The sequence below is a fragment of the Pinus tabuliformis genome, chromosome Q (assembly GCF_031772625.1).
Source record: "Pinus tabuliformis cultivar Carrire ecotype Pingquan chromosome Q, CPIR1, whole genome shotgun sequence".
NCBI classification, from domain to species: domain Eukaryota; kingdom Viridiplantae; phylum Streptophyta; class Pinopsida; order Pinales; family Pinaceae; genus Pinus; species Pinus tabuliformis.
Window position 1 is genome coordinate 456,712,668 of NC_142296.1, and position 72,089 is coordinate 456,784,756.

The 72,089-nt window shown below is 35.0% G+C and overlaps 1 protein-coding gene across 3 annotated transcripts; it reads right to left on the reverse strand.

Moving 5' to 3' along the window:
• Nucleotides 1-38,728: 38,728 nt before the first annotated feature.
• Nucleotides 38,729-43,092, reverse strand: LOC149220175 (delta(12)-acyl-lipid-desaturase-like). Of its 3 annotated transcripts, none has more exons than XM_089382754.1 (2): nucleotides 42,950-43,092; nucleotides 38,729-40,019 (listed from the first exon to the last, which is right to left on the reverse strand). In XM_089382754.1, the coding sequence occupies exon 2, from the start codon at nucleotides 39,936-39,938 to the stop codon at nucleotides 38,823-38,825; it is 1,116 nt and encodes a 371-aa protein (XP_089238880.1). In that variant the 5' UTR covers nucleotides 39,939-40,019; nucleotides 42,950-43,092; the 3' UTR covers nucleotides 38,729-38,822. The 3 variants fall into 3 exon arrangements, with proteins under 3 accessions (XP_089238880.1, XP_089238881.1, XP_089238882.1); XM_089382755.1 differs by having other exon boundaries at nucleotides 42,933-43,092; XM_089382756.1 differs by lacking the exon at nucleotides 42,950-43,092 and adding an exon at nucleotides 42,340-42,462.
• Nucleotides 43,093-72,089: the final 28,997 nt, after the last annotated feature.

Consider the following 72,089-nt stretch of genomic DNA (forward strand, 5'->3'; position numbering starts at 1 on the left):
AAAGTTACTTAATGTAAACTTCATTTACCCCATTTCAGATAGCCGGTGGGTTTCTCCTTTGGTTATAGTACCTAAAAACAATGGTAAATGGAGGGTTTGCATTGATTACAGGGAATTGAACAAAGACACTTTGAAGGATCACTTTCCTTTACCGTTTATTGATCAAGTATTAGATACTTTAGCAGGCAAAAAGTATTTCTCATTTTTGGATGGTTTTAGTGGTTACAATCAGATTCAGGTAGCACCTGAAGATTAGGACAAGACCACATTTACCCGTCCATGGGGAACTTTTGCTTACCGAGTACTTCCTTTTGGATTATGTAATGCACCCGCAACATTTCAAAGGGAAGTACTAGGAATCTTTTCTGATCTAATTCATGATTGTGTAGAGGTCTATATGGATGATTTTACAGTTTATGGTAATTCATCTGAAGAGGCATTAGAAAATTTGGAAAAAGTCCTTATAAGATGTAAAGAAACAAATCTTTCATTAAGTCATGAAAAATGTTTTATGATGTTTACTGAAGGGATTGTTTTAGGACATCATATTTTAGGAGATGGGATTAAGGTTGATAGATCAAAAATTGAAGTCATCTCCAAGTTACCTATTCCAAATTTTCAAAAAGATGTTAGAAGTTTTCTTGGATTTACTGGATATTATAGAAGATTTATTGAAAACTTCACCAAGATAGCATCTTCACTCTTCAAATTACTTACAAAATATTGTGAATTCAATTGGGATCCTAACTGTCAATCCGCATTTGAAACTTTGAAAACAAGAATATCTGAAGCACCCATTTTGAGAGGGCCAAATTGGAAACTTCCTTTCCATATTTCTACAGATGCTTCAGATACAGCTCTAGGAGCTGTGTTGGGTCAAAAGGATTTAGTTCCTTATGCCATTTACTACACCAGTAAAAATTTGACTCCTACTGAGTTAAATTATACTGTGACTGAAAACGAGTTCTTAGTTGTTGTTCATGCAATCAACAAGTTTAGACACTATATAACTGGCTATGAAACTTTTGTCCATACTGATCATTCTGCAATTAGATATCTCATGAACAAACCTGTTACTAATGGCAGAGTTACAAGATGGCTTTTACTTTTACAAGAATTCAATATTACTGTGTTAGATAGACCACGGAAACAAAATACAGTAGCTGATTTCTTGTCTAGAATCCAAAATACTAACGAAGATTCTCCTGTAGAGGATAAGTTTCCAAATGAATATTTGTTTGCAGTAACTACTAAAACTCCCTGGTATACAGATATTGCTAACTATTTGGTTACAGGGAAGCTACCTCCACACTTATTTCCTAATGAGAAAAGGAAAATTATTCAGGAGAGTTCAAATTATTCATAGATTTCTAATGAATTGTTTAAAACAGGGCTAGATTGTGTGATCAGAAGATGTGTTCGGGAAGATGAAATGCCTGACATCCTTAAGGCATGTCATGATGAACCATGCGGTGGACACTTTGCTGACAAAAGGACGGCCTATAAAATCCTTTCTTTAGGATATTATTGACCTTCTCTCTTCAAAGATGCAAAACAATATGTTAGAAGGTGTGACAACTGCCAAAGAGTTGGGAGACCAACTCTTTCAAATGAAATTCCATTACAGCCACAGGTACTTATCGAACCCTTTGAAAAATGGGCTTTAGATTTCATTGGACCTATTAATCCACCATCTAGACAAAAGAAATATATATTGGTTTGCACTGATTATGTTACTAAATGGGTAGAAGCCAAGGCATTTCCTTCTGCCACTGAAAATTCAGTTGTTCAATTTCTTTTTGAGGATATTTTTACTCGTTTTGGTGTCCCAAGAGAAATTGTGACAAATCAGGGAAGTCAATTTACATCTAACTTGATGGAGAAGCTGATGGAAGAATACAAAATCAAGCACAGAAAATCTACTCCGTACCATCTGCAAGAAAATGGTCAAGTGGAATCTACAAACAAAGTTCTTGAGAGAATCATCACCAAAACTGTTCATCTCCACAGAAGAGATTGGGCAGAGAGGCTTCCTGAAGCCTTATGGGCCTATAGAACTACATGGAGGAACACAAAAGGACATTCTCCCTATGAACTTGTTTATGGGAAAGAAGTCCTGCTCCCCATTGAGTTTCAAGTCAAGATTTCAAGATGGCAGTGCAGTTGGGGATGAATCTATCAGAAGCCAAAAAGCACAGAATGGAGCAGTTGAATGAGCTAGAAGAAATAAGACAAGATGCAATTTTAAGGACTGATCTAGTTCAGCACCAAAGAATTAAGTGGCATGACAGATATATCAAAGAGAAAAAGTTTCAAAAGGGAGATTGGGCATTACTGTTTGATTCCAAGTTTAAAGACTTCAAAGGAAAATTTCAGACTCATCGGCTTGGACCATATGAGATTGACGAAGTCTTTAGTAATGGAGCAGTTCGAGTCAAGACCATTGATGAGTTTCAAACTCCTCTCATTGTGAATGGCCACCGATTGAAAATTTATCATAAGCCACTCTCAAAAGAGGACTTTGTCAAAATGTTTCAAGAAAATTCTTCAATGAGGCTGGTGGAGAGGAATCCTTCTCCTCCATCAGCCTAGTCTTTGTTACTTTCAGTTGAAAAAAAAAAAAAAATCTTTTGTATAAGCCTGAAAACCAACCATAGATTGGCAGTCTTATATAGAAAATGTAGAGTGAAAATTAGGGGCACCTCACACTCTACATTTTCCAAAAAAAAAAAAATCTCTCTCTCTTTCCATCTTCACTCCACCTCACTTGTCATTTCACTTCACCCCCATCTCATTTTCATCTCCATTCCACTTCACTCCACTTCATTTCCATCTCATTCCACTCATTTTATTTTATTCCATCAATAAAAGTCCCTCTCAGGACTATTTTATTTAGTTAGTTCTTCTCTAACTATCTTTGTGCAGTTAAAGGGGTGTTGTCTTAGTTTCCGCCGCTGGAAACCGTTTCCGCAGCTAGAACCAGTTTCCGCAGCCAGAAACGATTTCCGCAGCCAACATCTCTCTATCTCCATAGCCGACATCACTCTGTTTAAAAAAAAAATCACAGTCAAAGGTTAGTGTCATCATCACCAAGTGCAGCAAAGACATGGGGCATCTTCAATATCAAAGAACAACCATGGGTCAGAAGCCTTAATCAAAAAATGATCAACTTCCAAAGGTATGATCAAAAATCTCTACCAAATAACAATTCAATGTCATTATTATGCATAGTTATTTAAACCATGGCAAGTTCCACTAAATGCAATGATTTGATACGACAAGCCCCATACCACTCCTCTTCCACCGACGTCATTCCACACAGCCTATTCATTTCTAACGGTTCCATGATCATTCTAAATTTATGGACTGCTCTTCCATTTATTGGCCGTACTTTGAGACGTGACCTACTGTGCTACGGCTCTCATTCACCATAATTTCCGCAGCCGTCTGCTAAGACGTGTGCGCAAGTCATCTGATTCAAAAGGACTCAGCCGTTATTCTGCCCATTTATCACTTCACTTCCACATGCATTTGATGTTAAACTCATTACTGTTGCTTACCCTTTACTCCCTCGGTACTCATACCATTCCCTGTTCTCCATTTCCGCTACATCCACTACAGTTTGCTCCAAACCCTGGCTCCAGTCACCACATACATCCTGAACTTCGACTACAGCTACTCCAGTTACCCTAAGAATCCCGTAATCTGCCCATTTTTTCCTGAACCTTAATACGCAGTAGAATTCTCAGTCGGAATTTAAAGACGAGAATGGGAAAACTACTAAGAGCTTAACCGGAGGGACCAAAGTACCTGGAGGGTTATCCTCAAACGAAGGAGTCGTTAAAGAAAGCAAGGTGGCTGAGATTCATTCAAAAGTTCACGGGCTATAATAAAGAAGTGACTAAAGCTTTTGCCAGGTCCTTTAATGGACAAACAGTGGAGGTTGGAGACTTGAAATTTACAGTGACCGAGGCCACAATAGCAGCTGCAACAAGTCTTCCACAAGAAGGTGAAAGGTGGTTCAAAAAAAAAAGTGTGGAAGATCAAATATGGAGAACAATGCTACAAAACCCAGGCATGGATACCTCTGTATTTACCAAAGGAATCCCTGTGCATGCAATAAAAGAAGAATGGTCCACTCTGTTATTACATGTCCAGAAATTTATCTCATGCGAGGGTCATTTTGGTACCATGTACATGTATCATGCCACACTCATGATGAATTTTATGGAAGGTTATACCCTTAATTTGCCTTATTTTCTGTTATCAAGCTTGAAGAAAATGTGCTTTACTGTTCAAAAACACGTAGGCAATATTGAACCCCATCTTTACCATCACGGGTTCATAAAAATCCTTATTGAAGAGCAGTTGAAAAACACTAAGGATACTTGGGAAAAGTTTTTGACAAGAAACCACTTCCAAGAACTGACTGAAGCCTCTGGAAGCAGTTCCCCAAAAATTCCAAAGAGAAGTAGGAGGAAAGAAAAGAATATCACAGCCCAAGACTCTCCTACAATAGACATTCAGGAAACTATTCAGAAATAAGAAGAGGAGGGAACTAGAAACAAGAAACAGAAGAAGGACAAAGGCAAGATAACCACTCAAGAAACCTATCCATCCCCTGAACAATCCATAGAAGAAGATTATCAACCTCTGTCAGAGAGGTTAATAGATCTTCAAGCTGCTGCCATAACCAAGAAAAAGCAAAGAGGAAAACAGACTGCACAAGAAAAGAGTACTAGTTCCTACCTAAGAAGGAGCACTAGGCTAAAAGGGAATGGGGAATAAAACCAAAGAAAAACAGTCTCACTTTATTGATTTAGACAAAGAGACACTTGAGAAATCTCCAACTCAGCCAAGTATTGAGCCAAGTCCTCCACGCGAGGAAAGCCCTTTTCAGCCGGAAAGAGAAAGCAGTCCTACTTCACCAGAATTTGAGTTCAGGCCGAGAAAAACACCTGAGGTAGATTCCAACCAGCAAGAAGCATATAACTACCTAGAGTCCTTGGAACAATCAGCTGCAGGACCAAGCACCACCTTGCCACTTGATGCACAAGTACAATCTTTAAAACAGGAAGTGTTTGAATTGGAAGTCCTAAATAGGCACATCAAACAGGAAAACGAAGCACTCAAAGAGCAGAGTAAGGTAGACAAGATTGTCCATGACAACACTATGCTCCATTTAGGACTGTGGCAGAAGAAGAACAGGAAGCTGAAGAAGAAGTGTAAAAAGTTGAGCAGGGCATTGATTAATCTTAAGTTCAAATGTCTAGTCACGAAACCAAGGACCATTTTAGCATCAAAGAGAAAGAGAAGAAGGCTAGATGTTCTTGCAGAAGCCTCAGAGCATATGGATTGAGGGAAAATAACTAAGTTTTGGTTGCATGAGGACATGCAACACCTTCACAGTGGGGGTATGTTGAGCCTCGAACCTGCACCTTCCCATACACCCTCTCAGCCTTCTTTTCCACTCATTTTATCCACCAAGTTGATTAAATCATTGTATTTTAGTTTAAAAATGAGCTTTTGACATGGTTTTCTAACTACGCTGATGACTGTTGTTTGGTTTATAATTTTGCTCAGACAGCTACGGAAGCTTCTCAGTTTCCGCAGCCGATACAGGTTTCCGCAGCTAACCCAGGTTTCTGCAGCCAGCACAGGATTCCACAGCCGTTTTTTCAAACACCATGCTATAGGTGTCCTCTCAAGAAATGAGCCACATGGGCAAGTTACAGGAGTCAAGGACATGGATCGTGTCCCTCCAGATCATCCAGCACGGCCATAAAATCCCGCGGTCAAACAAGGGGCAAAGGATAGTCAACGGAAGTGTTCAGCGGTGTCACGGCTCTCCGTAGCTCTGTTTTTGAGCACGTGAAGCTACATGGCACAATCCTTAGCCACGAAGACATCCTGATAGCGTGAATCCAACATCCATACCTCTCAAATTTAATAAACATGATGACAGTTACCTAGATCCCGGCTGAAGAGGATTTACGTGTCTCTGGCAGCGTGGTTAATAGCATAGATTTAGTTAATCTGTTTAGCTTTCCTTCCTTATAAATAATGCGTCCATGAACGCTGTACAATTTAATATTTTTGTAATGTAATCTGAAGCTGTTGTATTTCCTCACTGCACTTTTACGTTGCTGTTTAATATATGAGAAGACTGGTTTAAACTTAAGCTTGTAGTTGTTCGTTGAATCGGTTGAAGTGGCAGAGGGCCCCTACTTACTGAAGCCTTGTACAGTTGTCTTTTAACTCTTGCATTACTTTTTCCTGTTCATCTATATTAGTTGTACAGTTGTCATTTAAATGTTGTGTTTTATTTCAACATGTATATTAGCTATACATAACAAAGCTTTTTGATTTCTGTTGATTTACATTTTCATTGTTGTTGTTTTATGGTTACAACTGATCAGTGTTTTTGCAGGTTTTCTTAGGCAGCCCGGGGCAATTTTTCACCTTTTCTTTTTATAACTATTGGCATACGAGATCATCTTGTCTTTGTTGCTAACTCTTGTTTTCTGAAGTTTGATTTCCAGTACTGTCATTTCCTTAAGTTGTACATTTATTTTCCGCTCTTAGATATCATGCTATTCATCTGCTAACGGTTCCTTTCTATAATCAAATAACTTTATTAGGAACCAGAATATCACTCATTATAGCTTGATTTAGTTTGCTTTAGATCTCACATTGCTTGACTTGTTCATGACTGTTTCTCACAGGGTAAATTAAGCTGAAAGGCAAAAGGTCAAGAAAGTTAAAGTAGTGTGATTAGTTTAGTTTAACTTCTTTGAGATTTCACATTGCTTAACATTTCATGATATCTTCTCACAAGGAAGATTGAGTTGAAGAGTTTAACTAGAGTGGATTAGTTGTTCTTACTTTTAATTGAGTTTAGTGTAGACTTCACTTTCATTTTCGTTCAACAACAAAGATACTGGGCCGATGTCATAGTTCATTGTTTGATGTCTTTATTTCTTTTGAAGAATTGATTTCATTGCAATTATTTTAAAGCTTTCTCTCTTTTAAGTTTTGAAAACCACTTAGAGATCACCATAATCATCCATATTTCACTTGCTTTATCACCATTTCATCATCTCACATTAGGGAAAGTTAAATCCAAAAACAAACTTAAAAAAAACTAAAAACGACAAAAGACTAAGAAAATGGTTATCTAGTAAATATAGTACACTTCACTTCGTCAGTTTACGAACCTCGGGTTGACATTATAAATAGCAATTTAGATCACACTAAATTGACCAAACACTAGCCAATATGTTTACTAGTACGTAGGTGCCAGCCTACAGAAAACTCCACTCTTCCACCAGGGACCATGTTTTATGAATTTTCAGACTAGATACTCCTGGAACACAACACCACAATCTGAAGGCCACGTTTCATCCAATTTTCATACTGGACCCATCAACAAAATTCAGACTCAGAAAATCATAACTGCAATACAACCATCAAATACATCTGCATCAACCAATCACTGAAACTCAATCATCACTTTTTGAATCAACCATAATTGAGTCAATCAATCACTTACAACCCATCATCACTGAAGCAAATCACAATCAATCAATTTGATCATTCAAAACACTGTTACCAGAATACAGTCATTAGAACAGAACCCAGAACTCTGCAACAACAAACAGAGACTACTGAAACTTTAAACATCACACTTCATAAGCTATACGCTACTTTCATATGCTGAACCAGCATGCATACACTCTTTTACTAAAGCGAACGTGCATACAGATCTGTAAATGCTAACTTAAAACATCACAACTATTCCAAACTTCAATCATACCTAGATCATCACATTTACAGAATAAAGCACGTGTCAGTATTCAGATCTAGACTGTTCAAGATCAAACCACATAATGAGAATACTTTTAAGCCTTTATGATCCTAGTCCATCAACATGCATCAACCATATAGGTGCCTCCTTAGATCAGATCAAGCAAACCATCAAAAGCTCATTAACCTGCATATATGATCCAACACCTCATAAGATATTCAAAATACTTGCACACCTGGCCTAATGATCTTCTCCTCCTTATATATTTTTAGGCCTTTCTCAATACCATGGACCAAAACTACTTAGGACCAATACCTTGGACCAAATACCTCGGACCAATTACCTTGGGTCAAATACCTTGGACCAAAACCTTTGTTTTTCTAAGATATAAGCGCTTTTCCTTCTGTGAAAGTGCGTGTGTATGTATACGCTCCTTTTGTTCAGTAAACCTATGTGTATACGCATCTTGGACAAGGTGAACCTATGTATACCTATCTTTCTTCATTCTTTGTAGTCTGATATGTAATTCTTTGACCTGTTGCACTGTGAGATTTCATCAGAGTGAGTTGCCATCAAGGACAACACCTGTATCATAATGGCAACAATCTCCCACTTTGGACAAGATGGTAGCAACAACACCAAGACACTCTCTCCCTTTGACATCAAGGGCAAAGGGAAAACCAATATATTCTCTCCTTTTGACATACATTATGTTGTTCATGCTCCCCCTAAGTACATGCTGAATTCTCTGATTGAGCTCCCCTTTTGTACATGCTGAGATGCACTGAAACCATCCATGCTCCCCCTGAGCATAAGAAGAGTTTACAAAAATATTTTCCAAAAGAATAACATGACTCTATAACTCAATTATGTGAGTATGACCTTCCTATCACCAATGATTGATACATATATCATTCTCCCAACCAAGTGCGGATTACCAAACTTGACTCATCCACCCAACCAAGTGGGGATATACCAATTGTTTATACATGATAGAAAAAATAAATATTACATCATCCATCTTATGCAAAGTGGGGATACAAATTACATCATTTGTCCAATAGGACTCATTCAAATGTATGAGAAGATATATCACATCCTAGACTTTTACATGGCTTAAGCAACAAAAGGTATAAATATCTGAATCCATAGCTAGACTCAACAACCATAATGCCAATAATGAAGAGCGCAAGTGAAATTTTACGCTCCCCCTCAAGCTGTGCTACCTGTGCATTATTAACAAGTCAATGGTCAAGGCATCTTTGTCAGTTAGATAAAAATTAATGAATAAAGCATATCAATAGACTGTGATCATCAAAATCAGACAGAGCACCCATATTAGAGCCTGCCCCACTATTTTTCTTGTCTGAAAAACATATAGGCTTCTTGTATCATAGAAACCCACGTGTGTACGTGAGTCAACTTCACGAAACACACATATATAATAGCCTTTCTCTGAAAAATTAGATTTAACAGCAGGATGATGCAGCAACTACTCCCATCTTTTGTCTGAGATATTAAAATGTTTCTCTTGGCAGTGGTTTAGCGAATATATTAGCAACCTGTTCTTTGGAGGGAACATACTCCAATTTGACTTTTTTTCAAGCACTTGTTCACATAAAAAATGGTATTTGATGGGTATGTGCTTGGTATTGGAGTGCATGATTGGATTCTTTGAAATATTGATGGCACTTGTATTATCACATAGAATGGAGATGGGTGGAGTATATGTGATCTGAATGTCTTGCAAGGTTTGTGTTATCCAAAGTAGTTGTGTGCAGCAAGAGGCAGCAGCCACATATTATGCTTCAACTGTAGATAAGGCAATTGAACTTTGTTTCTTGTTGAACCAAGACACTAACCTGGAACCCATATAGAATGCACCACCACTAGTGCTTTTTCTGTCATCAACACTTCCTGCCCAATTTGCATCTGTATATGCATGAAGAGTAAGATCTGCATGTCTAGGATACCATAAACCAAAGTCCTGAGTTCCTTGAAGATATTTTAAAATTATTTTGACTATTTGAAGGTGTGATTCCTTTGGATTTGCTTGGAAACTTCCAACTATTCCTATTGCATGCATGATGTCAGGTCAGGAACCTGTTAGATAAAGCAGACTGCCAATGATGGATCTGTAAGTTGGTTGATGTACTGCTACTGATTCATCATTTGAGTTGAGACTGCATCCTATTACCATTGGGGTACATATAGGTTTAGAATCTTCCATTCCATACCTTTTCAAGATCTATTTGAGATATTTGGTTTGTGAAATAAAAATACCATCTTTATTTTGTTGAACTTGTAGACCAAGAAAATAGGTAAGTTCACCAAGCAAGGACATTTCAAATTCTTGCTTCATTACATAAGCAAAATTCTGACTCATGGATTCTTCATTGCTACCAAAAATGATATCATCAACATAAACAATAATAATTAGAAATTTATCAGTTTCAATCTTTGTATATAGATTTATATCTGTTGAACCTTTTGTAAAATCTTGTTGGTGTAGATATTTGTTAAGGATGTAATACCAGGCCCTTGGAGCCTGTTTCAGACCATAGAGGGCCTTTTTGAGTCTACGAACAAGTTTTGCATCATTTCCAAGAATGAGTCCTTCTGGTTGTTCAATATAAACTTGTTCTTCTAAATCTCCATTCAGGAAGGCTGATTTTACATCCATTTGGTATACTTTGAATTTCTAAAAGCTAGAAAGAGCAAGAAACATCCTTATGGCTTCAAGTCTGGAAACAGGTGCAAAAGTTTCTTAAAAATCTATACCTTCTTGTTGAGAATACCCTTTACAAACAAGTTTGGCCTTTTTTCTAATGACTTCTCCATTTTCATTTAGCTTATTTTTGAATATCCATTTAGTTCCCATAATATTTTTATCATGAGGTCTAGGAACTAATTCCCAAGTATCATTTTTTTCAATTTGTTCAAGTTCTTCACCCATGGCCTTGACCCAACATTCATCTTTGCATGCTTCTTTTGCATTTTGAGTTTCAATGGAAGATAGTAATGCTAGATAGCTTGAGGTACCTGTAATAGTTCTTCTTGTCTGTACACCTGCCTCTTTTTCCCCTAAAATTTGAGTTTCTGGATTATTTTTCTAAACATGCCTGGACGAAGTCTTTTCTTCTACCATTATCTCTTCTTCTGGTGCTTCATTGGTTTCTTCTTCAACGCGGTTTTGATTTGATGTGGGAAAATAATCCCCATTTTCTTCATTGTCATAATATTCTATTGATTTTATCTGTTTTGGATTTTTGCAAGCTTCATCAACTACAACATCAATGATTTCAACAATTATTCCAAGTCTTTTATTATAAAATTTATATCCTTTACTTCTGGAAGAATAACCAAGAAGAATACATTCATCTGCTCTTGGTTCAGACTTACCAAGTTTTTCATCAGCCATTTTGATATAACATTTTCTTCCATAAACTTTAAAGTATTTTACAGTAGGAGTCTTACCATACCAAAGTTCATGTGGAGTTTGAGTGCTGTTTACCCGAACATTTTCTTGTTTGAGAATAGTTATGACAGTGAATGCATATTCGACCCAGAAGGTTGTAGGAGTTCCAGATTCATCTAGCATAGCTCGAGCCATTTGTTGAACAGTTATTTTCATTCTTTCTACTACTCCATTTTGCTAAGGAGTCCTTGTGGTGGAGAATTTCCTTTTTATTACATGTTGTTCACAAAGGTCAAAGAATTCATCTGAGGTAAATTCCCCTCCTCGATCAGATCTGAGGCATTTGATTTTTGATTTGATTCATTTTCAACCAAAGCTTTGAAGGCTTGTAACTTTTCAAATGCTTCATCTTTATGCTTTAGAAGACCTATCCAACACATTCTGGAAAAATCATCAATGAACAAAATAAGGTATTCTTCTCCACGAGGTGACATTTTCCTCAATGGTCCACATATATTAGTATGGACAAGTTCAAGAGGCTTACTAGTTGATCCTTCCTTTTCCATTAAGTGAAGTCTGGTTTGCTTGCCAATTTGACATGGTTTGCATATTGTATTTTCTGGGGTGTTGATATCTGGAAGATGAGGAACAACATTGAATCTACATGCTTTTCTTATTTTAGAAAAACTTAGATGTCCCAATCTTCTATGCCACAACCAGTTTTCAACATTTTTGCTTAGATAACACTGTTGTTGTCCTCCGTTGAGTATGTATAAGTTGTTTGTAGTTCTTGTACCTTTGACCATGGTGTCTCCTGTATCAAGCTCACGAACAACACATCCGTTTGATCGAAACACCACTTCATTTCCTTGATCACAAATTTGACTGGCACTCAACAAGTTATCCTTTAAACCGTCTACATACATAACATTTCCAGCTTTAACCTTTTCTTTCAAGAAAACAAAGCCTTTACCTTTTATGACAGCAGGATTGTCATTTCGAAATGAGACATTCTTTTCCTTTTCTAAGGCATTATATGAGTGAAGTTTTCCTTTGTCACCTGTCATGTGTTTTGAGCATCCACTATCGATGTAACACTCATTTTCTTGTCCTTCTTCATACAAGGCTATGCCACATCTTTTTGTTTGAGATTCTTTCCCTCTCCATATCTTGGGATTTAATGGAGTTTGCTCCTTTTGAGATGTTTTTCAAATTTTTCCCCTGCATTCAGATTCTTCACGACCAAAGTTGTTATAGATTGAGCATTCTATTTCATGTTCAAGAAGAGAAAAGTTATTATAGGAAATTTTCTTGATCCCTATTACATTCCTTTGATTTCGTGCTTCTCTAGTCATGGTGGTTTTGTAAGCAACACATTGAGCAACTTTTTCTCCAAAATTATGACATGAAAAACATTTCCCATTAAATAAGTTCCTGCGACTATCGAATCTATTTACCTGGTGATTATAGTTTCTATTGATATTCATCTTTAGAGAAAATTGAGTATGATTTACTTGAGGTTGGTTGTGGCTTCTATTCATCCTTCGAGTAAATTGGGTATGATTTACCTGGTGATCTACTTTATGCCTTTTCTGACGATTTTCATACTGTTCATTGGTCTTTCCTGCATCAAGATAACTTTTGGTGAAGGTTGATGGCTTCTGTGATTGAGATGCTTCTTCAGTATATCTAAGACCTGTCTTTATCAGAGGAGAACGTTGAAATTTGGTAATTTCAATTAAAGTTTGTGATCCTTATGAAAATCTAAGATTGAGAGATTTTGTTTTCTCTAGATCCTTTCTTAGACCCACAATTTCACATTCTAGTTTTTCATTATGTTTTTCTTTTTCAGCAAGTTGGTATGTTAAGGTATCTATAATCATATTCTTTTCTTCTAAACATATTTTTAGTTTAGATATTTCTTCATGAAGGTCTTCCTCTTTTAAATCATCCCAAAAATTATCATCGTCATAAGCCATGAGAAGTCTGTAATCTTGTCTGGTTTCATCTTCATCACTATTAGATAAACCATCACTATCTTCATGAGTATAGTAACTCCTTTTATTCACAACTTGTTTTCTATTCCCTTTTGCATATTCCTTTCCCTTTTCAAATTTATCTTTATGAGGACGTCTGGCAGCATAATGACCGACTCTGCCACAAGAAAAGAATTTGAAGGATAGCATACCTCTAAACCTTACAGAACCCTGTTGAAGCTTTTTGACAAAGTTTACCTCATATTCTTCTTTTGAAATATTTCCTAATTCATTGTGTTCTTCCTTTCCTTTTGTTGAAGATTTGAATGCGGCTTCTCTCATATCTAATAGTCCTCCTTTTCTCATCTCAAAGGCAACTAAGATTCTGTGAAGCTATCTCATAGTGATATTCTGCAGATCCTATTTTACTTCTATGGAAGACACTTTGGATTCAAATTTAGCAGAAAAGGATCTCAATACTTTCTCAACTAAGGTAAGTTCCTTAATTTCTTCACCCAGATTCTTCATACAATTGACAACCTCATCTATACGTAGGAAGTAACTAGCTATGCTTTCACCGCTATGCATCTTAAGAGTTTCATACTGAATTCTGAGAGTTTGAAGCTTAGCACGTTTTACCTGAGAGTCGCCTTCATAGCTCAAAACAATTTTGTCCCATATTTCTTTGGCTGATTTGAGCTACGTGAATTTGAAAAAATATGATTGTGACAAACTTCCCAATAAAGTATTGACAACTTTTGCATTGTTTTCATATTGCTTTTTACCTGCTGTATTTGTAGGAATTGTTGTTGGAAATGTATATCCTCCTTCCACAATTTCCTAGACATCCATTCCAAGCGATTATAGATAGGATGTGGTTCTTATTTTCCAATATACAAATTTTCTCCCATAAAAGATTGGCGGTTTGACAGATCCCACGCTTTCTTGATTAGTCAGGTTGATGGATCTCCCTTCAAGCGATCAAGATTATTCTGAAGGTCCACCTGCTCTAATACCAATTGCTTGAAATAATACTAAGAGGGGGTGAATAAGTATTATCAGATCTATAATTTTATTTCCAAAACAAATTTATATACACTGCTTTAGCTAAGTGAACTTGCGTGTACACGCGACTGTACTTAAAGAAACCAACGTATTTGCAAAGAACTTTTGATTTAGACAATTTATCATGTATTGAGCTTTAACCAGTATATCAAAGATTTAATAGGTAGTGTAGTAAAATAAGAATAAAACATCACACATAAGCAACACACATGAACACCAAGATATAAGGTGGAAATCCAACGTGGGTAAAAACCACATGATGCTGTGGTCTCTGTCTTTTTTTTAATAATAAGAAAATCTGTTTACAATCTAGTATTGGTGCAGACTCATACCAGTATGCAGGCACCCACCTGTAGAAGGCTACAACCTTCTCTTGTTCTTCAGCTACTACTAGAAGGGAGCTACAACCCCCTAGCTCTTGTACTATCCAATATGTTTACTAGTATGTAGGTGCCAGCCTACAGAAAACTTCACTCTTCCACCAGGGACCACGTTTCATGAATTTTCAGACTGGATACTCCTAGAACACAAAACCACAATCTGAAAGCCATGTTTTACCCAATTTTCATACTCGACTCATCAAAAACATTGAGACTCAGAAGATCATAACTGCAATACAACCATCAAATACATCTGCATCAACCAATCGTTGAAACTCAATCATCACTTTCTGAATCAACCACAAATGAATTAATCAATAACTGACAACCCGTCATCACTGAAGCAAATCACAATCAATCAATTTGATCATTCAAAAAATTGTTACCACAATACAATCATCAGAACAGAACCCAGAACTATGCAACAACAAACAAATACTACCGAAACTTTAAACATCACGCTTCATAAGGTATACACTACTTCCATGTGTCAAACCAATGTGTATACACACTTTTATCGAAAGGAACTAGTGTACAGATCTACCAATTCCAATTTATGATGTATATGCTACTTCAATATGTTGAACCAGTGTGCATACGCTATTTTACTAAAGCGAACCTGCATACAGGTTTGTAAATGATAACTTAAAACATCACAACTATTCTAGACTTTAGTCATACCTAGATCATCACATTTACAAAATAAAACATGTGCCAGTATTCAGATCTAGAATGTTCAAGATGAAACACAATAATGAGAATACTTTTAAGCGTTTATGATCCCGGTCCATCAACCTTCATCAACCATATAGGTGCCTCTTTAGATCAGATCAAGCAAACCATCAAAAGCTAATTAACCTACATATATGATCCAACACCTCATAAGATATTCAAAATACTTGCACACCTGACCTAATGATCTTCTCCTCCTTATATAGTTTTAGGCCTTTCTCAATACCATGGACCAAAACTACTTAGGACCAATACCTTGGACCAAATAGCTAGGACCAATTACCTTGGGTCAAATACATTGGACCAAAAACTTTGTTTTCCCAGGATATACACGCTTTTCCTTCTGTGAAAGTGTGTGTGTACATATACCCCCCTTTTGTTCAATAAACCTGTGTGTATACGCAGCTTGGAGAAGGTGAACCTGTGTATACCTCTCTTTCTTCATTCTTTGTAGTCTAATCTGTAATTCTTTGACCTGTTGCACTGTGAGCTTTCATCCAAGTGAGTTGCCATCAAGGACAACACCTGTATCATAATGCCAACAGTTTATATATATATATATATATATATATATATATATATATATATATATATATATATATATATATATATATTATTATTGTTATTATTTTTATTTTTATTTTTATTGTTAGATTAATTACTAATTAATTCAGTATTTAATCTTTTTTTAGAGTTTTTTTTATTATTTTTTAAAATTAATTAAGTATTTAGTTTTTTTTGCTATTTTTTTTATTTATTTTGGGTTTGAATTTCTCATGTCTTTGGTATGATTTAGTTTGAAGTTTATATATATATATATATATATATAATGAATACTTAAAAGGTATCTCTAAATTCGTTTGCAGTGTAAAAATTTAGTGAAATGTAACATTTCATTATCAAAATTGCAATTTTCCATTTCTGGGGTGACACAATTAAAAATGACTAATTCATATAACTGTTGTACTTGTTAGTTGGTTATACATTTACTCTTGGACTATAATAGGTGTTTACATTAGTCATTTTTAATTTTGTCACTTATTATGTAGTCATACATTTTAGTTTTGGACTAAACTAGTCATTTAAGTTAGTTGTTTTTAGTTGAGTCACTTATTATCTAGTTGTATACTTTATCCATAGACTGAATAAGTCATTTAAGTTAGTTGTTTTCAGTTGGGTCACTTAAAATTGCTCAAATTTAGTAGTAATTCACTTGAAATAATTATGGTGACTGACTGTTCTAGTCGCGTAGTCACTAATCTCTCATTGTGTACTAGTGTTGACTTGAAAGAATGGATTAGAGTTATAGATAAGTCACTACATAAGAAATTTGTAGAAGATTTGAGTTGAGGGATTAGAATAAGGAAGAAGTTCAGGTGACCTATCATAGAGTTCTATGCAAGAAATTCAATACACATAATAAATGCTTTTATCGAGATAGAGAGAAAGCTCAAAAGAATAATAAAGAAAGAGGAAGTAATTCAATTTTGTGAACTAGAATAATGAAAAATGCTTGGAGAAGTTGACAGGATGGATAATATTTTAGATCATCACGATGAGATGATGCACTGCATTTGTCTATTGTCCTTGTGATGATCTAAAATCTTATCCATCCCGTCAACTTCTCCAAGCATTTTTCATTTTCTAGTTCACAAAATTGAATTACTTCCTCTTTCTTTATTATTCTTTTGAGCTTTCTCATGAATTCTAGATTATAGCATAATAAAAAATGTAGTATATGAAGAGAATAACATAATGAATCAATTAACAAATGGTGTACAGGATGAATCAATCAAAATAACCTTGACGAGTTTTTATGTAGGGTCAAACCTGTGATTGTAGAATGTCAAGCTAAACCAACAAAGAACAGAACTATATATGAGTTGGATGATTCATTGAAGCTTATATTGAGGATCCCTAGGTGGAGGTATAATGAGGTAAGGAATACAATTGAAACTAAAATATTGCTAGTTGAAACAACTTATGAGTGCAAGACATGTCAAAAACAACATAATGTATGGGATCTACGTAAAATGCAATAAGGATGGAGACTCATGGATATGATTCCATTAATTGTTTGTACTTTGGGAGTCTTATGTAGGAGAATCTTCCCGAATTTTTTTATTTAATTTTCCAAAAGTAAGAAGTATTTAGAAAAATATAGAATTTATATATTTCTAGAAAATCTCAGAATCATGTAAAGAATTAAAAAATAAATCATCTCTCTAGAAAATCCTAGATTTGCGCAAGAGAACAAAATATTTTCTATAGAAAAAATATTGAATTCTATCTTTAGTTAAAATGTTTCCAAATTAAAAAATACTTTCTCTGAAATTCTTTAGGAGTTGTCTCATGAATTCTAGATTATTTTTCTCTAATTATAAAAAACATTGTAATTCAACTTGAGGAAGAAAAAAAAATCATGGATGAAGTTTTTCTTATGAGAAATTGAGTTTTTGTATTTGTTTCTTAATTATACTTTGATTTGGAATTTTGTGTCATAATTTTCACTATTTTTCCTCTTTCTTGACCTACTTTTGTTTGTCTTGTTAGTCCTTGATCCATTTTTTTATATCTCAAACGGGCTATGGGCCTTGTTTGACCTATACATGTCCAAGCAATTGGAACTTGGTTCATATTTACTTTGTTGTTGCAAATATGATAGGATTTGAAATATGATAGTGTCTACTTCCTCCTGCTTTTATTGGGCCTTGATAATATTCTCATTATCAACCTTACAACTTCTAAGTTCATCCCTTATGCTTCTAACATTCTCCATCCGACAAGAGATGTGTCTACTACCCTCCTCTCATTTGAATATCTACTTCTCTATTATGAGAAGTTCTATTAAAATTGTATTGGGACATTTTATTACACATCCCTTCATCTTTTTGTTGGGATTATATATTATTATTCATTGGATAACACACATATCTTTTAGTTTAAAAGAAATATAAATAATAGTTAATTATACCAAGTTTCCTTCATTATTCTAGCACTAAATTAGGCTAGTGTGAAATTTCTTTTTGATACATTGGGATCTAAGTTAGATAAATTAGGAAGGATTAAAATTATTTGGGTTATCAAAACAAATACTCAATTTAAATCTAGGCTAATCCACAATGTTTTTAGTCCAAATGCTAAACTTTAAGCTCATATTTTATTTTTGTGGTGTATCTCTAGCCCATCCAAGTCCAGTATTGAACCACCATCCTAATACCACTCTATAACACACCCAAACCCCTAATACTTTATTAGGGTTGTTAGGAATAATGTAAAACCAATGTTCAAGATTTATTATGAATATGTGGATTTTAGAATTCCTCTTTCTCCCATCACCTCAAACCATAATTATGGTGCCATCATGATTTTTTGTTTATCAAAAGCATTTCAATATAAATTATATCTTATTTTGAGCTACGGGAACTTAGTTATGCCCATTTGATGTTTTCCCTTAGCTCCACATCATCATCCATACATGTCCACGTGGCTATCATGTGGTGTTACTTTGCTACATGTCACCTCCACACTAGTGCATGTCCTTGACCCATGTATGATACTAAACCCTACCATATTGGTGTTTCCCATGGGATACCCTTTGGTTCTAACCTTCGATGTTGCAATATCTTATAGTTTGATATGGATACACCCACTAATATCTTGATACTTCAATATAACCAATATGACTCTATCCTTTAATATGATGGTAACAAATTTTGTTGATATGGATAGTAAGGAAATATAAGAACAAACCTATAGTCCATCAATATGCTGATACAAAAAGACAAATGAGTAGACGATGGAAAAACTTCTTTATAATTGAAAGTCATTATAGGAAACCAATACGATGATATGTGTGTGCCTATCTTAGTAAGCCACCTCATCTCTCCTATGCCGAATTAGATCCTACCACATGGAAAATGATGACATGTCTAACACGTGCCATCACTAGTGATATATGTAATCTCTAAGATGAATCCTTCCTGAACTCTTGATATGATAATTTAACATGCCACATTAATCGAAGACATGTAATGGCTACATGACACATGACACATGTTGAAGTGTTTATTTCCATGTTGCACTACTAATGTGTCCCATGTGTCACTCATATTCATGGGGTTACCATGTCAAAAATGATAAATGTAGGTGACACATGTAACACATTTAATGTCACCATGTCATCGGTGCTGATATCGTCCCTCAAATTGTCTAGGTGCCTAATACTTTTATTCCTCTAATGGTCTGAGGTTTTGAATTCCCATGCCATAAATTGACATGTTTGGTTAACAAAACTGCTTCCATCAAATGAGAGCCTATGCTTGGGGAGAAAACCATATGAGTTATTTCCATATTGTGTAAAATGACAACAAGAAAATCTTCATTTAATTTTCCTTTGAATTAAATTAGGAGAAAATTGTAATTCCACTTTAGAAGACAACAATAATGAGTTAACTAACTTAATTTCACTTAGCTTTCTTAGTTAATTCAATTTGAGGGCCTAACTTGTGTCATGTAGAGTGGTTCCTAAATTTTAGGAGCCTAGTGTGAGTTTAATTTTAGTTGCAGTAAATTAATTCAGTTAAACTAGTTCCAACTATTGGAGGAACTATTAGGAGGTCTAGCAGTGGGGTGCAACTTCAGTGTTCAACGAGTTAACTAATAAATCAACCTTAATTAACCCATCCATGCACAAAATTTGAGTCACCTAGTTGAGATTGGAGTTCAAGGGAAATGCACTGTTAGTTGTGGAATATCCCAAATTGTATAGGTCATGCATGCAATCAAAGGAAGGCCTAAAGGTATTGCATGATTATCATTGAGGAAATTTCTATTTAATAGGGGCATAACTCTGAAGGAAGCAACAAAAGGAAATAGGAGCTTGGTAAGAAGCACAATTGGCTAAGTATTGGCCAGAGTCAACTTGTGAGGTAGTGAGATAGATTATAATTTGCAGAGATTGTTTAGGCTTGAACAAGCATTGTATTTCTTCTCTATTTCCTGACCAATGCAATATAGATACGAAGGCATTCTCAATAGCTGCTTTCCCCTTAGATAAATCTATGAGCATATGTGATTGAATATTGTCTCATGTTTATGTTGTGATTTCACGATTAATTAATTTTTTTCATTGATGAGTAGAGTAGATTGAATTCTTTTGTTTTAGCATATTAAAAAAGTAGTTTGAATCTACTAGGAATTTATGCATGGTATCAGATCTACAATCATAGTAGACAAGAGAATTTGATGTTTGTGTAGGAGGTTAGAATTACAATATCAATGTTGCCAGTTTTCTCCAGGACTGAGAAGATGACTTCCATTAGAATCGAGCTCGAGTATGCTTTGGAAGGAACCACAAATTTTGTGGCATGGAAGATCTATATGGAGGCGATATTAGATGGAAACTAGCTACTAGATTACATCAATACAAATGTAGTTAAACCCCCAACAACTAATTCCTAGGTTCTCGCTAAGTGGAATAATGATGTAGCTAAAGCAAGGAGGGTCATATTGGAGGGAGTTAGAGATCATATTGTCTTGAATCTCCATGAGAAATAAACTCCATTCATGATGTGTAAAACACTGACATATTTGTTTTACAACAATAGTGACAACACGAAGTTGGCACTCATGGACAAGCTTCAAAGCATCAAGATGCAAAAGAATGACACATTTCGCACTACCTGAGCAAGTTTACATTGTGTCATGATAAACTTGGCGGGGTTGGTGTGACTGTCCCTGAAGAAGATTTGGTAGCTCTAGCTTTGTTGGGTCTTCCCAAGAGGTGGCACAATTATCAATATTTCGTTAATGGTAGAGACAAACTACCGAGTTGGGTGTGGTTATGGTCTGATCTAGTGCAAGAAGAAATATGGCGGGAGAATAGAGATGGAACCTCATCCAAACAAGAGGAATAGGACCTTATATTAGTGAGTAAAGGAAATAAAGCTAAGGAAATAAATACACTGTTTTGGGAAGTTTTAGTGTCTATGGATAAACGCTTAAACCCCTAGACTAGTAGCTAAGTCTAGAACAACAATGCAAAGCATTCTCTACCTTTTCTATAACCAATATATTAAATAAGACAATAAAGAAGCCTACCTGTGGCTTTTGCTTACTCATTTCTCCCTTGACCAATTATGTCGCCCCTTTCCGTACTTAATCTTCATGAAAAGTACCTGCACACAAACAAACGACAAAAACTCATCAAAGCATATGATAATGATGTATTGACTAAACATAGAATGGAATCAAGTTCATAATACACATACAAAAGCATCAATGAACAATACAAACATATGGAAAAAGCTTTGAACACTTTATTAGTAAAAGGAAGAGTTACAACCCAATTTTCTTGATTCAGTGTCACTCCTCCAGTCCAATCCCATCCTCTCCTCATAACAAGCAAGACATTTGGACATCATTACAATATAACAAACTTAGGTCTCATACTAACAGAATCCTATAATTCAATGATTTCAAGCCCCTGATCACTTAGAGGAGTGGCCTTTTTATAAGTGAATGAAGGAAGTTATGCCATAAATGGTGATAATGAATGCCCTCCCAAACTTAGGATTTAGTTCAACGGAGGAAGGGATAAAGGGATTGATGTTCCTTCTCCCTCCCTCATCCAATTTCGAGCCCAAAGGAGTGGATAGCCTTGGGAAACTTCTAGAGGAATCTTATGGATAAGAATATTCCAAACCCCAATGCATATTTTTCTCAGATTCGCCCAACACAGGCCAAAGAGGGCTCAAGTGTGCTACAATGCATCCTAGCAGTGTACTAGACTACACTGCAGTGCACCTTGACAAAGGCCTATCTCCGTTGATCATTTTAGAGGCAATTTTTGGATGATTTCAGTCTTGGAATCCCTTAGGAAGGAGGCATTCTGATGGTTGACTTCATTTAGGGCATGTGACAACTAAATTAGGGTTTGATGGGCCCTAATAATATTGATCTGTAAGTCAAGGTCGATGTGTCCAAATGGATCTGTAATAGTTGCCCTCTAAAGCATGAAGTCATAAATATGTATGTCGAGTTAAATGATTTACTATGTGGAGAGGAGGTTTCGAAGTAGAAGGTGACCTACATCAATTACAATACATATATCATCATAATTTTATTTTTTCTCATGAACTTACTAAAGGAATGCATACTCATGCTCAGCTTATAATCTTTCATTACATGTACAAATATAGTCATCTTCAGATATAGACCCGTGAATGGATGACCATGAATGTAAGGCCATTTTACATTCGATTTAGTACTCCTGAAAATATCGTAGCCAGGATGGATGAAACTAGATCCAGGGTCTTCAATCTCATTCAATCTTTCACTCAAGTACAAATCTAACCATGTCAATAAATGATCTGAAGTCAAACATGGGAAGACATTGTCTGATTACCAGCCAATGATGTGAGCCATTAACAGACGCAAGAGGAATCACTAATAATGATGATGACCCTCAAGGTACTACAGAACATTTCGCATGGTGTGAATAAATGATTTGATGTCAAACACCATACAATGTCTTCCGGTCGAAGGCCAGTGATGTTGACCTATCACCGAAAGAGAGAAACCCGCCATTGATGTATGCAAGCCTCAAGGTACTGAAGGGGTGTTTCTAAATCAACTTCTTGGATAATGTGCTAATGTCGACAAAAAGCAACTCGCCGCGGGAGGGCCTTGATGTATCCCACATCAACAACATGAAACGAGGTAAAATATTTTGGAGATGAAAATTGACTGACAACAGAAGGTTCAAGAATGCCAATCATGAAAATGAAGGTTTACACTATTGCAAAGGATGAAGTTTGAACTGAATGACTTTTCTTGAACATGTCGGCGACATTAAAAATTGGTACCATTGACCCACAACAAAGTAAAGGATGGTATGGTAGACCAATGGTGTGATAACCATCAAGCTGAATGACCCAACCCACATAGTCATGGTGATGAGGTGAAATTGTCATGTTCAAGAGCGACTTGATACCATAAAGTGTTTTCCATTTTTTTCAATTTTCCCCAGTCATTGTTGACCAGTACCCCTTTATTTTTATTAAGCTTGAGGAGGATAACATATGCTTGTTGTATAATTTCACCCTTCGGATGAATCCATCACTATTTGATGCTTTAACGAGTCTAGTGAAGGTGAAACTCGGTCTTGTCTAGATGGACAAGTTTGTCGCTATTTGATGTTTTTAACGAGTTTAACGACAAAGATAACTCGGTCCTTTTCATGTTCATAGAGTTTGGAAAGGGACGAAAAGGAAGCTGCAAAAGTTCTTTTTTGTAGATTTGTCTCTCAAGTCCAAAAAAGCATAAAACAATAAAAAAGGGAACATCATTTCCAATCCGTTAACGAGCTGGAAAGGACAAGCGGTCGACAATATTTTCATATTTAGAGAGTCTGAAAAGAGCTTAAAGAGGACTCCACTTTGACGAACGAGTGGTGTCTAGGTTAGAAACTGGTTCTGGTGATGTTGGAACTTCTGAAAACATGTTGATTTATGTGAAGAGGTTGGCTAATAAGACCACTCATTGCAACTGTTCCTCAAAAAGGATATAACAACCAAGTGAAAGCGTATGATCGGCCAAAGGGATAGTAGTGATGGGATGAAAAAAACCAAGGCTCATCTGACGAGAGAGGCTGATAGAATGGCAATCACGAGGGTTAAACTAGAAATGGGTTCATTTTTGGACGAGCTTGAAGCATATGGAACTATGCTTAGATTCTGTTTCATGTTTACACAAGCTTGAAACGAACAATTATGCTTGGATTCAATTTCATTTTTACACAAGCTTAAAATGAAAAACTATGCTTGAATTCAGTTTCATTTTTACACAAGCTTAAAATGAAAAACTATGCTTGAGATTGGTTTACATGCCCCCATCATGATAAAAGGGAGAGTCTCATGTAACCATATGGAAGCCGTCGTGGTGAAGCAGTATGATTATACAACACCTTTTTGGCTTCATCCAGATAGGGACAAAGGTGAATGTGGTGATTCCATTCACATAATGTACAGGGAAACTTAACTTAACACTAGATGTATGCCCCCCAAGCTTCATTACATTCACCTAAGTAGAGTACGTGTGGCTATCAGGTGGATGAAATGAAGGTTCTTTTACAGGATCAAGTGAAAGACTTAACTGGGATTTTACAAGATATACTCAAAGACTCGATTTTGAACATTACTCCAGGGGACCCTGTTTCATTTTTTAAAGAGCTTGACACAAGCAAGGAACTCTGCTCTGGGGGTTGTTTCATTTTTTAGTGAGGTTGACATAGTAAAAGAACCATCCTCATACTCCTTGGTTTCATTTTTTAACAAGGTTGACACAAGACGATGAACTATCCTTATAATCCTTGTTTCTTTTTTTTAACGAGGTTGACACAAGACCAGGAACTACCCTCATAAGCCTATTTCATTTTTTAATGTGGTTGACACAATAAAATAACTATCCTCATGGGCCTGTTTCTTTTTTTTAATGAAGTTGACACAGTAAAATAACTATCCTCATAGACCCTTGCTTCATTTTTAACGAGGTTGACGCAAGACAACGAACTATCCTCGAACCTTTGGATCACAACTCATAAGAGGTCATGAAGGAGAGATTTGGTTCCAATGCCCCCATTACATGATGTACAACATCACTGAATTGATTTCCAGTTGATGTAGGTATGGAACAGGTTGCCACATAATTAAACCATGGTGGGGATGATACCATTGGTACAAAAGGACCACTTAGGTAATATGGTTGATTGGAAGCCATATTTGGATCAGGAAATGAAAGCTGGTTAACAGTGACAACTCTGCCTTCATGCGGGAAACAAATCACTCGAAAGAGTGTTGAAACAATAGCTCACATGTCATAAACATATTCGCGCCCAAGAAGTAAATTGTAATCTAAAGGGCCTGGGACTACCATCACATTCAGACAAACGGTTTTTCCTCCCAAAGTAATAGGTAAATGAGGGATGATCCCTAATGGTTGACTGGTTCCTTTATTAAAAGCCAACAGATTCTAGGTAACTGGCACAAGCGGTGGTGAACCGAGCGTTTGCCAAGTAGTTGAGGAAAGGATGCTCACTCATGCACCTTCATCTATAATAGCGCTAGATACAATCATATTACATACTTGTACTATGATCTAGAAAGGCACATAAGAAGGAAGACAAAATCTAGCCAGTCGATTCCAATCAAAGGAAGTGACCATACTACTTGGAGGGGGTACCGTAGAAACAAAAGAATTAACCCCTTGAGTTACGAGAACTGGACGATTTTCCTCCTCTCTTGATCAAACAGGAGGACTACCCCCAAGCTCATTAGAATCTGAAGAAACAAATAGAACCTGAGTGGTATCACATTCACTCTCTTCGGGAAAGATACGATTTGCTGAAGGTGAAATCGAGTCAACTGTTACCTCGACTTGTTGATTTAGGTCGGGTATAGACTCATAGGATTCTCTTTAAGAGAGAGTGGGTTTGATCAATGGTTGATTTTGGTCAGTCAATTCATCAGCTAGTGAAGGACTTAGGGAGAGTTTCCTGTAACTGCATCGAAGTCATTGTGATGAATCAGGACAGTTATCTAACACCTTTTTGGCCTCATCCATATAGGGAAAAAGGTGAATGGGGTGATTCCCTTCACATAACCTACAGTGAAACTTAACTTTACCCTTGTTTCCATGAACTTTACTATCACTAGTTGATGGTGTGTAAGCAACATGATCTCAAGAAGTTAATGACATAGGATGATGTGAACGAGAAGACCATTCTTCTAAGATCTGAGGAATATCAGGACAATTTCGAAGAAGATGGTCTCCTGCACAAACATTGCATGGATATCAAACTTTGTGAGGCTTGATGGATGATTTCTCATCAGATGTTGCATTCAAAGCCATGGCTACTTAGTTCCCCCTCTGCTGAATTTTCTTCTTTTTCTTCTTCTTCCCTTTCTTCTTCTTCTTAGGCACCTGGTTACTAGTACCAATACTTTCACTAGGCGAAGAGAAAGAAGGGGAGGAAGACATGACCGAGGAAGAAGGCAAAGGGTCAACCTTAGGATTAACTGGAGGTTGATTTTTTCCAGTTGGAGGTGTACTCGATTACAGAGAAATCACAACATTTTGAACCAAGGAGGTTGAAAATAACCATACTGGAAATCCAATGGTAAATCTCGGAAGGGACAATGTAGCCATATATGGAGCACCAATATTTCCAAAAGGAGGAAAAGGACTAGGATTCCCATCAAAAGGAATTCCTTGATCAGTGGACTCTGGATTTGTCGCCATAGGTTTCAACCTAATATCAACTAAGGAGTCAGCATGGAGGATGTTATCCGTGGTCAGTTAATTTTATTTTAATCAAAGTAACATAACAAACAAAAAAAGGATAATCTAGGCAAAAGGTTTACCAAGCAACTGTGAACTGTAGAATACCTCCTGGCAAACCAAGAAGTACGGGCAGGCAATCTCCTCGAATGTTGTGTTTGGTGTATCAAAGTGTACAAGGCGGCCGACTCGATTACCTAAGGATGGATAGCAACCTAGAGTTGTCCTCCCATATATACCCAAAAGTACGTGGAGGCCCAATTCATATAAGTGTTGTCTAATGCAAAATCACACAGTGAGAGCATTCCAATATACTTTACGTACTGTGACACTGCCCTATATACCCAAAGGTACGTGGACGAGCTACGATATACTCATGTACGTGGAATGATATGTCACACTCGGAATGTATTGCAGACAAGTTAGTGATAGCTTCTTTGTTTGACGAAACTGGAACACGTCTCTAGCCTAGACCTCTAAATGTTTTTCGTTAGGTGACAATGCTCCATTGGGTAAATTCAGATAAAATTTAAGTTGATCTTCTTTAGAATTTTCCTTTCAAGGTTCACTACGTGATGTATGTTTGCAATTCCTGAAATGCAACTAATATGATAAGCATTCTTTCCATTCAATTTATCAATGAAAATCCTTAGCTAATAGGGATAGAGCAATCAGATTTTTGACAAAGAGCAACGAGCACATCTAATGAAATTTCACTAGCTATTCCTTTCAAGCATTCACAAAATTTAATATGGACAATGCATGAATTTCTTTTCGATTTCCCTTAATGTGAATGAACAAAAAGGAAAACTAATGAACAATCGATCAATAAAATCTTTTCATAAAAATGACGATTTTGCGATAATTTATTTTCAAGGAAAGGAAGACTTTACAACACTTTTGTTTTCAAAGAAATGAGGAATTATGACATTTTCAACGAAAAGACTAATCATGTGCACACATCAATCAATCGAACTTTCATGAATGAAGACTTTACGACAACTCAATTTTCGAAGGAAAAGACGATTTTACGACACTTTCTTTCGACAAAGATCAATCAACCAAAACACTAACTTTGGACTATAGATTGAAAATGAAAAAGTAAATACATAAGAAACATTTAACAATTCTAGTCTAAGTAGGGCTAGCTATGGAGATGAAAACTTATTTTCTGAGACATGACATGCATTTACAATCAGCAATCAAGCAATCAAAAGAATTTTGGCAAAAAATGTAATTCCAAGGGTGGGAATCTGACCCTAGGAAGATCAGCGCAGGCCAAAGAGGGAGTAACTGCATTGCAGCGCACTGTCTCTAACTAGATTGTGCATTGCAGCACACTATCTCTAAGGCTAGCCTGTGTTGATTCCTGTGAGGCCATTCAAGAGTCATCTAACCTCAAATTTTGACCAAAATTCAATGCAAAAGGCTGAATTACAACAAGTAAAGTATGTTAAGGTTTCTAAGGAGGTGGATTAGCTATGAGGAAAGATAATTCATTCCCTAGCGGAGTTTCCAATTTGTTTTGGGAAGTTTGAGTGTCTACGGATAAACGCTTAAACCCATAGACTAGTAGCTAAGTCTAGAACAACAGTTCAAAGCATTCTCTACCTTTTCTATAGCCAATAGATTAAATAAGACAGTAAAGCAACCTACCTATAGCTTTTGCTTACTCCTTATTTCCCTTGACCAATTCTGTTGCTCCTTTCCATATTCATCTGCTTGAAAAGTACCTGCACATAGACAAAAGACAAAAACTGATCAAAGAATATGATAATGATCTATTGATTAAACATAGAATGGAATCAAGTTCATAATACACATATGAAAGCATCAATGAACAATACAAACATATGGAAAAAGCTTTGAACACTTTATTAGTAAAAGGAAAAGTTACAACCCAATTTGCTTGATTCAGTTTCACTCCTCCAATTCAATCCCATCCTCTCCTCATAACAAGCAATACATTTTGGCATCATTACAATACTTGAAACCAACTCAAGTCTCATACTAACAACATCTCCCTATAATTTAATTATTTCCAGCCCCTGATCACTTAGATGAGTGGTATTTTTATAGGTGAATGAAAAAATTTATGCCATAAATGGTGATAATGAATGCCCTCCAAAACTTAGGATTTAGTTCCATGGAGGAAGGGATAAAGGGATTGATGTTCCTTAAGTCCCTCCCTCTTCCAATTTCAAGCCCAAAGGAGTGGATAGATTTGGGAAACTTCTAGAGGCATCCTATGGATAAGAATATTCCAAACCCCAATGTAAATTTCACTCAAATTCACCCAGTGTAGGCCAAAGAGGGCTCAAGTGCATTGCAATACACCCTTGCAGTGTACTAGACTGCACTGCAGTGCACCCTGATAAAGGCCTGCCTACGCTGATCTTTGTAGAGGCAGTTTTTGGATGATTTCAGTCATGGAATCTCTTAGGAAGGAGGCATTATAATAGTTGACTTCATTTAGGGCATGTAACAACTAAATTAGGGTTTTATGGGCCCTAATAGTACTGATCTGTAAGTCAGGGTTGATGTGCCCAAATGGATTTGTAACACATATGTGATTGAATATTATCTCTTGTTTATGTTGTGATTTCATGATTAATTAATTTTTTTCGTTGATGAGTAGAGTAGATTGAATTCTTTTGTTTTAGAATATTACAAAAGAAGTTTGAATCTACAAGGAATTTATGCATGGTATCAGATCTACAATCATAGTAGACAAGAGAATTTGATCTTTGTGTAGGATTGTTAGAATTACAATATCAATGCTGCCATTTTTCTCGAAGACTAGCATGGAAGATCTATATGGAGGTGATATTAGATGACAACTAGCTACTATATTACATCAATACAAATGCAGTTAAACCCCCTGTAGCTAATTCCTAGGATCTTGCTAAGTGGAATAAGGATATAGCTAAAGCGAGGAGGATCATATTGGAGGGAGTTAGAGATCATATTGTCTTGAATTTCCACGAGAAAGAAACTCCATTCACGATGTGTAAAACAATGACATATTTGTTTTACAACAATAGTGACCACATGAAGTTGGCACTCATGGACAAGCTTCAGAGCATCAAGATGCAAAAGACTGACACAATTTCACAGTATCTGAGCAAGTTTACATTGTGTCGTGATAAACTTGGTGGGGTTGGTGTCATTGTCCCTGAAGAAGATTTGGTAGCTATAGCTATGTTGGGCCTTCCCAAGCGCTAGCACAATTATCAATATTTCATTAATGGTAGAGACAAACTACCGAGTTGGGTGTGGTTATGGTTTTATCTATTGAAAGAACAAATAAGGCAGGAGAAAAAGGATGGAACCTCATTCAAACAAGAGGAATAGGACCTTACATTAGTGAGTAAAGGAAATAAAGCCAAGGAAAGAAGTCTCAAGCTGAGGCTGGCAAGAAGAAAGACTTGTCAAACATCAAGTGCTTTCATTGTCATGAATCTAGGCACTATGCCATGAAATGTCCATAGAAGAAGGCAAACAAGAAGGAGTATGCAATAGCAGGAGCAGGTGAATTTCTAACTTCACAATTCTAGCTTGATTTTACTCTCATTGCATGCATGGAAAGCATGTGGTATCTCAACAACAGTGCCTCATTCCATATGACAGGGAATAGAGATGTTATGAAACGAGCTCACAAAAAGATAGAAAATATAGACGAACGCCTTCGAGGGGGCAACCTCCTTTACATCACATAAATGAACAATTCTTGGATGATACAAATGAAAATACCTCCTTTCTATATATAGGAGTCTAAGGGGTGATAATATAATCGGAGCTGACATAACAATAACAATGTAAGGGCACAATAATAACAATAGTGGGCTTCTATGGGGCACAATAGTAACAATATGGGGACTACATGGGTACAACAATATAATAAGGGGGTTGTACTAATAACAATAAGGGGTTACACTAGTAGTATAGCGGCCTGACATGGCCCTCTCCTTCAAAAAGTGTTGTCCTTGATGCTTGAGTAGTTCTTGATGCTTATGTATAAAATTTTTGTCCTCCCAATTGGAATCTTCAGCGGGTAAGTTCTTCCACTTGATGAGATACTCTGAAATTGATCGATTTCGTAGCTGTCGGTTCTTGTTTTTGTGATTGCTCCACGTTCCAATATGATTTTTCCTTCCTCTTCAAGTTCTAGAAATATTGTTTGAATTGGGATCTTCTGCAACTTTTGAATGAGTGGCCACACTTCTTCATCCTTTTTCCATTCATCCCTTTCTTCGTGTATCCAATCTAGTTGGATAATAGAAATAGCACAAAACAATGCTTCCACATCCTCATCCTTTCTTGAGAGTGCATCTACAACAAAATTTTGCTTCCCTTTTCTATATATGATGTCAAAGTCATAACCCAACATATTTGTGACCCATTTTTTCTATTCTTCTAAATATAATATTTGTTCTAAAAAGTATTCAATACTAGAATGATCCATTTTTACCTTGAAATGTCTTTCCAATGGGTAAGGTCGCCATTTCTTAAGTGCATGTAGTATTGCCAAGATTTCCTTCTTGTAAATAGCTTACTTGAGATGTAGTCATAAAAATACCCAATCACCTACATCAAAGCATTTTTCATTGTGATTTTGATCTACCTGTTGTTTCATTCGATTCTGCACCAAAGTGGCATTATCCTTTAAAAGTTGGAGAACTTGTTGTTGATGCTCGAAGTGATCTTTCACTACTTAAGCCTTTTTCTTCTTGATATGTCCTTCTATCTTTAGAGTTTGAGGAGTGGTAATTTCTTCCAATGCTTTGCAAGATATGGTCGGATTCATTTCTTGATGCTTGATGTGATCTTTCACTTCTTGAACATTTTTCTTCTTGATATGTCCTTCTATCTTGATAGTTTGAGGAGTGGTAATTCCGGCCAATGCATTAGAAGATATGGTTGGATTCATTTCTTCTTTCTCGATGTGATCTTTCACTTCTTGAACCTTTTTCTTCTTGGTATGTCCTTCTATCTTGAGAGTTTTAGGAGTGGTAATTCTTGCCAATGCTTTACAAGATATGGTCAGATTCATTTCTTGATGCTCGATGTGATCTTTCACTTCTTGAACATTTTTCTTCTTAATATGTCCTTCTAACATATGTCCTTCTCTTCAATGACTTGGAGGAGAAATACCTCAAGCAAAACATTGAGTTTGGAGATGAAAGAAGGTATAACGTGACCGGCATTGGTATAGTTACTTTTTAGAGGTAGTTTGGCTCCCCTCTCAGACTCAAGGATGTGATGTTTGTTCTGGTACTAAAGAAGAATATTATTTTCATCACAGTATTGGAGGATCGTGGCTACGATGTGATATTTAGCAAAGGGAAGGTTATCCTTAGACACGACGTCATGGGACAAGTGAAAGAGATTAGTGTGTGAGTCAAGAACCTATATGCACTTGAGGTTGAAGGTGCATTCAAAGCCTTGAGGATAAAGGAAAAGGTTATAGACTTGGTGGTTGAGAGGGAGCATGATTTACCTCTCAAAATGGAGCATTAGAGGTAGCCTAAACAAGTTGTGAAGTAGCCACAAATGGAGAAGAAGAGAGGAGAAATAGTGGAAACATCCACCAAAGTAAAATCCTCCAGTAGGGGGGAATTTCAAGCCAAGTGAGACAAGGGAACACATTCAGCCATACCTCCAGGTGTGAGGTGGGGCGATGTGAAGCAATAGTCCGAAGAGTTGCAGAAAATTGGGCAGGGTCCATTGAGGTGTTTTTGTCTCATGGATCATTACCTTGCAACAAGGGCTAAAAATATTCAGTAGCATGATAATCAATGTCATTCAGATATTGAGGAGTGTAGAGCAGAGTTGATAACAAATCAGGAGGCTCAGTAGAAGAGTCAGCAACAACATAGTTTTCACAGTGTAAAGTTGCAGATTGATTCAATGATTGTTTTTTATTTAATTTTTATTCTTAGTTGCAGATATTGTAGTAGCACCAACAAAAATGAGAGGTGTTGAATGCAGTACATTCCAAAGCTACCAGATTGGGGTAGATGTGAATCGATTTCTTATCGTCAAGGAGTGTTCAAAATGAAATCAAGAAAATCCTTATTTAATTTTCGCTTGAGTTAAATTAGTAGAAAATTGCAATTCCACATGACAAGACAACAAAAATGAGTTAACTAAGATACTTTCACTTAGTTGGATCAGTAAATTCAAATTGAGGGCCTAACTTGAGTCATGTAGAGTGGTTCCAAAATTTTAGGAGCCTAAGGTGAGTTTAATTTGAGTTGTAATAATTTAATTTAGTTAAACTGAGTTAAAGTCAGTTAAACTAGTTCCAATAGTTGGAGGAACTAGTAAGAGGTCTAGCAGTGGGGTGCAGATTCAATGTTCCACCAGTTAACTAATAAATCAACCTTAATTAACTCATGCATTAACAAAATTTGAGTTACCCAGTGGAGATTGGAGTTCAAGGAAAATGTACTATTAGTTGTAGAATATTCTAAATCGTACAGGTCATGCATGCAGTGAAAGGAAGGCCTAAATGTATTACACAATTCTCATTGAGGAAATTCCTATTTAATAGGGGCCCAATTCCCAATGAAACAACATAAGGAAATAGGAGCTTGGCAAGTAGCATAATTGGCTAAGCATTGACCAAAGTAAGCTTGTGAGGTAGTGAGATAGATTATACATGTGTAGATATTGTTCAGACTTGAACAAGAATTGTATTTCATATCTATTTTCTGACAAATACAATATAGATAGGAATCGGTTTTGAGCAGTTGCTTTCCCCTTAAATAAATCTATGAGAACATGTGATTGCATCTAGTCTCATGTTATGTTGTGATTTCTCGATTGATTAATTATTTTCACTAATGAGTAGAGTAGATGGAAGTCTTATGTTTTAGCATATTACACATCCAGTTTGAATCTACAAGGAATTTCTACACATATGTTATTTCCATTCATTCTCCCTAAGGGCTAATATTATGATAAGTCTATTTCCACACTCACTCTCAGTCACAACCCTTGTGTTGCCTATGTGACTAAGTAATAATGATGAGTCCTCTCGAACTATCAATTTATAAGGAACTTTGGGTGTCAAACCAATTCTAACTTAATTAAAAAATTGTTGCTTAACCACCTTCAACAAAACAACACACTACCTTTAACCAAGCATCCTAAAACTACTCAATTTCGAGCTCCTCATGATAGAAAGTCCCATCATATGGCATACCTCCAAGGTCACCTACAAACATAAGCTCATTCTTTGTTAATAAAAACCGTTGAGGAAAGGTAACACCAAACAACTACTCCTTAAGGAAGGAGAACACTCCATAAGCCATATGCTTGTGAATACAAAGAAAAACTTTACATATCTCCAATGGAGAGTCTCTAGCCTCCATATAGGATTCATACATACAATACCATGGGTAATACCATGAGCCCTCAATACCATATATCCAATATCATGGGCTTATCACATTATTTCCTAACTAATTGTGGTCCCTTCCATAATGCATATTAACCACTTTATTTATTATCTATCACATGTTTATTCATTGTCTTTAACTAAACTAACCACTTACAATCATTATTAATGTGGGTAACCACTTACGAGATTTATTTACCAAACAAACTAATTATGGTGCCCTTGTTTAAGTCACATTATGCCCTTAGTTACACCATTATGTACCCAATATTATCCACCCCTAGGTATACTACACCTTTTGACATATATGTTTCCCCACATATTTATAATGCATACAAATTCATAATGAAAAACTTCATAAACTTTAAAGCATATAATCATTACAACCTAGAGGTAAAAACTTAAATCATGAATACACAACACCTCATAATTACATATAATGGAGGTAAAGGCTTCCATTTTCATATACCACTCATAAACATAAAAGAATTGATATCAACATTTGAGCTAGTCACACTAAATAATCAACTCGCCATCAGTCATATGTATTCAACTTAAAATTTTAGTTTCCTTTTCCAGTTGTTACAGACATACACAGTGAATTGCATCATAAAATTCAAATATAAATGATTGAACATCATTATAATTTCATTAACAAGGAATAAAAATGCACTTATCTATTCCTCTTGAAATTGCTAGAAACGTAAGAATGCCGCCCCACTCTCCACCCAAATACAGGCACAACCACACTAAAAATTTCTTGTAGCTAGCCACCCTTGAGCCACATTTGATGTTTTAAAGATATGTCACTAAGGGAATTACAACAAAATTTCAATTTAGGGTATATAAAATGAAGACCAATATCCTTCACTAACTACAAAATAAGGATGCCCTCTCTCAAGCACTAAGTTTTGGATGAATACACAATAAAGTATGGCCGATGAGGGTCAACACATGGCAAAACAATAACCATTCATTGCTTCATATGGTTCCCTCAATGATCTTCCGTCTTTTTCATTCTTCACAGTTGTAAACACAACTTAAATGAGAGATTTCTCCTTAGTCTACCTAACTCAGGCAAAGAGATATCCCACTAGTTTCCTCGACTATCACAATTCAAACCCGGACTATATGGTCTAGTTTCAAAGCATAGGTTACATAGTCAAACGATGAAAGGTTCACAATAATTGCAGTCTTACACACAGTTTGGGTCTCTACTATTCCATTGCTACAATAATCTCCTATGTGAAAAGCTCAAAATTGACTCACATCTTTTCTCTCCACAAGTGTTTCTTCATGCAAGAGATGTAAAACATCCACTTGTTAGGCTACAAAGTCAGCAAGTCTCTATCTTGAGGTACGCAACCCATGTTTTGGAAACAATGATATCTCCTTCCACATCCTATAATATCTATTTGGGAAGTTAGTAGTCCAACAAGAATATATGGAGTCAAAACATTAAATTCATGGAAGATAGAAAACTTTCAAGTGTGCTTAAGAAGTTTTCTAAACAAGCTATCCTTCTAGCAATCAAAATCCATATAAGATTGTTCTCTTCTTCTTCAACTGTAATAGTTTAATTAAATTAACAAAATATTTGCATCAAATAATTTAACAAAATATCAATGTTGGCTCTCAATCATTATCATATTCTAATTATTTTCCAAAACCTAGGGATTAGAAAAAGAATTGTTTTAGGGCACATACAACAAAGTGGAAAATACCTACACTTCACATCGTACATGTCGAATATGTGTAACGAACTAAAAGACTTATTAAATGAAAATTCAACAAAAATTCATTGAAATTTTGTTAATTAAGATAGAATAATAAACATTAAGAAATTTGAAACTTATAATTTCAAATTTGTTATACTTTGTAAAATACATATAAAATTGCTAAATTGGATGGACTTCATATAAATATCAGTGAAAAAATATAATAATATATAGAGATTAAATTTTTAAATTTTGGTTATTTATTTTTATTTTTTAAAATATGGCATGAGCATGTTAGGGGTATTGTTATTATTTTTTAAATGTAGATGATTAAAATAAAATCTAAATTATTTCGAGATTAAAAATTGAAAAAAAAATTATAAACTATTTTTTTCTAGTAATAAAATTAAATAATAATCTATTTCAAATGTTATAGAATCATACACTAAATTTAGTGGATGATACTCCTTTGTATATGGGATAAGGGATCCACTTCTGTGCAATGACTTGATTATTATAGATGTTAAAGTATAAGAAGGTAAATATACTCTACCTCTTTTTGAATAGATCATATAACCCTTTTAAAAGAAATGAATATTTTCAACCATGAGATATATTCATTATACTAATGGCAACCCATGAATATTCACACGAATGTATCATATGTTTTTTCCATAATTATTTTAAATCAAATTATAAACTAATATTGTAAAAATCTTTTCAATAATTATTTAATGAATGGTAGGGTTTTAATCTCCACGTAATCCATGGAATATGTTTTGTAGTAGTCAATATTTAAAGTGAAATTTGTCTAAAATATGATTATAACTTAGGCATTAGTGATAAACATTAATAAATTGACATAACTTACCTTTCCACAATACAAAAAATCATAAAAGATAATTAAATTATATATATACACTACAAAACTAATTAATCTATGAGTTGAACATATATACATTTAAAAAATCATCTATTACTATTCTTAAACATATTCATGTCCACTTTACCTTAAATGTACATATGTCTAACTTATATATTAATTATTTTTATAGTTAATAGTAATAATAATTGTCTTTTTTTTGTAACCTAGAGGAATGGAAAATTCGACCAACCTATACAATTATACCTTGATTGTAGCCACTACCACTATACATTTGGTGTCTACTACCTGTCCTCCTACATGTGGGGTCTAAAATTTGTCCTCCTCCTTTCTGTATACTTGGTCAAGACTAGGGGATTGAACTTGGGATTGAACCTTGAATCTCGTAGTTTGTACAATTTCACGTCACTTTAATCACCAATTGAACTAATTCAAGAAAAGATATAATTTACTTATAAAATTCACATCCTTATATATAAAAATATTTATATTTTCAATTTTGTTAAAACTTTTATAATAGTTTTAATTAATTTTTTATTTTGGTCTGAATAATATATTTAGATAAATATATATCTTAGAAATAAAAAAATTATCGACATTAATTTTTTTTATTATATATATATATATATATATAAAACAAGGAGATCATAGGCTTCCTAAGCTAGCTTTAAATTCCATCCAAAACCACGTAAGGCTCAAGTGAGGGTGGTATAAAGACACAAAGGCCTAGTTAAACCTTTGGGAGATCAATGAGAATGATGCTTTGGAAAACATTAATAACATTAAAAATATTGTTACTTCTAAGTTGAAAGAAAGAATGTGGTGTGAGAAAGATTTAGCAGCTAAAAGAAAATTAAGTTATTATAAGAATGTCATCAACCCCACCCTAGAAGATCAAAAGTATCTCTCTATTTTAACTAGCTCAAAGAAGAAAATTAATATAGTGAAGATTAGAATGAACTCTCATGAGCTCCATAGTGAAACAAGTCGTTGGGTGGTTCCTAAAACACCATGGATGGAAAGGATCTGCCATCTCCGTGAGAATAGCAACATCAAGGATGAAACAACTTCCTCTTAGAGTGCCCCACATACAACCACATTAGATCTCAGTTTGATAATCTTCATCAAAATACTGAGGCTTCTCTCCAAGCTTTTTGAGCATAGGAATAAAATCTTAAATCAAATTAAATAATTTGATTCTTTAAGTGTGATAGATCAAAGTTTGGTCTTAGTGGACGTTAATAATCATTATCATCATCATAATATTTATTAATTAAGTTTATCATCTTTAATATAATTATTAATTATATGTTCTTAAATATCATATTACCATATATAAATACTTATTATTTAAAATTATTTTTACATATTATAAATTTTTTAAAATTATTTTTAATTAATAAAAATAAAAATAAAAATAAAATTTAATGAATTGATTTGAATTATTTTTTAATTAAATCAATATTATATTTAATTATTATTATTATTTCATTTACAACCATATTTCGTTTTGAGATTTAATTGTTTATACTAATTTATATCAATATTATAATATTCCAGTGTTTGTTTTTTATTTATTTATTAGGTTTGATCACATTTTTTCATTAATTTAGGTAGAAAATGAATTACGCTTTATGATTTGAAATATAGGAAGAAAAAAAATTATGTGATAAATGGAAAAAAATTCAAATTAATTGTAATTATAAAAATTTTAATTAAAAAATAATAATTAATAATATTTTATTTTGTTTTAAGTTTATAAAAGACCACTTAATAGAGTACCCAATAGAAGATCACATTGTGTAAACCATAAAATGCAAATTTAACCATATATATTTTCTTTATATGATTTAAAAAATTAATTGCATAAACGTACATCCGTATAGAAGCACGTATAGAAGCACATACACATCGAAATTAAATAATCGAAATTCTGACAAAAATCCAAAAGCAAATGCTCACAACGATATAAATGAGATAAACGTCGTCATAACATGGCACGGGTGGATAAAACAGCGTTTTGCTAATTCGCGAAATGCAGCACATTATTCATACGAGGCAGGTAGATGAAACAGAAGTCCAGCTGAATATCCAGGCGTTACTTGCATCTGTACCATAAGATCCCACTTTTTCCAGCGGAGTCAGCCTCTACATACCTACATTCTCTAAACTCCCGCCATAAGGCGTTGCAGACAGGCGTACTGTCATAGAAGTAATAGTTTCCCAGAATTGGTTTAATAGCCTTCGTGGCCTCCACCGCATGGTAATGAGGAATTGTGGAGAACAGATGATGTGTCACATGAGTGTCAGTTATGTGATGAAATACATAAGTCAACATTCCATAATCCCTGTCGATTGTTGACAGTGCACCCCTAATCCATTCCCACTCTGATCCGTCATAGTGGGGAAGCCCTGGATGTGTGTGCTGCAGGTATGTGATCAGCACCAGGAATGCATTCACAATCAACAGGGGAAAGCCATAAACTTTTATGACCCAAGAAAGTCCATAAGCAGAGACCAGCAGGTACAGAGTATAAGCCACTCCGACCAAGGCGATGTCACTAACAACTACTTGAAATCTCTCTCGTTTGCTATAAATGGGGGAATATGGATCAAAGTGGCAGGCAAATCGGGGATACTTCCTTCCCGTAGCGTTGAACATCAAATACAACGGCCACCCCATGGTGAGGTAAATTGCTATTATCAACAACCTTCCCGGAGGGTTAGATATCAGAGTGGAAGTCCACTTTATCATATCATTCTTTGTCCGGGGAACATAAGCTTCATCTCGTTCTAAACTCCCAGTGTTGCTATGATGTCTTCGATGACTATACTTCCAGGAGAAATATGGTACAAGAAGCCATGAATGTAGTATAAGCCCCACCGCATCGTCCACCAAAGTGTAGTCACTAAATGCATGATGTCCGCATTCATGTGCTATAACCCATATACCAAACAGAACGGACCCCTGTGCTGCCCAGTAACCAAACCAGAGTGCCCATCCCAGCAATCCAGGTGTAGTGAAATAAGAGGTGGTTGTGGAATACAGCAGAAGTGCAACAATAAGAAGATCATATCCTAGATATGAGAATGACGTGAGCAGTGATCTGTTGAAGCAGTGAGGCGGAATGGCTTTCTTCAATTCTCCCAATCTAAACGGTGGCTTTCCACAAGGAGCTCGCTCTCTTATATCTTTCTTGCCAGGCAAGGCCATTTTGTCACCAGGCCACTTTTTAACTTACAAGTCTGGTATGTCACACAAACAGTAGAGTTCACTTCATACAGAGATCACGGCCTGCAAGTTGCATATAAACAATATAATTCATTAAACTGATCTACAATTTCTTTATATATGGGAAAAATAATTCTTTTGTTGAGATGTTATCCGTGTTAGAAAAGAATATATAGAGTGTGAGAAAGATTATGCACAACAAAAGTCTGTTTTATTGATCATCACAATTATATATAAAAGATTTAAATTAATGACTTTGAAAAAACTACACTTTAAGGAAATGGATGTGTGACTATATAAAATATAAATTATTGGTTTCGACAAAATTACACCTTAAGAAAATGGATCTATGACTTGTTCATGACACAGCGACAATTTATAAACAGGAAACAATATCTTCTACACTAAGACTTGTGGACGCACAATGACAATCTGTAAATCACATGACACATGACATAGAAGAATTACTTCCAACACCCTCCCTTACATGGAAAAACACACATTAGAACAACAACACTGATCTCTGTCTCATTTCTCTATGGTCATCACTAGCACTCATATCCACTCTGAAATCTCATGGTTACTACTCTTTTCTTCACCACACTTTCGAGCTTCCCACTTGGTCCATTAAAAAGACAACCCTCTTTAGATCATCGTTGATGTACTTTGCAAAATTGATGTTTCTCAACTACCACGAAAAATAGTATGGACACTGAATTTCTCTATGGACATACTTCCATCCTAATAGTATGCATTGAAATACACACTTCTAGTTATATAGGTAAGTTGTCTAGGTACTGAGTTTATGCAGTCAATCATACAACTGGCCTTCGAAAAAATAACCTATATCGATATTGTTCACAAATAACCTTTTTCTCTTTTGCAAGTGGTGACTACATCATCACTGCTCTCTGTTCTGGAAACATATGTGGAGCTGCAGGTCTACACATAGCTCCATGAATGTGACCTCCATCTTCTTGGATGATCACACATCAAATCGATGGATACAAATGAACCACACTTCTACCTTGAAGAAGTCCAAAAAACAATGTTATTCACAGTTCCCTTATCTCCCAAAAAATAGCAGCAATACTCCGAGAGCTACAAAGTAGAGTGGAATGTCAATTCTTGAAATCCCGATCTGCCTCATCAAATAGAGCCATACCATTCATGTTTGGCAGACATGCCATATAGGCCGCATCTAAAGTACCCCAATGAGTAGGACAATCTTCCCCAACCAATCCAACGTGATCCATTGCAAAACTCACTATAAACTTTTTGCAAATCCACATGGAACAATCACAAGAAAAATGCAAGGGTACTTATCAAATGAGGTTTTGAACACAACACACAGAGGAAAAAAAACAAACACAGTAAACAATCTCTTACCCTAATCTATTTAGGGATAATCAATCTTCACATCTCTTTCATCTTCCTTAGCCTTTCCATAAGGGAATCAAGCCAGAACATGCTTTGATACCATGTTAGAAAATAAATATATAGAGTGAGAGAAAGATTATACACAACAAAAATCACACTTCATGCTTTATTGATCACCACAATTATATATATATATATATATATATATATATATATATATATATATATATATATATATATATATATATATATATATATATATATATATATATCAGTGACTTCAACAAATATTGATTCTAAAAAAGTGGATCTATGACTCAGTCATGACACAACAACAACTCATACACGAGAAACAACATCTTCTAGACTGACACTTAGGGACTCACAATGACAACCTGTAAATCACATGACATATGACATGGAGGCATTAGTTTTAACAATCCAAAGAAGTTTTGCTATTAAATGTTGTGTTAAGTTTCATTGAGAATTGTCTAAAAATAATGTGTTGTGTATTTTTTCCTTTAATTTGTTTGATCCTATTCAAATAAAATATATTAACTTTCAACATATCCAAACTATTACTAAAATATTGTCCAAAAAAACTTTGTTGTTAGATATTGTCTTAATTACTATCTCAGAACTGTCTTGTTTATTTTTTTCTTCAATTTATTTGATCATATTCCAATAAAATTTAATTAATTTTCAATATATATCTGAAATTTCATTCTCAACCCAATATTTAAAATTATTAGAATTGTACTCTAAAAAGTTTAAAGTCATAAAAGTATATCCAAATATATAAAAGTAAATAAAAAAAATAAAAATAAAAAATCATGAAAAAAGTATATAAAACTATAAAAATTTCATTAACTGATGTCTAACTATTACACACAGAAGGGGAAAGATGACGGATGAACATCAGACTTAATTAACACCACTAACTCCGCAAAATAGCCGGTTATTGAACTAAAGCATCTGAAATCATCAAAGTCCAAAAACCTACCAAATATTGAATATAGAGCGACTGTGGGATCATAAACTTCACGAGAGTCTGCACGGAAAATAGGCTCATAAAGGATTCGACAACCAAAATTATTTCAAATAATTGAGATAAACAAAAGCATGCCCACGACCACTGCACGGCAAAAATGAGCGAAACATATCACATAAACAAAAGAGATGTCGATAACCATGCCTGTAATATTTTGACATCAAATTTGAACCATGAATAGATATTCTTTTGTCATAAAAAATTGTTATTTTAAGGTGTTCAAACAATCATACTCAAATGAAACATACTCAAATGAAACTCTCCATGAGGAGATTTTTGATTTTTTTTTTTTTCTCTAATAGAAAATACTAACTAAACTCAAAAATATGAATGGGATGAAAGACGATTGATTTTACAATAGTGCTTTCTCTTTTAATTCAATTCCCATTCGCAATGATTCTTTCCATTTCTCAAGAAGTTTTTGAATCTTTCAAACACACGGAGAACATAATGCATCTTCTTTTGATGCAGAGATTTGAGCATATCACAACCAAGCGCTATTCGATGCCAAATAAACCAAAGTGTACCTAAACAGGGCTACATGCCAAAGAATTCAAAATACCCGATTCACGATGCGCAGACGTCCCGAAAGACAGAGCTACTATAATCGAATACTCTGACAAAGTTAACCTTGCGACCAGTGAAGATCAGAGCAAAAACTCGGAAGGAAGCAACTTTATACCAAGGAAATGCAAGAATGCTATTGAGGATGCGGGAAGCATTGGAGAGATATTACTTATAGGGATGGCCGGATTGATAGGAAGATTGGAGAGATAGGCTGACTAGAGACGGAACTATTGGCGATACGTACGGGGTTCGAAAACAAGAACCTTGTACGTATGGTAAATGTCCATTGTTGGCTATGAGCTGTTGTAAACTAAATATAAACACTTGTGACATTATACATGTACACATCAGTTTATTTATGGTTTTGATACGGAGAATCAATTTAGTTGTTGATAAGTATAATTTTTTTTATAAATATGTTAAAATGTTTTTTTGTGGTAATGCTTGGTAGGGCTGTTTATTTTCTATTATGTATATCAAGTAAATTTACACCACACAGTTTTACGCGGTGGCCTTAACTCGTCTTCAGGGGCAATTGAGTCTGTTGGCCATCGGTCAGCACTATACGCCATCCAAAAACATAACTTCTTCAGTCTTTCTAGTAGAGCTAGGTATGTTTAAGTCTCATGATATCAAACTTCATAACTATAACATCTAACATAGGCAACAGGAAATTTAAATGCTACCCGCATAAACAAAAAATGAAGCATAGGTAGACTAATCTTACTTGTCGTTCAACTCCTCAGTGTCAGAGGCTACTAGGGCAGGATTTTCTGCAGTTTCTTCTGGCATTCCAAAGATCTCCCCAATGCATGGGATGCATTTGCCAATACGGTCGATCCTAACATCCTCTTTATGCAGCTGGAATAGGATCTTCTCCATATCTGTGTTGTAGTTGGCAAGGCCCTGCATGGTAACTACCATTCCAACAGAAATTTTTTCGAGTGCTTTTCCTAGCAGACTTTTCATCAGAAAATACAGGTATAGGGTGTGCCTGAACTGTGTAATTCGCCCTCTTGTGGTTCCTAGGTTAGACACAATTGTTCTCTAGACCTCAATTTCATCATCCGGTTCCAACTCATTCTTCACTTGGTCTTCCCAACCATCGATCAGTTTTCAGATTCCGTCATCCACTTCCTCTTTGTAAGTCTCTACTGCCTCAGCTGTGATGCGCTCAATGGCCTTGCGACCCCTGCGTCCATCTGTCCTGCTTGGGAATTTGGTTGCTCGAGGTTTCGGAACTTTGTTGCCCCGACCACGACCACGTCGTGCTGGAGCCATGCCCTCTCGACTTATAACCTGTATATAGTTTGACAGCATTAGATTCACTACCTCCTTCATCACAACACAGTGCAAATATGATCTCCAGACTTCACTACCATGCATGTCTTGCATCGGGCAGAGGCACCCCTGTGCGAATAGGTGGGCAGTGGTTATGGAATTCAGACAGGAATCACCATCCCAGCCTCACACCCTTACCTGGTTCTGGTATTGGTCACCCTCTTGTGGCTATATCTTGGCTCGCAGACCCATCTGTAGCCAGGTTCTGCTAGTGCTCCCATACCTGGAGGCCCTTGCCTCTGCCTGCCAGTTCCAGTCCGCTTTCAACTCACCTCTCTGCCTCTCATGCCCCCTGGGGTCCCTCGCAATTCCCCTATGGTCCTACCTTACTATTTTCTCAAGTTCACTAAGCCCATTGCCCACCCTGCTAGCATCCCAACCCAAAGGTTGGTCACTCTAGATCGGCCTTGTATCGAGGCTCCTCGCGGTGCCCACCATGCCATAGCCCCAACTTCTACTCAAGAGCAGAGTCAAAACAGCACAGAGCCAAGCGAAATTTCCCCCTTGTCTACCTTGGTTTCTCCTGGCTGAGCTAAGCCTCTCTGGGGTGGCCTCGCGCCTCTCCCTCCTTCCTAGCAACTCTCCCTCTAACTCATGGGATTTCCCTTGGAACCCAACCAGAGCATACAAATTAAACAGTGCCAGGGCTAGACTACATACCGGATGGTCGACGCTTGCCCTCAGCCTTCGCTGCTTCTCCTCCCTTCCGCTTTGCTGCTCCTTCCTTCCCCGCTATACCTTCTACCTTCCCTGCACGTCCAAGACACCTTCCCCCTTCGCCACCTTCCTTTATGTCACCCTCCGCCACCTTACCAGCCCACCTCCCATTCAATCAAGGCAAAGGAGACCACACTCCCTGCCTTGAGCATGTGGGGTGCGGCTGCAATGAATTTCATTGTCCAGCCCATGTCCACTCAGGCCTGGCACCTCTAACACCACACTCATCCCGATCGAGGGAAATATGTTAGAATATTTTTAATTATAGAGATTTAATTTATTTTATGTAAATTTTTAATGTAAAAATGAATTAGTATAGATTTAGCTTAATCATGAATCTAATAAAAATTGAGGGGCTAAATTACTTGAGATGAAAACATTTTTTAAAGTGTAAAATTTGAATAAAATACTTTAGTCTTGAACACATTTGATATATATATATATATATATATATATATATATATATATATATATCGAGAGAGAGAACCCACTTTAATTTTTCATTGTTTATGTTGTATTTTTAATGTATAAAATTGATCAAGATTTATTTGAACATAAAATAGTGAGACTCCTTAAAAAATTTTAACTATTAAAAAATATTTCCCTTCTCAACTGTGTTTTAATATTTTCCTTTTCAATTGCTTTATATAATGTATATATAGTTTTTTTTAAACTTTAAACTACTTTATTTGTCTATGAAGGTTATGTAATATTATATTGTTTCATATGGACATGAGATTTTTTTTTTTAATGGTTGAGACTGAAAGTGATTTTTTTTTTTTTTAGTATGGACAATAAGAGTTAGATTATTGAACCTTTATTATTCTTTTAATTAAACAAACCAAACATGTATATTCATTTTTGTCTTTTTATTATATCCAATTTGAAATATTTTGTTTGTCTTTGAAAGTGAGTGAAATGTTTTTACCACTTTCGAGAATGAGATTATTGATGTCTTACGATACTTTCAATTAAACAAATCAAGCACATATATTATTTTTGTTTTTTATTATATATATATATATATATATATATATATATAGATATAGATATATATATATAATTTTTTAAAATTAAATCGGAAAAGGAAAAGACATAACTATATATATAATTCTATAATTTTTTAAAATTAAATGGGAAAAAGTAAAGACATAACTAGATAGCTTTGAGATGAATCTCAACCTTCTATCTAATTTATTATTAGAAGCATTTCATGGATATTTCTTAAAATTCATATCATTCATGTATTAATTATTGGTAAATAATAATGGAAGTGGCAGCTCTTAGGCTTCTTAAGGTTGTCTTTGGCTTAGGTGATCCTCTTTCAACTGGCGCAACAAATCTAAGCGAGCCTGAGGAGATGGAGACAATAGAGGTTCCGGCGCAACAAATCTAAGCGAGCCTGAGGAGATGGAGACAATAGAGGTTCCGGTTGCTAGAGGTAGAAAATGGAAACACCATGGAAAATGGAGAACTTCTCGGAGTGCATATTTCTTTAAAACTTATTTTTTTTTATCAATGTTATGTAAATCAATGATCTATAATGGCTTGTACTGATGACTATATAAGAGAAACTCTCTTAGAAGTATAATAGGATATAAGCAAGGTAGTGGTATAATTGATTTTGAACAATTTTTTTTTTCATTATTTGATAAACAATTTGTGAATATAAGTGTTTTCGTCCATGTTTCAGTTTGATAATATAAAGTTACCTGTTTCTTTTCAAAAAAAATATTGGTAAATAAATTAAAATTATGGAAATTTATTCCAAAATAAACATCTAATGAATAAAAAGTAAATAATATAAAACATTATACAATAAATTGAGAATGGTGATGATGATGAACTTCCACTAATACTAATGGGGTCTATCAGACCTTAACAAAGAATTAATTGCGACTATTTAATATTTTATGACAGTTCTATTGACTTAATAAGTAATCAAAGTTGGATGTGTGGCAAATGTTTTGGAAATGAGAACTATTGTAAGTAAGAGACAAACAATATAAGGTAAGATATTTCCCATATTGAACCTTCTTAGTATGGAAAATATGGCAAGTTCTTTCGTCCCAAGGTGTTTTGGGGATAGTCCAACGTCTGGTTTCACTATGAAGCTCATGAGAATTAGTTCTAATATTTTTAATGCTTATTATATTCTTAGTACAGATCAAGATAGAGAGATAATTTGGGTTAGCAAGGGTGAAGTTTCTTTCATCCTTGTATTAGTTTAGCTTCCTTTTCCCCTCAAACTCCTCATCATCCCACAATCAATCCTTATATTCAGAGGTAATAGTAATTTTAATACTATCCATATTCCCTAATATCATTTCCTTATTTATCCCCCAATGGTTGAGCCAATACTGCTCATCCTTATGCCACCCTTGCTTGACACTTGTTGGATAGTTTCTTCCTATACATCAAGTACCTGAACATAGCCATGCTTTCAATGGGAGAAATAGTTTTGATCAAGAGGATAGGATAGGGAACATTTCCTTTAATCTTAAGGTTGTAGATTCTAAATTTCTTTTGAATAATCTCTATCTTCCTCCATGACTTTTTGGATACACTACAATGCAAACCTCACATCCATATAAAATGTAGGGGTGACGGGAGTCCCAAAGAATTTTTATTTTTTTTTACAACTTTCTGATGCACTCGAACCCAAACGTCACATCCATTTAAAATAACATGGGTGATGAGAGTTCTAAAGAAAACCCTTGTTTTACATCACATCTATAAATCAATCGCCTTGCAATTATTTCAAGCTCATAATAAACTTTCAAACCTCCAATAATCCTTTTTTCAATATTATAATTCCAATTAAATTAATAATGAATATAATACTTGAATATTTCTTAAAAAAAAAACCTACTCCAAATAATTATTATCATAAATAATTAATTTCTCGAATAAATATATAAAAATATTATTTTATTATATAATATTTAATAATAAAATAAAATAATTTTATTTTTATTTAAAATAATAACATAACCCGACATTAAAACAACGTAATGAACTTATAAATATAACATATTTCCTTATGAAAAGAATGTAATCTTTTTTACCACTTAATTAAGACACCTTCATGCCAAAAGATAACATCCTCTTTAAAAGTGTGAGTACAGAAAATACTTTTGAGTTGGTTAAACACTTGTCATCTGATTATAGAGAGGTGGTGACATTCTTGCAACAAATCATATGCATATGAAACATTAAAATGTAATATAGAACGATATCATATTTGATTAGTTTTAATTTAATTAATAAGAAAATACACTATTATCATAATGAATTAAAATTATGGATGTGTATATATAATATTTAATTTTATAAATTAATTGGTTTATTATTAAAATAAAATTATCTAAATTGAATATATTTTTTTGCTGAAGTAAGAGACTATATTTTTATTTCAATAACAAAAAAAAAATAAAGTTAAAGAATTTACAAAAAGCAATTACGCTTCAAGGACTCAGGAAATAGTCTGGGCAAACTGACATAGAAAAGACCCTCCCCTCTACATAAAGCAAAGCTGTCCTTTCAAAAAAATCCAAATCCTAAGGTTAGACATTATGATTTTTAAACTAATTTCAAACTCCGTTAACCCACCACTACAATAACTCGAAAAGCTTGATAATGCTCTTGGCCCCACAAAACTGCACAAGTAAAACTAACCGTCGATTCGATCTGCGAAATTGAATGGCTCGAATAAAAATTGCATCACCAAGATGTCTGATTGGTAATGCACGATGGAAGGTGGTATTCCTAACCACCCCTTGCCACGTGGTGGGAGCCCAATGGAATCGCTCCCAAAATGCCAAAACCACTTACCATTTTGAAGTCATGCGATCACCAGGAAATAGCTTTGTGCCTGGTTTTCTCGCTCCGTATGAGGAATGCAAGTAAATAGCTGCCACCGGAAAGAACCAACCACCCTTCCCATGAAAGCTCGCTTCAGAAATTGCCTCAGAGATTGCCACTGATTGTAAATTGACCCCATTGTTGCAATCCAAAGGAAAGAGGAGACAGGTCAGCTCATGCCAGGGTATTAAGAGCCCTGTCTGAGCTTGCCCTTCTTCAAGTAACCAACCGAAGTATTATGATTGAATGTGCTTAGAAACCTTCATTCTAAACCTTTCACTCTGGCCCAATATCTAAAAATTTCTCTATCCTCTACCTTGTTCATTGCAAAGAGATTTTAATCTTCTTTGAGGTGTCTCCTACCACTTCATCTCAATCCTGCACTCTGAATTAATCACTCCTTGGTTGGCCAGTGTATCTGCTAGTTTATTGGCTTTTTGTCGAACATGGTTGAAGCTAATAGTTCAAAGACTCAGGAGATGATTTTGAATTCTCTGATACACTTGAATTAGTCTCCAGTGTTTTGAGACCTTTTCTGGCACTGTTCCACAACTGATTCTCTTGACCGCGTTAATGGAGATCTCTGAATCTGCTTCTATAATGACATTTGAGCTATGACTTAGTTTCAGAAGCTCTAGACAATATTCCAATGCCATTAATTCAGCCATGTTGTTGGTGGCTTTACCTATGAAAGTTGTATACTGATCTATGATAGTTCATCACAATTCTTTTGCTAGTTCCCTGCAGACAACTTTACAGTGATGTCGTTCCATTATGATGGGGTAATAGATAAATGGATTGAGTTCAAATGGGTTGAAAGACCTATTCATGTTGATGGCCCATCGAAGAACCTTGAGATGCTAATCCACGAGAAACGATACGAGGAATGCGAAATAACTTATATACGAAGCTTTCTTACTCGTGCAAAGGAACTATTTCTCGGCAACTTATAACGATGTTTGTCCCGCATGTCACTGGGAGGATAGGGCAGATGTACAATCATGTAGGGGGTCTGAAAAGGACACTGAACTACTATATGTTGTTACAAGTTCGAGATTTGCTACAACATAAAAATCAATTGTTCAGGTTTCAGTTATTGTTTACTAATCTATGATAGTTCATCACAATTCTTTTGCTAGTTCCCTGCAGACCTATTCATGTTGATGCAATCAATCAAACCGAGTGGTAATGGTGTCAATGAAGCCCTTCTTTTCCTCGATAGGTCAGAGCAGTCAGTCTAATTGAGGAATATATTCTCGAAGTAGCAGTTTCTGAGCTCACTGGGCTCTGGTTTTGACTATAGAATTAAACTGCTCCCTCCAAGTCCATAACTACCCCACTCAATGCAGAGACTTACTGCCTTACAACTTATCTTGTTAATTTTAAGTAATTAAGATATATTTAGGCATTCGCAAAACCATTGCAAGTCAATAAAAAGAAAAGAAATATACCAGCTAAACAACAGCGATGTCGATAACCATGGGTCTAATATTTTGACATAAACTATGAACATTGAAAAATAAATTTTATATTGTCAGGATTCCAGTTTGGGGAACCAGCAATGCTGCCAAGGATGCGAGAAGCGGGCTGCTAACGTAACTCGTGACGGATGCATAAAAAGATTTGAAAATACAGCAACTTGTACGTAAATATAACCATTCAAGCCTTTAATTGTGATGTGGATACATCACCAAAATTACCAATATGGCGATGAAAATGTGTCTGCAGTAACACCGAGTGAGTGAATGAAGGTCCAAGGTGATAACAACACGCATGTTATCGGATCCCATGGAAGGTGATGACAAAACACTTGGAACAACATGATAATGATATTTAATTTATAGTTGTAATGTAAGGTCAATGTGTGTATTTTGAAAAGTGATAATAATATTTAATTTATTGTTGTAATGTCATGTCAATGTGTGCATTTTTAAAAGTAACATTAATTTATAGGTGTAATGTAACTTCAATATGTATATTTTCAAAAGACTCTTGGGCTAATATTCGTAATTGGATCGATGATGTTAATATGTCTATTTCCATTTATTTATTTTTAAATCATTTTTGATTTATTTTTTATTAAAAACATTTAAAATTATTCTAATAAGTAAATAATTTTTGTCTGAGATAAGATAACATTTTATTTTAATATAAGTTTTAACTTATTATTAAGTCCCTCAATCAATTCATTAAAAATATATATTTTTAATTATTAAAAAAAACAGACTTGTTTTCTAGTTTTTATAAATGGAGTAAAATTTAATAATAATAATAATAATTTAATTATTATTGCACTAATTAAGGTAGATATACACTATCAAATATGTAAACATATAAATAAATATATTATATTTAGGGGTTTTTCTAGGGTTTGTTTCCATGTTTTCTAAGGTCACAGGTGTCATTGAGCTAAACAACTTGTAGATGATGTTTCACATAGTTCGAGCACAGGGTGTGTGAATGAGATTTTTACTTTCATACAAGCTATCTCCCCTCACCCACTATCAACCTTCCCTCACCACTTATAAGTTTTTTGCACTCACCCACAATTTGTTTCCCTTAAACTTTAATATTTAACGCATTCGAGCAAGGATCAGTGGACTTATCTACCTACCCCATCGACTCACTAATATTTCATACCTAAGAGGAATATGATGCATTAAGACAGAACAGGCTTGCCTTGAATCTAATACGATCCCTTGTCATCCCACACATGATTTCCCTAGATGTTTAACATATCAAATAATAATTTTGTGTGATGAATCCTCAATCTTGTGGAATATTCTAGATGACATTAAATCTTCACATTTATTGTCCCTTATTGTGGTTATGATGCAAAACATGATGTCTTCGCTTAATGGCAAGCATTCTCTACAAATTGGAATCCCCCCAACCTCTGGATTTTCTCCTCACCTTGACCCCAACCCCTTGCACATGGCCTTTGAATAAGGAAAAAATTGCATTAGAGCTAGGACTAATTTATGTCAAATGGTGGTCAAACGACATGTTAGGCTAGAGTCTATTCCACAAATTCTAGGTAATTCTAGGAATTTCTTTTAGAGGGACCCCTCTATGAAGTCTTGCTTGGAATGTGTTCATACAAATTGGAATCCTTTCCTCAATTATAGTCCTTCATTCCATCTTATAGTTTGGAGTTAGGTTTCTAGTTCATCTTCTAGATGGATGAATACCGTGACAATATTTCATCAATGTCATAGTCCTAGCGTCCTTTGACCTCCTTCTGAAGCACTAGACTATAGATGTTGATATTGGTAAAGGTATAACTTCCTATCAAAACTATTTCTCCTCATCCTAGGGCTTCCATTGGTATTCTCATTTGAAAAAATTCTTGAAGTGATCAGGAGAGAAATTGGATGATTCATGTAGTTGGAGTCCAACAAGATTCCAAAGTGGACCCCCATTAGCTTTGGATGTAGGTCAAGGTAGACATGAGAAAATAACTCATGGGAGATATAGAAATAATGTTTTATTCCATTTACTAGACTCAAAAAATTAACTCATGGGGGATACCCTTCCATTGTTACAAATGTCATAAAAAATCCACCTTCAGGACCAATGTAAGAGTTTTGGTTCATTTGCTAGGGTTTATAACGAAATCTCAAAGAAAAAATATAGAATGGCATTGGACGAAACTTAGGCTTTAACGGGAAATGCGGTATGACCAATGCTTAGCTTTGTAACACATTTTTCATGTGAGCCCTCCTCTGGAAAGAATATCAACTAGGACCTCTAGTCATTGGTGCTTCCTCTCTCAGTAATTCAACACAAATTATTAATTATGGTTGATCTTTCTTCAATTTTGTACAAAATTATTTTCATTATTCTAATTTAGGGTATCTTCTCCCTATGGGAAATTTTTGGGTTTTCTCCCACTCAGAATATCCTCCTCCTCCTCCCATTCACATTGTTACCCCTCCACTAGTCCTTTTGGAAATTAGTGATGCTACCTCGCCTTCCCGCTAGGCCTCAATGACGTTCAAAGCCTTTGCTTCTCACTCTCCCACCATCATTACCTTTAAGCCTCCTCATCCTCGTGTTTCTCCTATTTGCTTGGATTCTTTTGATCCATGTGATGGATTTCCCTCAATCCTTCATAAGAAAAAAATGATCCTGCCTCTGAGAATCCTTATGGCTTGAGGCTTTGATCCATACCTTAGGATGAAATTCTTTCTAAGGGAGGCTTACCTCTAGATCTTGTTTTCTCCAATCCTCTTGGGCATGTGTCACATCTACTAAAATTCCATTAGAAGTCTATTCTTGATATTGTCAAGGGTAAGAAAACAATGATTTCTATGGCCCTTAGAGAAAGGTCATACATGTGATCCTCATAGATATTATTATTATTTATTATAATGTGAGAGTGTTGGGGGTGCCTAGATATTTATAAATCTCAGACATCTTATTAAGTCACATGATCTAGACATTATTGTATTATAAGAAATAATGTTTGAAGGGGCCAAAGCTAGATCAATTGCAGAGCCCAAGCTAAAAGGTTGGTCATTTTCTTTCCTTCGCGTTGTCAACCTCTCTAGGGGATTAATCATAGGATAGAGATCAAATCTTCGAGAATTAAACTCCTATATATAAAAATTTGATATTTTACTTAATTATGAGACAAAAAAATTGGGAGCTAAATTAAATATCCTCAACATTTATGGGACATACTTAGAGATAACTTCTTTTTGGGATGGATAGGATAACTTTGGTTCTTTCATGGGGCATACCATCATCACCGGGGGGATTTAAACCTAACCATATACCTTAGATATGTTTGAGATACCAACATAAGGTGTATCCCTTTTAGTAGTTAATTCAATTCTTTGTTCTAGTGGAACCATCTATTTTATTTGGAACCCATCAAGATTTCCCCTAACTAGAGGAATTTCTAGGTTACTAATGAATTATGTCAAACAAAATTTATTAAGTCTTCGTCTCTGTGAGTATTATAAACTTTCCAGTCATTTCACAATCATTGGTACCCATTGACCGACTATCTGACCACCTCCCTATTCTACTCTACCTACTCATAGACACAGAGATAACCCCCTATTAGTTGAATTCAATCACTTATGGTTTTTGGAACAATATTTTAAAAAAATGGTGGACTTGTAGGTACATATCCATTCGCCACATACTCAATCACACATAGTTCAATTTCTTAAAAACATTTCTAGACTGTGATCTACCACAAAAATCTAGTCCATTCACTTCAAAGAGAGATAAAAAGCATGTTTTAAGGTAATTGAGATAGACGAAAAATAAATTGATGAATCTTTTGGTGGAATCCTATTAGAAGGAGAATTTCCTCCCTCCATTTGTTAGAACAAGAAATATAATAGCTATAAAAAATGTAGGAAATTTAATGGAGAGTAATGGCCAGAGACATTTGGACTAACGAGGGGAACAACAATAGTAAGCTTTTTCACCATTTTTCCTTCTTTAAAAAATAATCAATATAGGAGATCTAGGAAAGGGATGGTTCAACAGATTTCTTGTTCAAGGATGAAACACTAAAATAAGTAATACACTTTGAAGGATTATTCAATAACCTAGTGATTTGTCCAATTTAGGAGATTATGGAGGTTATCTCTAAATTTGAACATACCCTCTATGAATAAATGAACTAGGCCCTTGAGGAGGAAGTTAATGAAAATGAGATAAAGGAAATAGTTTTTTCCATATAGAGAGAGAATAACCCTATCCCATACGGGCTCCTAGCCAAATTTTATTTAGATTTCCCCAAATGCTTTAAAGAAGACTTCTGAAAATTAGTATTGGATTTTGACATTAAGGGAAGGTATTGAGACCACTAAAGTCAACCTTGAACATGTTCATTCCAAAGAAGCATGATTGGGCATGATTTTTTAGGAATTGAGAATGATATATTGCTCTAATTTTATCTATAAAATGATCTAAAAAGTCTTGGTGTATCACCTAAATCCTCTTTTTAGTGAAATCATATTAGTTGAAAAATTGGATTTCTGACACGATACAAAAATACATGATGTGGTTTCTGTCACTTGTAAATCCATCCAATGACTAAATAGCCATAATATTCCTATGGTCACTTTCAACCTACTCATCCCTAAAGGATTCATCACGATACATTGGACCTTCCTTAGATTAGTAGTGATCAAATTCGGTGTGTGTTTAAAAATAGTTAATTGGATTATGGGTTTCCTTTAGTTAACTTCATTCGTTGTCATCATCAATGACTCCCCATCGATCTTTTTAAGGCCTCTTAAGGACTAATACAATGTTTCCTACTGTTGCCTCTTCATTCTCTTCTTATTGTTAAGGCACTTATTAAATTGATTCATGAGGAAATTTCCAAGGATATCTTTATGGGAACTGAAGTGACCTTTAAACAAGGTCTCTCTCATATTATTTTTGTAGTTGAAATTATACTATTTTCTGAGGGTCCTTAAGGGCACTTTTCTATTATAAAATCCATTATTAGTTTATTCAACTCTTCTATATTCATGCAAGTTTACATTGAAAAAACATGTATTATACCCCATCTACTACCAAACATAGCCAACGCTTAAGCAGATATTTATTTTACTTTACCATAAAATTCCTTTGATTATGGCTTTAAGTACTTGAGATTCTTCCTAACAAATCTCAAATACACATTTATAGACTAGTTATGGTTGTTTGAATTTTTTATTAGCTCAAATCACTTTTTGGGTCAACAAACTATGTTCAAGAGGTTGCATAATTATAGTGGTAACGGTAGCACTCGAGATCATCATTTTGATGTATTGGTGCTCAGTATATTTTGTCCCTAAATACATCCTCACAAAATTTTAGAAGAATCATTTCATTTCTTATGGTTTGGTTCCAAGAAATATGGGGTCATACCCTTAATCAAATTATACAATATTTACTTTCCAAAATAATTGGGTGGTTGGGGATTCAAAAACATTTATGTTTTAAGCAAGGCATTGGAAGCCCAAAGCATTTTGTTCATGTTGTAAAATTCCTCTCTATGGGGAAATCTTCTCAAAGAAATATACCTTACGTCATTATCCTTTGCAAATTAATTTAGGTAACCACAAAAAATAAAGATAGATTCACATGTCTAGAAATCACTATTTTCTTCCCCATTATTGGAATTGCATTCCTTAGTGAATTGCAAGTAGCACAAAGGTGCAATTGATTCAGGAACTATGGCTTGGATTAGGAAAGGATTATAGACTTATCAAATATAATGATTATAGACTTATCAAATATATTGATCAAACATATTCATTAAGCTATCCTTTATGTCCAAATGGATGTAAAGGCTAAACCCCATAGGAATGTGGCCATATGGATTTTAAATCCTCCTTTGTGTTGCAACTTGAAGGTCAAGAGGTGATCGAATGAGAATCCTACATAAATATCCTTGTATCAAGCTTCATCTAATTAATAAATAAAATTGAAGATGAGTTGGTGTGGTTAAAGAATCAAAACAATTAGAACTTTACTACAAAACTTGGTGACAACTCTATCACATAAACAAGGCGTACATGACAAACTAAGTGGTGGTGAAGCTCATTTTGTAGACTTGATGCCCCCTAAAAGAAAAGAATAACGTCCTAGATGAAAATAAAGAACATGCTATTAATGTAGGACAATATTATATAGTGGGGTCGGGAGGACCTTAATTAATATTTTCTATGTAAATCATCTGATGAAGCTATGTCATATCTCTTCATTTCATGTTCATATATAGTGCATTTTTTCAACCAGGAAATGGTAGATTTGGGCATCCATGCTACATGGTCTCTCCTTTTTCTCAAAGTGCTTGAAATCATGGAAGGTAAACATATATACTGCACTTCATGAATGATTCTCATGGATCATAATTAACAAAATTTAGTGGGATAGTAATGCCACTATCTTATACACTCGTTGTATCATTTGAAGCCATTTCTAATATTATTATAAACTAATGCAACGATTTTAGGGTAAATCCAAAGGCTATCAAAAATATTGGGCTAGTCATGTTATGACTTGATTCAGTAACACCCTAAGGGTTTTTGGATGGGGGTATATGATGGAATCTACCTAGGTGTGGGGTTTGAATAATACTTCTCCTTTCACAATTTATATGTGTATTGGTTAAATACACCCTTAAGAAAATTCCAACAACTAAGTAAAATTCCTAACATCATGTACCTTACACAATCACATTTTTGAAGAATGACAAGATCAAAAAGTGGTAATTGACAAAGAACATTAAAAAAAATTAATTAAAAAACTATTTATATTTAGCATATTCTTCCAGACATCAAAGAAACACTTCCCATATTTGATTGGATTCCTTTTACACACATACTCATAGATATTAATAACATTGTTGATGGATTATTAAAATATACACTATATATGTATATCAACCATAAATGTATATCAAAATATTCATAATAAGATATTTTATTAATGGATTAGAACACGACCAGATAGTAATTAATGATTGGAAAAAATTGCAGGTTGTTTATTCTTTCTATTTTAGAAAGAATATGTTATTATTAGTAAAATAAATAATTAGGTTCTCGTAAGGATTTTTTTTTTCATTTTCATTTTAATTTTAATATCACAATTTTGATTTGAAAACTATCTCAAACATAAATGGAGGCTCAAATTGTGAGAAGATACAGAAAACAAAACTTGTATAAATCCTCGTTATAAGGATAGAGATGGAAACATTGTGAATTTTGAAAAGAAATACGTATATCATATCTCATCATATAAAGACTTTTTTCTTATAGCAAAAGAATATTATATTTAATATCATATCTCATTTATATAAAGACTTTTTTTAATAGCAAAAAGATATTATAGTTAATATTATATGTTAATTTAATTGAAATATATTATTATTCATTTATTTTATTAATTTTCGTTATTATTGGTTAATTACAAAATTTAATTTTATAAATTTATTTGATAAATAAAAATCTAATAATTTACTAGGTTTTATTTTTTCATCAAGAAAATATATTTTATACTTAAATTTATAAATTTAGATAAATAATGAAAATAACATAATAATTCACCTGGTTTAAAATACTCATTCAATATGCACTATAAATATATATCAAAATATTCATAATACGATATTTTATTAATGGATTAGAACACCACCAGATAGTAATTCATGACGAACAAAGATTTTGTGCTGTTTATTCTTTCTATTTTAGAAAGAATATGTTATCATTAATAAAAAAAATAATTAGGTTCTCGTAGCAATTTTTCTTTTTCATTTTATTTTTAATACCACAATTTCGATTTGAAAACTATCTCAAATATAAATGGAGGCTAAAATTGTGATAAGATACAGAAAAACAAAACTTGTATAAATCCTCTTTATAAGGATAGAGATGGAAACATTGTGAATTTTGAAAAGAAATATGTATAGCATTTCTCATTTATATAAAAACTTTATGACTTGTTTTAATAGCAAAAATATATTATAATTAATATTATATGTTAATTTAATTAAAAAAATATTATTACTCATTTATTTTATTAATTGTCAATATTATTTGTTAATTATAAAATTTAATTTTATAAATTTATTTCATAAATAAAAATCTAATAATTTGTTAGGTTTTGTTTTTTAATTAGGAAAATATATTTTATATTTAAATTTATAAATTTAGATAAGTAATGAAAATAACATAATAGTTCACCTCATTTAAAATACTCATTCAATAAAAGTATTGTTAACGCATTCTTTTATTAAAATGTCATTTTTTTGAAAGTTAGTATGTGTCATACTTATCTGACCCTTATCTAAAAGTTATAATGGAATAAAAGTTATAGTGGTAGCCTCACAATTGGTTCCATATTCCATCTTCATTTAGAAGAGACTCGCCTAATTATAGATTCCTCAGTCATAAAATGAAAATTTAAAAACACAATCACAACGTAAAAACTGAAAATCATAATTTATTTAACTATATTGATACCCATATTTAAAAACACAATCACAAAATAAAAACTGAAAATCATAATTTATTTAACTATATTGATACCCATATTTAGTTTTAATTATATTTTTTATTTGATTTTCTAAATTAACTCAATTAACAAAAATGATTTTAAATATAGTTTCGTAACTTATTAAATTTTATAATTTCAATTTATTAATAAGAGAAAAAATAAATAATTAAAAGAATTGATGCTTATTTTTATTAGTTCCTACCAAGGCATAAATTTAGCAATTAATTTTCTTTTGAATACATTTTTTTTAGAAGAAAAAACGATATATTATATTGAGGCAATATATACAGCATGACCTGTAGAATATAGAGAAGCGATTTGGTTCCCATAACAATGGTGACCAGACTCAAAAGACAGCTTTGAACAGATTTTACATGAAGTTGAAAGACATATTTAAAAAGCATTGGGCACCGAATAGAAGCATATGATATAAAACAAGACACGTAAAAACATATATCACAAAATATTGCCACATCGAGCTATTGGATGATCTAATTGACAAAACATAACCAAAAAGAACGACAAGAGAGAGGAGCCCAAGATATCACTCAAATGGAAGACGACTGCCGAAATGGGCATTCGCCGGAGAAGGCTTTACAATGTAGAAGATCAAGCCAGCAGTTTCTCCAGGTGTAAGAAGCCGAAGCCCTGAACACCCACAAAAACGCAGCACTTTGCTCCAGACCATGAACCTGTAGAGCTCTTTGTCCTATCTTTGGATCGATTCATAGAGAGAGGAGAAGCTTAACAAAACAGTCTTGAAGGAGATGTTTGTGTCTTCAATTTTTTTTAAATTTCTCCATTTCCAGACACACCATAACACAATGGGAAGGATTGGACGCTTAGATGCCTCTTGTCTTCCCCACCAGTCAAAAGCTGCATTAACAAAAATGAAACTCAGGTGAGGAAAATGTAAAGAAGAAGCCAATTCATACCAGATTTGTTGGGAGGCCGCGCATTTGAAGAACATGTGGAAGTTTGTCTCCTCCTCAGCATTGCACAACACACATCTGCTGGGTCCATGCCACCACCTCTTCCTCAAGTTTTCCCATGTTAAGTTTTTGTTGTAGAAAACTAACCATGAGAAAATAATCACTTTGAGAGGACAACCAAGTTTCCACCATTGCACCGGAAAAATTTGTTAGATGAATTTTGACCAATATATTTTTTAATGGTTAACTTTATAATATATATTAAAATTATTAAAAATACCAATTTGTCATAATCTGATTCATATATATTTTAAAAATATTATTTCCACTTTGTGATTCTTTCACCTAGATTTTAAGCCACTCTTGAGATTTATGCAACTTCCATCATTATCATTACTCTTAAGTCATTCCTTCCCGAATTTGACTCAACCATCAACCAACTCTAGAAGCCTAGTTCCGCTGAGTAATGGATTAATAGGATCACATGACCATAAGAAAAGTGTGTATGTTTTGTTTGTTTTAACCTAAGTGGCTACGGTGGGGTATTGACATTGGCGTTAGGGTAAATGAGTGGAAGGGTGCGATACATCCATGGTGTTAGCCTCCTTGCAAGCAATGAGGCAAAGTAAGACGTGCCACCCAACGTCTCGCTTAGCGCCTTCAGTCCATGGGCCCATAAGCTGTTTCATGCGCTGACATTCTTGCAATCACTGCCAGAGATGTTATTTTTCTGGTATAATCTCCTCTCAATAATTATGATTGGCCCATAAGCTGTTTCGTGCGCCCAACATTCTTGCAATGACTACCAGAGATGTTATTGTTCTGGTATAATCTCGTCTCAATAATTCTGATAATAGGCTTGATGTGTATGTATGATTAATTTGAAAATCTATTTAACAGTGAAGATGTCCAAATTGGGACGTTCTCAAGGGACGATATGACGTACTCATCTCGAGGGAAAATGATACAAGAAATTTGCAAGGTCCCACCTTCAAGATCTCTCAACTCATTCGAAGCTTCTCCCTCCATGGACTATCTTTCCATGAGCATGTCACATTGTTAGGTATTTTCAACAATTCCTTCTAATTATACTCCTAAAGTCTAATTTTATTTGTTGAGAGAAATGGGGTCCTTTAGAGATCAGTTAATTTATTTAAATGTCGTTCTATTAAACTATTATTCTTCATCTTATGTTCACCCCATTTAAAAGCATAATCGAATCTAATTTAAATTCTGAGTCTAATTGACAGTCAACTTGTTAAGTGTGACATGGCTTTGCAACATACCATAAATAAATAAATTAATTAATTAATTAATTAAAAAAAAAAAAATCTTATTATTACCATTGTGTAGACATGACAACAATTTTATTCTTAGTTTAAGTAGATAACATTACCCAAAGATCATTTCTTATAATAGATTATGTTACTTTTTTATGGTTCCCCATTTTCATAACTATATTATTTATTTATTACACAAACTGGTTTATGAATGCAAATTTCTTTTATTTTTATTTAGTATGACTCATGTTAATTTTACCCTCCGATTTTTATATATATATATATATATATATATATATATATATATATATTTTGGTGAAACCCAATATAATTAACGATTGGACCATCTTACGTTTAACATTTAATGGTGTCATGTTGATCGAAGGTTGCCCATATTCTTGGGTGCAATTTATATATGCTAAACCTTACTTCAAATTTTATGGAATTTAATCCTCGAATGTTGAGAGGCCTGGTTGGAAATATTAATCCAAACCACCGCGTTAAATACTTTCACATCAGCGATACTTGTTAGAAGTATTTTTTTGTAGGTTGTGTGTTTGTTTGAAGATGGAAGGACTGAACCCAGAACATAGTACCGTGCGAATCATCCCACAAGATAACAAGTAATTTAAGGTATTTAATGTATTTTGGTAAATAGATATGGGCAAGCATTCATTCCATGATTATTGTCGATACTCCATAGACACCTTCGATTTCCACACTCAACAACAACAACGTATTAATTATTTTTCTATGTCATGTATTACTGTCAAATTGTATGTTGAGATAAATATGTATCTAAAAGCGATTTCGCAAATGAGAGAAGAAGAGAGTGATAGTCTGTGAGGAGAAAATTGTGGAGCAAATTTTGCTAGGTGCGTGAAAACAACAATTACTTACTGTGTGTTATTCCACGTGAAGTGTAAATCATTGTAAACCTTGTTTTACTTGGTGAATGAGCCGCAGTGTCATATGAATGTATTTTCATGAATTAGAAATTAATCCAAAGTTTTTATCTTTTGTTTTACTCTGAGTTTTTTGTTTCCATGAGTGAATACTGTGTTTTTTAAGCCTCTGTATAGCTGCGTGAAAGCTAGCTGCACGAAATAAGCTTCGCGAAAGTCATCCCTCGGCCTCTCCGCGTAGAAGTTTTCAACATGGTATCAAAGCGGGTTAAACTTCGTTAGTGTAAAAACAAATGTTTTTACTAGCAATTAAAATTGTTTTGAGGGCAGATTGTTTTTAGCATATTTACCAGTAGGTAGAAAGTTTTTTTTCTTACGCTCAGAAATGGCAACATCAAGCACAAGCTTGACTAATCCTCAAATACCTCAGTTTAATGGCAAAAATTATGATTATTGGGCTATTACAATGAAGGCCCTGTTTTCTTCTCAAGACATTTGGGATTTGGTGGAGAATGGTTTTTAAGAAACAGCAGATGCAACAACATACAATGCCTTATCTCCAGCAGAAAGAGATTTATTAGGGGACAATAGGAAGAAGGGTTCAAAAGCCTTGTTCTATATTTTCCAAACAATTCATGAAAGTATTTTCCCAAGGGTTGCAGTAGCAATGAAGTCCAAGAAAGCATGGGACACCCTCCAAACAACCTACAAAGGCATGGAAAAAGTCAAGACAAAAAAGCTGCAAATGTTGAGAAGAGACTTTGAAACACTTTGTATAAAAGAGTCTGAGAATGTAGACTCGTTTTTTACACATGTAAGTGGGTTGGTTATTCAAATTAGGTCTCATGGTAAGACACTTGAGGAAAGAAGAATAGTTGAGAAAGTTTTGAGAAGTTTGCCAGCAATGTTTGATGCCATTGTTGTGTCCGTATAAGAGACAAAGGATCTCTCACTGTTCTCAGTGGATGAGCTTAATGCATCACTGATTTCTCATGAACATAGACTGAATAGAGCAACAAGCTCCTCATTGGAGTATGCCTTCAAGACAAAAGTATCATTTGGTCAAATTCGAGGCAGAGGAAGATAATATGCTAGAGGAAGAGGAATAAGACCACACAGAGGTGGAAGAAGCAGCCCTTCAAGCTCAAATGGAAGAGGCAGCAATCGAAATTCAAATCAAGGCCCAAGCCAAAATCAACCACAAGGTCAGAGGTATAATAAATCTCAGGTTCAATGTCATTACTATAGGAAATATGGTCATTATGCAAATGAATGTAGAAAGATGCAATATGACATTATTAACAAAAAAAGTGCAAAATTCACAAAAGAAAGTGAGAACCATGATAAAATGTTTTTAGCTTGTGATGTAGCTCAAGAAAAACAAAGTGATATATCGTATCTAGATTCAGGGTGTAACAACCACATGTTAGGAAACATAGAAATGTTTTCCAATCTAGATGAAAGTGTGAAATTTGAAGTGACATTAGGGACTGCTAGCAAAGTCTCTGTCATGGGAAAAGGAAGAGTTAATATCCTAACAAAGAAGTGGGAGAAGAAGTACATCTCAGATGTTTACTTTGTCCCCAGTATGAAGCATAACCTCATGAGCATTGGACAACTCATACAAAAGGGCTATGATGTCTTTTTCAAAAATGATGTGTGCATAATTTTGGATAGACCTCCAAGTAGACAGTTGATTGCAAAGGTTCAGATGAAAAACAATAGAATGTTTCCCCTAAAAATAAGATCATATTTGTAGAGAGAAGGTGCAAAAGCGCAACTCTCAATGGACTCACAAGAGGATGCAAGAAAAGATGCAATTGTCATACAAGTAAACTTTCAAGCAGAGGTCAAAGATGAAAATTGGTTATGGCATTTGAGATTTGGTCATCTCAACTTTTGGTGCAGGGTATGGGTAACACCTTCACATACCCACAATATGCATTTTACGCAATAATGCATCTACTCCTGTCCCAGGATATTTAACTCAATGAAGCGGTCAAATCTACAGACCATAAATGGTCAGGTGGCCTTCTTAACAATTCTTGTCTATAGGAACTTCAATCACCTCGCCTGAAACTTCCATCGGAACTCTATCCGCTCTTATAACCTTCACATAGGACTTCAACAAAGCCTTCCATTAAATCTCTCTTATTGGGACTTAAAAACCCTTCTTAACCTTTATTTAAGCCTCTAGTCGCATATATATATATATATATATATATATATATATATATATATATATATATATATATATAACCAGTCCTCTCGACCTTGGTTAATATATATATTAACACAGAAATATTCTATTGGCGCTCTTCCTTAGAAAATCCCTGTATAAAGGGAAAATGCTCAAAACACAACTTTCTCCGCCACTACACGGGTTATGCACAGACCCCGAGGTTATACCTCAATCACAATCGGCTATCGGCTTATTCAACGGTCACACATATATGCTCGTATCCCCCTCCTCTTCCGATATGCGACTATCGGAGCATTAACATATAACTTTAACGCAACATAAGTTTACACAAGAACCCCACTCCAAATACATATATGAGACTTCAAAGGTTATACAATTGCCACTATAACCCTGTCGGGTCCGCTCTTTAGTTGCCACTACTCCGATAGGCCAAACTGTGGTTGGATGATTGCTGATAATCCCCAACACCAATCGCCAATATATCACTATCAACGACATCACAATCATTCATAAACCACTGACCCTTGGCACCTCCGATCACCGATATGCGATTAAATCATGACCGTTGATCTGGCCACGATCCAACGGTCCATGATTAATCGCTACTTGTTCTTATTCCGATAACTTAAAAGGGATTTGCGCTGATGCGATTGATTCTCAGCCATTGATGTAGCTGATCCAACAGTTGCTGAGCATCAATACTTCACTTCTCTACAATTCCATTACTTAGGAATTCTCTGCCATTTTCAATGGTTTTTGCGGCTCTTCTAGGTTCTTCAGAACTTTGTCTTCTAATTTTTAGCCTCTTTGAGCTGGATCCTTAGCGCACCCTTGCTACGGCATTCCTCTAGAGCTTCCTCTGTCTATTCAATTAGACTCGATGGTCCATTGTGATTCCTCTGAATCACTCCTCTTTTTGCATTCCACTTGGGTTCTGTCTCACCCAATTTCACTTCGTTGTTCTGCTCGAACAGTCCTCAATGTATCCTTTGCGTGTTTTGCAGAACTCTGCTTGCACACCTCATGTAACAGAACCTATGATTTCAATTCATAATTCATCACAAACACGCAATTCACACTCTATTGAGACATTCAAAAATAACTCTGTATATATATTAATGTAAAAGACAGATTACATTCGAGACTCCTCGGTCTCGCTCACACACAGAGGCCTGATTCTACTATTGGTGGCCTCCTCCTCTGCGCGTAGGCTTACATACATATATATAGAAACTTAGGATTGGATTACTTATGAAGGACCTTATCCCATCCCTCACCAAAAGCCCTAAAGCTTGCTACATGCATACATATATGGCAGACTTTATCCACTCTATCTTTTTCTTTCTGTTTTAAAGCAGAAAAGTCTCCTTATCAACTCAATGGTCCATATCTACTCTAATTAATTCCTAAAAGATTCCTCTTGCTTCTAGAGTGTTGGATTTGACTTCTACCACTCATGTTCTCATTTATTTATTTTGAGAGCATTCACATATTCTTCCATTATCTAATTAGATCACACTTAAAGGCCTAAATACTACATTGACTTGGAACTTAGGAAAACTATTTACTAAAATGCATGCCCCCTATGTCTATTATTTACAATGATTTTCCTTGGGCTAAATGCTCTTGCATTAGACTCCCAATGTAGAAAATATTCATGATCTCCTGATCATGTGTCTTTTAGTCTTGGTCTTCTTGGATCCCACACTTTGTTCTATAACTGTCCAAATGCTTTATTCCTTTGTTGCCGCTGTACTTTTGTTGTATTTTGCTCCATTTTCGTCTTCTTGTCAATCAGGTTCAACTTCTGATTTATCTTGCTTGCTGTTGTTGCCATTTTCCTCCATTTGAATTGCTTCATCATTTGCTGCCATATTTCTTCAATTTCTATGTCCAACATATCTTTGGGCTGGTCCATGTTCAACTTCTTACTTCTTTCTTTGTGTTTCAGGTTATTTTTGTTGTCTTCTATGCTGACTTTCTCTTTGCTTGCTCCAACTTTTGCTTTACTTGCTGCCTCCCTATCATCCTTACCCTCTTTCATGATTAAATCATGACTGTTCAGCATTTTTCCAGCAATTTAACATCTTTGTTCCATGGATTTAATTCTTCCATGAAGTCTTCTTCTATCATCTTTACTTGGCTGCTCACCTATGCAAAATCTCCTCCAGCAATTGCAACAAAACATGAATCCACAAAACACTTGTCAAAATTAAAAACATAAGGCCTTGGCGCTTCTTCTTTTGTTGGCAACATTTCAGTTTGTTGCTCTATTTCCTCTTCCTCTGTTAGCATATCAGTATGCTGATTTGAATTCTCAACAGAATTCATGAGACTGTCCATTAGTCTCTTTTCCACACCATCTTCTCTAATCATGCCTTCCTACTCTTGTCCACTATAGTGAACTCCTCTTCCTTTAACCTGCTGCTGGTTATCTTTACTTCGAAATTGTTTAATTCCTACCGCCTCTTTACCATCTTCAAACAATCTCTGCTCAATCTATTTGATCACATAATCATACTCATTCATGATGTTTAATGAACCTGCAAACAAAATATTGCATCTTCCTGTCTCCATTCCTACTTGAGACACATCTTCTTCTTCATAAATTGTAACTGCAGCTTCTGTTCTACCGTCAGGTTCTCCCATCAGTTTCTCCAGCAGTTTAATCTCTTTTTCACACTTAGCAAGAACTTCATCACAGTGCTCTCTTCTTCCAGATTCATCCTTTACATGCTTTGTCCTTTACATGCTTTGTTACATTATTAAAACATTGTCTTCCTTTGATCCTTGTAATCTCAAGGTCTTTCTGCTATAGCAAATCACTACTTCCCTCATTCAAGAGGTCTTCTCCATCATAATCTGTTCCTCTAGAGTACTCCTCTAGAATTTCGATATCTTCAAAAGACTTTCCATCCTATTCAAAACACTTCTTTTTTGGTGTTCCTTTTCCCAAGGCTAAATCATTTGCAGAGGGTTTCTCCTTCTTAACATCCTTCTGTAGATGTCCTTCTTCCCTACTGTTTGTCTCAAAAGTTTCAATGGATATCTCTACTATGCCTATCGTCATAGTGAATTGATGATCCTTTACTATGTTTTTAGCTAACATACTCTCTTCCTCAAGTTTGCCTTTAGTCCCTTACTGTTTATCTCCTCTGAAGGTATCTTCAAATGGTTGTTTTCTTCCTACAATATCTGCCATCATACACAAACTATCAGTTTTAAAAATATAAGACCCTATGGTCTCACTTGATGGTTGAACCATCATATCTCATTTTTGCTTTAAGTCACTCATATCATTCAAAAATTCTTTGATGGTCTCTTCTTCAATCTCCTCAAGCCCTTCACTTAGTTTCTTGACATCTTCCACTAGCTGTATATGAGATCTATCTACCTCATCTTCTTCTAGAACAGAATTTTGATTCTGCAGGTATTTTTCCTTCTTCATGACAGTATCAGCCAATTGTCCTTCACATGCAAACATACACAAATTGTTAGATTTAAAACTATGTGACACTTCAGCCTTACTTGAAGTTTCAGTCTTCAAGTCTTCATCTTCACTATCTCCCAAAAATTCTCCTTGTTCTGGTTCACAAATGGATTCTCCCATTTCTAACTCAACTTCCTTGAGTTTTCCCTTCAACCACTTCACTTTCTTTTGTTGCAGCCTTCTTTGCATCTCATGCCATTCTACTGGCTTCTTCCTCAAGACCCAACCTAGTCTTTGGCTTTCCTCAAGCATTCTCCTTAATGCATTGAGTTGTTCTTTTAATTCAACAACCTCTTTGTCAATTTCCTCTTGACTCATCTTCTTGCCATTTGCCTTGGCATCCTTCTTCTCATATCTTCTATTGTGGCTTCTCTCTGAACCTCTGCTATGACTATCAGTAGTCATCTTCTTCTCTTCTTTCTTCATGAGCTCTTTTGCAACAAGCCTCTGCAACAGCTAGTCCTCCTGGCTACAATCTTACCTCACTAAGCTCTCCTCACTCAGTCTTTTGGTAAGCATGGGTCTTCTATCAAGAACCTCTTTTTGAGCAACACCTTTGCTCCTTCTAGGCTTCTGCAATTTCTCACTCTCTCTTGAGAACACTTCAACTATCCTCTTTGTCCAATCTGATGTTGGATTCTTCAGGTTCACTGCCACTTCTCTTTTAGATTATTCTCCCTACTCTGTCTTTAAGAACTCACTTGTTCTTCTCATAGCTTCTCTTGCTGTCACCTGTGCATTAGTATAAAAAACACACATTCCTAATTTAAAATAGAACACATTACCTCACTTCCAAGATCTTAGCATGATCTTGTTTCACCATTCTAGCTGTCCTTTGAATGGATTATCCTCTGTTTTGTCTCCAAGTCCTCTTTCCTTTAGAACTTGCGCTAAGAAATCTTTCTTTTTCTTTACTTCAAGGAATCCTCTATTCCTACTTACTCCAAGCCTCTCCTGGAACTCCTACAACCTCCCACTATAATCTTTATCATTCAGCACATTACCTTTTCCCGTGTGCAAATTCATTTTCGCAGAAATCTTCCCTGCTTTATTTTTGCCCTGATAGTAATTTTGCTTTGACCTCAATTCTTCTTTGATACCGGTAATGGTGCAGGGTATGGGTAACACCCACACATACCCACAGTATGCATTTTACACAATAATGCATCTACACCTGTCATAGGATATTTAACTCAACGAAGGAGTCAAATTTACAAACAATAAATGGTTAAGTGGCCCTCTTATCAGTTCCTGTGTATAGGAACTTCAATCATCCCACCCGAAACCTCCATTGGAACTCTATCCGCTCTTATAACCTTCACATAAGACTTCAAAAAAGCCTTCCATTAAATCTCTCTTATCGGGACTTAAAAACCCTTCTTAACCTTTATTTAAGCCTCTAGTCGCATATATATATATATATATATATATATATATATATATATATATATATAACTAGTCCTCTCGACCTTGGTTAATATATATATTAACACAAAAATACTCTATTGGCGCTCTTCCTTAGAAAATCCTTGTATAAAGGGAAAATTCTCAAAACACAACTTTCTCCGCCACTACATGGGTTATGCACAGACCCCGAGGTTATACCTCAATCGCAATCAGTTGTCGACTTATTCAACGGTCACACATATATGCTCGTATCCCCCTCCTCTTCCGATATGTGACTATCAGAGTGTTAACATATAACTTTAACGCAACATAAGTTTACACAGGAACCCCGCTCCAAATACATATATCGGACTTCAAAGGTTATACAATTGCCACTATAACCCTGTCGGGTCTGCTCTTTAGTCGCCACTCCTCCGATAGGCTGAACTCTGCTTGGTTGATCGTTGATAATCCCCGATGTCGATCGTCGATATATCGCTATTGGCAATATCATATTCCTTCATAAACTACTTACCCTTGGCACCTCCGATCGCCAATATGCGATTAAATCATCATCGTTGATCTATCCACGATCCAATGGTCCACGATTAATTTCTACTCGTTCTTATTCCGATAACTTAAAAGGGATTCTCGCCGATGCGATTGATTCTCAGCCGTTGATCTAATTGATCCAAAGGTTGTTGAGCGTCAATACTTTACTTTTTCACAATTTCGTTACTTAGGAGTTCTCTGCCATTTTCAATGATTTCTTTTGCTCTTTTGGGTTCTTTAGAACTTCGTTTTCCACTGCTTAGCTTCTCTGAGTTGGATCCTTAGCACACCCTTTCTACGCCATTCCTCCGAAGCTTCCTCTGTCTATTCAATTAGACTCGATGGTCCATTGTGATTCCTCTGAATCACCACTCTTTCTGCATTCCACTTGGGTTCTGTCTCGCCCAATTTCACTTCGTTGTTCTGCTTGAACAGTCCTCAGTGTCTCCTTTGTGTGTTCTTGAGAACTCTGCCTGCACACCTCATGTAATAGAACCTACAAATTCAATTCATAATTCATCACAAACATGCAATTCACACTCTATTGAGACATTCAGAAATAACTCTGTATATATATTAATGTAAAAGAAAGATTACATTCGAGACTCCTCGATCTCGCTCACACACACATAGGCCTGATTCTACTATTGGTGGCCTCCTCCTCTACCCGTAGGCTTACATACATATATATAGAAACTTAGGATTGGATTACTTATGAAGGACCTAATACCATCCCTTACCAAAAGCCCTAAAGCTTGCTACATGCATACATATATGGTAGACTTTATCCACTCTATCTTTTTCTTTCTGTTTTAAAGTAGAAAAGTCTCCTTATCCACTCAATGGTCCATATCTACTCTAATTAATTCCTAAAAGCTCTCTCTTGCTTCTAAAGAGTTGGATTTGACTTCTACAACTCATTTTCTCATTTATTTATTTTGAGAGCATTTACATATTCTCCCATTATCTAATTAAATCACACTTAAAGACCTAAACATTACATTGACTTGGAACTTAGGAAAACTATTTCATAAAATGCATGCCCCCTATGTCTATTATTTATAATGATTTCCTTGGGCTGAATGCTCCTGCAACAACTTTGGAGGTTTGAATATGCTGCATAAAAAATGTATGGTGAAGGGACTACCACTCATAGAAAAATCGAACAGCCTATGTGAAGGATGCATCTCGGGCAAGCAACATGGAGAGACATTTCCAACAGAAAAGTCAATAAGGGCAAAGACACCTTTGGAGATTTTTGACTCAACTTTATGTGGACGAATGTAGACACCATCAATTGGTGGCAGCCACTATTTATTAACCTTCGTAGATGACTACATAAGGAAGACATGGGTCTATTTCTTAAAACATAAAAGTAATGTGTTTGAGTGCTTTTTCCAATACAAAGCTCTTGTTGAGAAGAAAAGTGGACACTACATCAAAGTCCTCAGGACTAACGGAGGTGGAGAATAGATCTCAAATGACTTCCTTCGATTTTGCAGGGACCATGGAATTCACAAGCAATTTACAACAAGGTATGCACCTGAGAAAAATGGTGTGGCAGAAAGGAAGAATATGACTATTATGGAAATGGCAAGGAGTATGATGAAGGAAAAGAATTTTACAAATGATTATTGGGCTGAAGTCAACATATATCTTAAATAGATGTCCAACCAAAAGCATTTAGAACATATTTCTTGAAGAGGTATGGAGTGGAAGAAAGCATAGTGTCACCCACATGATAGTTTTTGGATGTGTGGCGTATGAACATGTCCTAGATGAGTTGAGGAAGAAGTTGGAATGCAAGGGGGAGACATTTATATTTGTTGGATATAGTGATGAATCCAAGGCATACAAAATCTACAATCCATTAACCAAGAAGGTCATAATCAGTAGAGATGTGTAGTTTATAGAAGAGGAAGCATGGGATGGAATTTTAGAAAAGACAGTCAATGTCAAAGGATGTATACCACATGAGGAAAAAGAGGAATTAAAAACAACAAGTAATTCCTCAATAGTGACTCCCTATACTCCTATTCAAGTGCAACAAAGCCGGTAGCAAGCAACCTCATCAACAAATAATAGGATAGCTTCGCGCAACCAAGCAAGTGCTTCTCCAAGCACACCGCAAAGTGCAACACCAAGTGACATTTCAAGACCATCTTTAGCAAGCACAAGAAGACCAAAATTCAGAAATTTAAATGAAATTGAGGAGCAAGTTGAAGTTAATAGTAGTGTTGATATGAATTCCTTATTTACCTTGTTTTGTGATGTAGATGACCCGATCCATTTTGAGGATGCAGTCAAAGAAGAAAAATGGGTTGTGACAATGGAGGAAGAAATAGAAGCAATAGAAAGGAATGACACGTGGGAGTTAGTGGACCTTCTGAAAGGAAACCATGTCATTGGAGTGATGTGGGTCTATAAGACCAAAAGAAACATTGATGG

Coding starts and splice junctions, on each gene's coding strand:
- LOC149220175 (XM_089382754.1), bottom strand. CDS start 39,938: ATGGCCTTGCCTGGCAAGAAAGATATAAGAGAGCGAGCTCCTTGTGGA.